The sequence below is a fragment of the Equus quagga genome, chromosome 13, assembly GCF_021613505.1.
Source record: "Equus quagga isolate Etosha38 chromosome 13, UCLA_HA_Equagga_1.0, whole genome shotgun sequence".
Taxonomy (NCBI): Eukaryota; Metazoa; Chordata; class Mammalia; order Perissodactyla; family Equidae; genus Equus; species Equus quagga.
This window is the reverse complement of record NC_060279.1, coordinates 33,507,195-33,578,845: the sequence shown is the minus strand read 5'-3', so window position 1 is coordinate 33,578,845 and position 71,651 is coordinate 33,507,195. Positions and strand designations below refer to the sequence as shown.

The window sequence follows — 71,651 nt, the reverse complement described above, 5'->3', positions numbered from 1 at the left end:
CTTCCCACCTTCATGGAAGGCAGAAGCCAGTGGCCACAGGACTGGGCAGACAGGGTGCCCAACATTGTTGATAAGGCTGGAAGAGCTTTACGCCAAGTTTATCAATTCAGTGAAGTTACCTCATTCAATGATTCCAATCAATTCTCAGTTAATTCCCATTGATGATGTGGACTATTCCCTTTATGGGTCATTAATAGTCAGGGGGTTTTTTCATTCTTGGCAGACTTTTCCTATCATCTAGGCAGAATATTTGTGAAACAACACCTGTGTTCAAGGAACCCAAAGTAATTTAGTTAATAGCTAAAGAAAAATATGATCCAAGAGGTTAAAAAAATCTGCTAGGGAGAAAAGATCTGTTAAAAATTAAAAATGGAAATAGAGTGCAATAGTAGGAAACGATGATAAAATCAGTTTGTTTTTATGATAGCTTTTGATAGCGGAACTCTACTTTCCAAGCGGGCTCCTTTCACAGATTGTGTCTTCACTGACTATGTGACAGAGATGAGGTGAGGCACACGCTGTATTACATCTTTTCTGTCTTTGAACATGGAGTTATTCCCTTTCCGTGAAGAAACACTGCTGTTGCAGAGAGCCCCAGCTTCCCAGTGACTCTCCAGTCTTTCTAGGGAACTCCGTTTAATAGGGAGAGTTGCATGGCTCCCCAAGGACACTCCTGGGAGGTTTCTCTGGCTCTGGGACTTTCTGGGACTGGGGTGAGTTGAGCAAGGTATCACCTTGGGTACAAGTTTAAGGGAGTCTCAAAAAACTCCATAATCAAGATAAATAATATCTTAATGCAATATTTCAAAAAAATCTAAATGCCAAAAAAAATCCATTGTGAACAAAATATCCAAATTTTAAATAAAGATGGGATCAGTGTTACTGATTTTCCCTTTGGCCTCCAGGCTCCAATATGGCTCCACATGACACTGCTCTGGTAGTCAGGAGCTGGACTCCAAAAAGAGACTTCCTTCTCTGCCCCCACCCCATTTTAGGAAATATTTCCTGAGGCCTGATCCCCCATAATGTTTGGGGTGTTCTATTCTACACAACATGAGACAGCAGATGATTCTGGGCCTGATGGCGGTTCTGTTATGTGCTATGACCACGCTTTCTGATCTCAATCAGGCTCATGTGATTTCTTTAGGCCCCTCCTCTGAATTACAGTCATAAAGAGGCACAGGGGAAAGGACATTTGAACTTAGGGCTGTCCTGGAAAATCTGTCCTGGAAAATTGGGCATCAGAGATTGGGCTTGAAGCTTGACTCTGTGCTCACCCTCCCTGACCCCTCTTCTTTGGGAGACAGGAAGATAGAGATGAAGTGAAGATTCCTTTATCCAGAGGAGGAGAGAGATGGGATCTCTCTGGGAGAGTTATGGCCTGGTCCTCTCCTCTAGGTTCTGTAATGCCTAGTACCAAATGCCAAGGACTTAGCGGGGAGGTCATGCATGCCACCATCCCAATCCTTTAGAGTCTATGGCTCTTAGAGTCCCATAGAGCCTCATATTCATCACTTTACCCCCAGCCAATCCCTCATACCTCCAGATCTGTGCTTGCTTGAGTCTCCTGGACCCTTTGGCAAAACAGACACCTGAATGTTGCTCCTTGAGAAAATGTGGGATGGCCATTGATGATGTCAGAGATGTCCATGCTGATTGGACAAACAGGGAAAATCATACAGAAGGGAGGGTCTCTTCCCTTCCCTTGCTTTCTTTTTCTTCCTATGCTCACAGTCTCAGGGGTGTCATAGGGAGTCAGCAACGGACCTTAAATGGTTTTCTGTGGTCTAATTGGCCAGTGGGGTGGCCCATGCCCTCTAGCAAAGCCAAACTCTGGGAAGATCAGTAGACACCAGGCCTACCACCCCCTCTACCCCACCCCGATTTTCCTTTACCATGTTCTCCTTATAGTCAGTAGAATTTGGGTAGCTTCTTCAAACAGGAAGGAAATTTTGGGGCCAGTGTCTCGGGATCTCAGTGTCTCAGAATAGCATCCTAGTGGGAGATGGAGCCGGGTTCCCATGGCAGGTGCAGGGCCCAGCCGGCACTGCATGCTCCCTCGGTGCCTGACGAATGGATGCCTGGCCCTTGCAGCTCTGACTGCACTAAGTGAGGCTTGAGAAGAGCCAGGTGTGCCCAGGAGAGCAGGTGTTGAGACCCTAAGGAAGACTACTGATGGCCTCAGTGATGTGTCCACAACTCAGAGGAGGAAACGGGCCTTCAGACCCCCTGCCCATTCATGGGAAATAACCACATACTCGGGTCAAGCCCTTATCAGTTTGTGAATTGGTTTCACAAATATTAACACATTTGATGCTATGTGATCTATGAGATCACCAGTGGCAGAAAACCAAGGGGCAAGAGAAACACAAACTAATATTTACTGAGCACCTGCTACATGTTGGCACTGGGAACACATGATGGGAGACCCAGTCTTGACCCAAGACAGAGTTAGCCCCCTTCTCTTTTTACCTACTCTGTCACCAGATCCTGGTGTATTTGCTTCCCAAATACTGCTCAGATGAGATGCACCTGCTTCTCATCACTGCTACCCCCACCTCAGCTGGCATGGACTCTTGTGAGATGATGGAAACAGCCCTTACCCAGTCCCCCATGACCACTCTTGCCTGATCACACTCAATTTTCCACATGCAGCCAGAGGAAATTTTTCAACATGAAATATGATCATGTTATCCACTTGCTTAACATTTTAACAGCTCCCCAATGCTCCTGCAAAGTGAACCAAAACTCTTACTGTAGCCTGCTAGGCCCTGCAAGGTCACCCCATTCCCACCTATCCAGACTCATCTCACACCAAGCTCCCTTTTTCTTTGCCGTTTGGCCACATTGGCCTTCTTTCAGATCCCCCAAAACACGATGTTCCTTTCTGACACAGGACCTTTGCACAGGCTGTTTTCTCTACCTGACATGCTCTTCCTTCTTCTCTCCCCACCACCACACCTAATCTATGTGCCCTTGGCCCACTCTTCAGATTATTGATTTTCACTTAAAGGAAGCTTTCCTGATCTCCCAGATTAGGAAAAATGTACTGTAATGGTAATTTCGTATGTCAACTTGGAGGGTGTTTTTGGATGAAATTGACATTTCAATGGGTGAATTTTGGGTAAAGCAGATTGTCCTCCATGATATGGATGGGCCTCACAAAATCAGCTGAAGGCCTAAATAGAACAAAAAGATCAGTCTCCCCAAGCAAGAGAGAATTCTCCAGGAGACTGCCTTCAGACTTCATCTGTACCACTGGCTCTCCACCTGCCAACCTTTGGACTGCAACTCCACAACCTGATCTCCTGAGTCTATAGTCTTCCAGCCCAGACCGCAGTTTTGGAATTGCCAGCCTCCATAGTCGTGTGAGCCAATTCCTTACAATAAATCTCTTTCTAGAGCTGTATTTATATGTATATGTATATCTATATTACAATTCTGACACCAATTCCAATATCTGTTCTTTTTCTACACCACCAAGCAATTAACTCAGTTCTGACACGATCTACCTGGAGATAGCAACAGATCCTATGGGTTAAGGGATCAGTCCTACAAGACTATCACCCCTCACACACACACACACACGCTTCAGCCACCAACCGCAAGTCCAGGTTGTCACCTGTGCTTCTGATCAACCAGCTATAGATCAGAGGTTCCCCTGACCCCCTCCTTAGGTTCAATTAATTTGCTAGAGTGACTCGCAGAACTCAGAGAAACAGTTTACTTACTAGGTCACTGGTTTGTTAGAACAGGATATAACCCAGGAACAGCCCGATGAAGAGATGCATAGGACCAGGTATATGGCAAGGATTATGGAGCTTGCATGTCCTCTCCAAGCACCTCCACTTGTTCACAAACTCAGAAGCCCTCTGAACCCCGTTTTTACGGAGGCTTCATTACATAGGCGTGATTGATTAAATCATTGGCCATTGGTGATTGAATTCAACCTCCAGCCCCTTTATCCTCCCCAGAGGTCAGGGAGTGGGACTGAAAGTTCCAACCCTCCAATCACACGGTTGGTTCCCCTGACAATCAGCCCCTGTCCTTCGGCTACCTAGGGGTTCCCAGTCACCTGGTTAACATAACAAAACACTCCTTTATCGCTTTTATCACAGATAATTCCAAGGATTCTAAGAGCTCTGTGCCAGGAATAAGGAAGAAGACCAAATATATATTTCTTATTGTAAATCACATCTATCTCTATCTCTATCTCTCTCTCTCTCTATCTCTATCTCTATCTCTATCTATCTCTATCTCTATCTCTATCTCTATCTCGATCCCATCCATCCATCCTGTTGGTTTTGCTTCTCTGGGGAATCCTAACTAATTCAGCTACTGACTAGGAGCTCACAGCACTGTGTTCCTCCCCATCATGGCAGTATTCTCTGATTAACACAGACTCTAAGTTCCATGAGTGCACAGTTGGTGCCCATTTTCCCCCCTCATCCCTGTGTCTCAAGAGCCTAGCTCTCTTTCTGGCTTACCAAGTAGGCTCTTGGTAAACATGTATTTAATAGAGAATGAATAAGGACAGACCTTGCACTCACAGAGTTCACAGTCTAGTGGGGAAAGGTGGTAATTAGATGATTTTAATGCGCTGCGACAGAGGCACCAAATTACTTACTTCAAGCACCAAATGCCACAGCAACTTGGAGGTGCAGCTCCTAACCCAAGCTATGGGAAAGGAATAGTCACAAAAGTCTCTCTGAAGGAGGTGACACTTGAGCTGTGCCTTAAAGGACAAATAGGAGTTGATTAGGAGAAGTAGAGAAGGGAATGTGCTGGGCAGGAGGAACAGCGTGTGCAAAGACTTAAGGCGTGAGGGTGCCTAGGGCGAGCGGGAAACGGAGACGTCTCACAAGGGAGCCTTGGGACGCGGAGCTAAGGTGTTGTGTGTTATCCCAAGGGTGAAGGGAGCCATTGCAGTCCCAGTGACATGCTCACTTTGCACTTCAGAAAGATGATGTGGAAGATGGATTGCAGCTGTGGGGAGAATGGAGTCAGGGAGCACAGTAGAAGGCTTTGCCCTAATCCAGAGGAGAAACAATGAGGACCAGGTTGAGGTAGTGGTGGTGCTGACGCTGAGGAAGGACCGAGAACTAGAGGCACAGTGGATGGGACCTGGGCACCGAGGGGATATAGGAAAGGAGGAGAGAATGACTCCAAGTTCTGGGCTGGGCTGCTATGAGGTACCATCCACCGAGAAAGGAAACGCAGGAGGAGTGAGTTTGACCTGTAGAGGGAACTGAGGGGAGTCGGAATAAGTTGTGTCTGAAATTTGAGTCGCATGGGAGAAAGCTAACACTTGTTGAGCATCCGCCGCATCCCAGATCCTGCGCTGCTGCTTTGTGTTTATTGTGTCAGTTACTCTTCGTAACCAGCCATGCAGGAGTAGGGTGTGTTGTTTTGGAGCAAGGTCTCACTTTGATCTCAAACCACACATAGGTCACATCTCCATTTCACAAAAGGAAAACCAGGAAGGTCAAGTCCCTTCTGTAAGGTCACACAGCTGGGAAGAGGCAGAGCCAGGACTAGAACAGAGGCCTCCATCTCCCAGGAGAGTGCTTATCCCTGATCCCAGGCTGCCTGCCCCAACCAGCTGGAGCCCATATGACCCGTTCTGTAGGAGAGAAGTCCTGAGGTGTGCTCTTGGAGAAAACACAGGTACCTGTGAGGTAACCCAGTCTACCCTTTCTACTCAGCCCAAGGGCACACATCTCACAGACAGAGCCTCCCTTGCCTCCTCTGCTGCCCACTGACCTCTCCTCCACCAGCTTCCTGCCCTGCACTGACTCCCCACCCCAGCCCCTGAGGTCCAGGTCGAGGCCAGCAGCAATATTCCTCTGAAGATCCGTGGCAGCACCCAGCCCTGGGCTTACAGGACCACATAAGACTGGAGTCTTACTCTGTGTTCTGTGACTTGAGATGAAATCAGGAAGAAGTTGGGGAAAGTCACTGGTTTGAGCTCAGGTCGTAGGAAAGGGCTGGTGAGAGGGAAACACGCACAGAAGCCGCAGCCCTGGAAAGGGCAACATTTGTCCTAGGGGGACTGGGAATGGACCCCTGGGCTTTAGAGCTATGGCCAGGATACACGATTCCTTAATCTTCTCTTCTTAACAGCCTCTGGGGGTCAAGCGAAAACCTCCCAGTGACACTGGTCCCCAGAGCCCCGAGCAGTGCGCGCGGAGCAGCCCCTTCACCAGCACGGCCCAGCTCAGCAAGTAGGACACGGCTTTCAGAGGGGCCTCTGAGCCCGCCACAGAGGGGGAAGGAGAACATGTTCCTTGGGAAACGCCTCTCACATAAGAAAACCTAAAGGAGCAGTCAGGACAGCAGACAGGGAGGCAGAGGCAGGCGCCTCAGAAATGACTGACGAGCACATCCTGGAGAAGACGCCGCTATCTCACAGAATGTAGGTGTTGGAAGGGGACTTCGGGTTATATTTCTTGTCCAACTCCCTCTTTGGATAGAGGAGAAAAGCAATTCCTGGAGAGGTGAATAGATTTATCTGAGGCCACCCAGACAAGAACAGAGGCAGGATCAGGCCCAGGCCCAGGCCCAGAGCGTCCAGGGCTCTGTTCGCTAAGGAAGATGGATGCCTTCCTCCCACCTAAGGGCTGCTCTGGCCCCCTGAGCTCTCGTACTTGCTTGCTTGGGATGTCCTGAATAAGTCCTGAATAGGGAAAACAAGGACCCAGGGCAGACAGTCATTTCCATCCGCTAGAGCCATCCTGAGGCCAGTGGACAGCCAGTGAAGTGCAGACACGAGAGGTCCAGTCCTTGCTGGAAAAGGGCGAAACTAGGCACCGAGTGGCGATTAAGGTAATTAAAGCTCTAACCAAATTACATGCCCAACCGAATAAGGGACGCTGGCATTTGGGTTCCTGGCTGTATGACCCTCCTCTTCCTGTCATCTAGCCTCTGAGTCTCCTCAGTCTCCATGAGTAGGGTATCCCCGCCCTTCCCAGGGGAGTTTGCATACCTGAGTCCTGTCTCTTTGAGGTCTGTCACTCTTCTGTTCACCTCCGTAGAATGGGCTGACGCCATGGGCCCCAGCTCTTCCTCTGCTCCTGGCACTAGGACAGCACCAGGCCAGGCGGGTTGGGGGATCAGGTACAGAGTGGCTGCCTGACCATCAGTCCCACAATTCTATCTCACCTTTGCAACCCCACCTCGGAGGTCAGCTATTTGCATCTTATTGGGGGAGGAATGGAAGCAATTTGAGGACGAGATAGGGTCCAAGAGCTTGTGGACCAGACCAACAGTTATGGGCACTCAGAAAAGGGAGAGAAGGATGCATGCGTGCAGAGGGCAGCAGAGACTTCCTCCTAGAGGAGGCTGGCCGGCAGAGGAGGTGTCACGTGGGAAGGAGGAGGGGGCACAAGGGATGACTGAAAGACAATAGCTGTCCTGAATTATGAGTAGCACTTAGTGACAATATCCTATAACCCTCAAGGCCCATTGTTTCCTTTTACCTACAAATTCTCTAGTTTGTTTGCAAGAATAAGAAGCTGGGCCTCTTTTTACAAATCAAGAAAAAGGGGGCACAGGGAATCGAAGTGGGATTTGAATGTTTCTTGCCCCTAAATGCCTTTAATAGCGAGACAGAATAAGTTCTACAAAATGTGCTAAACGAATGAGGCTGTGGTGCAGCTCACACCTTCTCATCTGTACCTCAGGACTGAGCTTTTCCTTCCCCACCACAGCCAACTTACTGTGGCCCCCTCCCTCTCCTGTGAACTCTCAGGAGATGTGTGCTTAATTTTATGTGTTGTTTTCCCTGAGCTAAGGGATGCCCAGCTGGTAAAATATTGTTTCTGGGTGTGTCTGTGACAGTGTTTCTGGAAGAGATTGGTGTTTGTATTGGTAGACTGAGTAAAGAAGGTGGGTGGGCATCAGCCAACCTGTTGAGGGCCTGAATAGAACAAAAAAGGCAGAGGACGGGTGAATTTGCTCTCTTCGCTTGGGCTGGGACATCCATCTCCTCCTGCCCTTGGACACTGGTGCTCCTGGTTCTCAGGCCTCAGACTGGGACCTACACCATCAGCCCCCCAATTCCCAGGCCTCTGGACTTGCACTGAGACTTACACCATCAGCTCCCCTGGTTCTCAGGCCTGCAGACTTGGATTGAATCACGCTTTCCTGAGTCTCCAGCTTGCAGATGGCAGATGGTGGGACTTCTCAGCCACCATGATTGTGTAAGCCAATTCCTATAATAAATATCTATATATCTCCTATTGGATCTGTTTCTCTGGAGAACCCTGACTAATACAGAAGGGTTTAACTGCTTTGGACAGGAGGTACGATATAAGACTAAGGAAAGGGCCTTAGTTCAAGGCAGCCAGGAAGTGATTTAATTTAATGTAATTTAATATAAATGACTGTCTGCATCCCGGATGGTGAGCCCAACCTTGTCTATATTAAGCCAAGAATCTTCCCAATTCTGGCAGAGGAATAGAGAGAGATGCTGGAGGTCCGCCCAGGAGGCTGCAAGGGGAAGGCTAGCTCCTCCCAGACACCATGCTCATGGGACTGGCAGCTAAACCACCCACCTTCCCAGAAGGCGAGGGCTTCTCAGCCTCTTAGAGCAGCTCTTGGTCCAGGGCAGTCTGAGGACCAACTGAGTCAGAGTCCCCTGGGGTCCTTATTGAAAATGCAAATCCCTAACCCTGCTGAGTCAGAAACCTTAGGGGTGGCAGCTGGAAATCATTATTTAACAAGCACCCCCAGATGATCTAATACATGCTACAGTTTGAGAGACACTTGGTCCATCTCTGAGCAGCTGCTGGGCATTGACTGACACCACTGCCATCTACAATGACAACCTCCTCATGTCCTCTTGCCCCTGACAGACTCATGAGATTTCTAGGATTTCTTCCTAACACCAATCCCGGGAGTCAGGGGAAGCCCAGGGAAAGGTCTTGCAAGATAGTGGGAGAGAGACCGTCAGAGGGAGACAGCCCTGTGCCGACTCTCTCTGCAAGGTGTTCCAGAGCCAGAGGGACATGAGAAGGATCTGGAGCAACCAGGTCTCTGGCTCCCTATTCACCATGGGCTTGGAGGATGTGGCTCTGGGTGGTGCTGGAGCCTGTGTGCCAATCAGGTCTGTGTAGTGCCCCGAATCCCCGGTATTTATGGTTCTGAGGTGGCGGGTGGCTCTGGTTGGGGAACCCAGTTGCCTTCCATAGCCTCAGTCTGGCTGTTTCCTGGTTGCCCAGCAGCAACAGCTGGGGCTTGAGTGGGGGTGGGGCTAATCCAGATAACAGTCAGAGCTTGCTGACTAGAACAGCATTTCCAGGAGGAAAGAGACTGGTTTTCTCTCTCCCGGACAAAGCTCCATTTCCTTAGAGCTGGGTCCTTCCGTAGACAAGATGTTCAACAATCTCCTCGTCTTTCCCACTGGTTGGTGTTGAGACCATGGGAAGAGTTTTACGTCACTTCCAAGACTACATCAGCTTTGTCCTTCAATTCTATTCCCCTCTCTCTCCTGAAGGCCCCTCAGTTAGCGAAGCACTGGGGTCAACCCCCTTTCTTTCCTACCTTCTGCTGTATGTTTCCTTAATGCCATAGCTTTTCCCTCCAGTTTATCAGCCTGTCTTAGGCCTCCTGGGCCTCTGCTCCACCTCCACCCACTGGCCTGAACCAGAGCCCAACAGCGGTGCCACCCTAGAGCAAGATCTGGTCCATCCCACTCGCCTCCTAAGGGCCAGAGGAGCAGGAGGAGGGGCAGGAGTTGGGAAGCCCTGCCCACTCTCCACTCTCCCCCTGCAGCTGGGAGCTCCAAGCCTGGAAACTCACAGACTGAAGACCGGCAGTGACTGACTAGCAGAGAGAAGCTTCTAGTCTACTATCTTAGCTTCTTATCACCTGCGACTTGAAATTGCCTTCTAACAGGCTTCCTTGCCTCCAGCTCCCATCTCCTCACTCCTCCTAGACTCTATCTTTGTATCATTCAAATCTGCTTGCGTCTCTCCCTTGAGGAAATCTTGCAATAACCACCCCCCGCCCATCCTCTAGTTGGAGGAGCCTGCCTGGCTCTTGAGCAGAACCTGAAGCCCTGCCTCTCTCCTTGCTCATTTCTCTCCATGACCCACCTTGTCCCCTAAGTTCCCACCTCATGAAACACTGGAAGTCCCCAGCATCTGTGTTTTATGGCACCAGAGCCTCACATGTCCTTCCCCGCCTTCTCACTTGGCTCATTCCCTGTGTCCTTCAAGACTCACCTTCCCAGTAAGGGCTACCCTGCTCTGCCCTGAACACACAGTCACAGCTTCCGCCACCCTCCTGGGCAGACTGCTAGCTCAGCATTTGTCACTGTATGTCAATGGTCTATTTGCTTTTTGTGTCCCCACCTTTGAGTTCCTTGAAGGCAGGGACCATATATTACTCACCTGTGTCCCCAGGCCTGGCTCCATAAAGGCTGAAAGGTGAAACCATAAATGAAGGCAGAAATGAATGTTATAGTAACACCTCCCCCTGCCTCCTGCCAGTCAGCCTAATGAAGGGACCAAGGAGAGGCCAGAGGGTAAGAGGGGCCTTGCTGCCCTCAGGGCCGAGGCACCCCAGCAGTCATATGACCAAAACCATCACCTAATCCTAGACTCTGACATGAGGGACAAAGCCTTTTCTCCGAGAGGTGCGTGGGAGAGGTGTCGCCCTCAGAGAGGGCAGGCCTTCCTCCACACATGCATCCTCATTATTCCCTCAGCTGGCAGACAGTCCTACCTACCCACCTCCATTGCCCCTCCACAGCCAAGGTCGCCCTATCCCAGGTTTGCTGTGGCCCCGGCTGACTAGAGTGACCGTTAGACTTCTGCCCCCTCCTTCTGCTGCTCCTCCACTGCCCCTCTCTCTGGGGCAAGCTGAGAGCCAGGCCGGTAAAGCCCCTGCGCGCAGAACCTCTCCAACCTCGCCCCACAATGTCGCTCGCGGAGGCGACGTCGGCAACTGCTCAGCGCCCCCTGGTGGTCAGTCTCCACTGCATTCCCCGCCCAGGCAGCTTCCCCGAGTTCTACTCTGCCCTACTCACTTTCGAGCCCTGGAGGAAAGCCCTCCGAGGCCCCAGGCCAGGATATGCTGCCCCAAAGGTACAAGAGCCACCCCCAGGAGGCCACGCAATAAGGTCTGGGGGCGTCAGACCTCAGCGTCACTGTCCGGAGAGAGAAGCCACAGTCTGGTAGCTGAACCGTCCCCTTCGGCCTGCTGGAAGAGTTCCTCTGCGTTAACCAGCAGGCCTGCCGTTCACCCAGGGGTGGTCTCCCGGACCCCCTGAGGTCCAGGCAGAGATTCTTGCTTGGAAGTCTCACAGCTCCTCCAATGGCGGCAACTTCCCGAGGAGGGAAAAATTGGCTCAAGCTACTAGGTCCCCCTAGGCCTGGATGAAAGCTCCAGCAGCCACCCAGTGTTTACCAGCCCAGACCTATGATGTTTTCTAGACTGCAAGGGTTTTAGAGACCACAGCCGGGGGAGTAAAAGGGTCCATTTAAGAAGATTTGGACGGCAAGTCAGGGGCTAGCAGCTCAGGGCTGTGAGGTCTGGAAGGTTTTTTACCACCAGTTTTGTAATTTAAAATAATTCATGCACTCCCACGCCACCTTCTTTACAGCAGTCGGAGCCCGGATGAGTCAAGACTTCCTCGCCCAGCTCGTCTGGGGTCCCAGGCCAGCGTTTGCCTTCAGGGCAGGGGTCCTCTTCCTCCCGCTTTCTCCCTCACCCTACTCTCCCCTGACGGTGAATTAAGGCCTCGGAATTTGGAAGCATAACTCAGGGTTACAGTATGACTTTTACGGTCCCTAGGCAATTTGACCTCTGTCTACCCCTTCCTTCATAAAAAAAAATTTTTAATCATATTTCCTGATTGTAAGTGTGAAGACAAATGTCATCTGGGCTGGATTCATTAGTATACACTTATTATATTCATTTTTTCTTTCAATTTCAAAAGAAATTAAAGTTAAAATATTTTCATGAGCCTTAAAGTATCGTGGCTCCTGGACACTGATGCCCGTGCCCAGTGGGCGGGGCCACAGGACTGAGGCCCAAGCCGCACAGGTGTGCAAACCGGATTTTACCTGCGCACTAACCCCTGCGCCCTCTGTCGGCAGCGGCAGCTACAGAGGCCCTCCCACCCCCACCTCGACCCCCACCCCCCGGAAAGGCTCAAGCCGCTCTTTAAGGGACCAGTGACTGTGATCCTAATGGCCTCTCTGCTTCGCCCTGACTACCGTGGACAACCCTCAAAATAGCCAGAACGTCATGGGTCTAATCAAATCAGTCCTTGAACTGTTGGTTCCATGATCCAGAGGTTTCTCTGACTCTGGCTATTGGAGCACACGGAGTTGCAGTGGGATTCTACCATAATAACATTGCATTTCCCTAACTATTTGGAAATCTTAGGAATTCAGGAAAACAGAAGTTGTGTTAGTATACAGGTGGATTTCCATAGAAAGGTAAAACTAAATTTACATTACAAATGAGGATAGACCCATAACACTTCGAATTATTCTTTCAGTTAATAATTATCAAAGCAACCAATATCATAAGGCCACAGACCCATGAATTTCCATTTCACTAACGCCTCCACTTGGCAGCCTACGTAGGCGCTCAGCAAATGTGAACGTTCCCAACCAAAATATTTGCCTAATCAATGAATCAATTAAGTCAAAGCGTTTAATCTGTGGCTGAAAAGTTATGAAAACATCTTTGTTTATTTATTAAATTATGTTTTAACTGCATCAACAGAATGGTTACTTAAGCACATTGTTCACTGAAATTTTGCAAACTTGTTCTGGATTACTTTTGTAAACAGAACAAGTGAAGATAAAATTTAGAAATAAACTGAATTATTTGGCATGTTCAATCATTAAGTGAAGGGACTGTTTTGTATTTCATCAGTTTTATAAATTCAGATGGTGACCTATCGAGTTTCCGCAAGCGGGGAGGGGTACACCTGTAAAAGATTAGAACGAGCTTGTCTTGTTTTACATAAATAACTGTATTGTGTTGTGAAATTGTGAAACTTAATCAGAGAAGCAAACCTCTTAGCCTCTTAAGTCTCAGGTCCCACATTTTTGAAGTGAAAGCGTGGACTAGTCAGTAGTTTTACAACAATTTTAGCTATAAAAACACTTTTCTCAAGTGAAATAATCACAGCTATTAATAAGAGTTAATCTCTGTGTTTTCACATATTGTCTCGTTTCATCCTCACAACACCATATGAGCAGCGTCATTATGTGGCAGTCGAGGAAACCGAGGCAAGAAGTTAAGTAACATACTCAAGATCCCGCAGCTAACAACTGAGCCAGAGTTCAAACCCACTTCTGTCAAGACTTCAACCTCACGCTCTTCAGTCACTTCAAGCTCTCTCTGGGAAGCAGAGAGGGGGGCTTTACTGATTGAAAAGAAGGTAGGGGCTGCCCAGAGCCCTACTAACTGTACTTCTCATCACAGGAACTCAGTTGAAGAAATACCTCTTTTTTTTTTTCCATAAAAATGAATTTGAGTTTTGCCTTTATAGTTAGTCAAATTGCTTTTAAAAAATTTTTCATCAAGATTAAAACACAATTTTTAAAATTCTCTTATCGCTCTTGAATTCCCTTCCTCTCTCCCAAATAGATTCGGGAATTCCCAGGAGTCTGCATACCAGGAATTAAGAAATTTGAGTATAATTCAGGCAGAAGACCATGTGCACAATAAGATGGCATATAGTGACATCTCCTGGTAAATTGTGGTATTGCATTCAGCTTCCTTTTACAGGAAATAAAAGGAGCTGGTTGAGGTTAAATTCTGCTAGTCCGGGGTGTAAAGTAAAATAGGAGAAATTCTTGTCATACAGAGAAGGCAGAGGCGAGATCCTAGAATCTCCCAGGATGGTTAAAGGCCCGAATCCTAGGCCTGCCTTTGGGTAAGTCACTTGGCATCCTAGCCTCAGGGGGGTTCATCAGGAATCACGCGGGATCTGGATCAGGCCACCTCAGAGGCTTTCTCATTGTGCCCTCAAGGCACAAAGGGCACCTGCAGGGGCCCTGTCCGAGAGGCAGGGCCAGGAGGGTGTGGCTCCTCTCCTCACTCCCTAATCTAGCCACTTCTCTTTTTATCTTTGCAAACACTAGGTTTTTGAATAATAATTTTCTATTTTCAAAAAGAATTCCACAGCTCTTTTTTAAAGTTTCCAAAAATTCAGTCTCTACTGTAAAGGCCTGAGCAATCCATGTCAACAGTGACTGTGCCTGCCACCTTTGACACTCCTGTACTAACTCTCTATGAGCTGCAAAATAGAAGTCCCAGCTCCCTTCTCTTAAAGGGCTTACAATTTGGTTGTGAAGTAAACCAAGTATATCATCTACTCCTGCCTTAACTAAGCATTTTTGTCAAAGCAACTGGGATATCTTTTTCATGGGATCCTACATCTGACTTTATAATACAAGTCAATGGGAGAGAAAATTTTTTTTTATAGTCAATCTTGCTGGAAGGTATCAGGAGTCTCTTGGGAGGAACCGTGATGGAGTTGAGATCCACTGTCATCACTATGTGACAGTGTTCCTTCTCATGGGAAGCGAATAGGATTAAGAGACTTTGTGAGTATTACCTATTGTTCTTAAGCAAAATATATAAGGCTCCGGGTGTCCCAATCCAGAAAACAGGCCATACATCTGCAACAAGGGAAGACATGTAAGATATGTGCAGATTTCCCATTGAAAGTTCCCATTAAAACTTCATCTTTATTTAGAAATCAAGTTGTTTGATTTTTAAATATTTCTATTAAAGTATAGGGAGAAATTTACTCTTCAATGATCCAAATAAGATAATAATAAGCCATGAATAACTAATATTGATTAAGTACTTACTCTGGACCAGAAACTAAAAGCATTGACTCATTTAATCCTCACAATATCCCTAGAAAATACATTCTATTTTTGTCACCATTTTCAGAGAAGGAAACTGAGGCAGAGAGTCATTAAATAACTAAGGAAGTTATGATTGGCTGACACCACGATGCAGACCTTCCGCCCTTGGGAAAGTTATAAAACAGAGTCAGACTAGCTCCACCCTCCCCTGCAGCCCACTGGTTACTCTCAGGGGCTTTGCTATGGGCACCCCCTGCACCCTGCTCTAGGCTCCAGGATTATTTGGGCCATTGAAGAATCCCACCTTCTGCATAGGTCCAGAAGTGGCGTGGGCAGTGCCTGAATATTGCTTAGCAATATGTTCAACAAGAAAAAGGAAATTTGAAAAGACAAAGTCACGTTCTTTTGGCCTGTCTCTATCTCTTAGCATCCTGTGGAATGACTTATTGCAATCAAAATGTTGAAAGTACACTGAATTTAGATTTGATAGGATAAAATTGGTCTAATCTGATCCTCCTTTAGATTAGGTAAAGGATGATTATCTAATCCTCAGGTTGGGCCCACTCGGTGGTGTTAAAGGCAAAGAGCTGAGAACTTCAAGACTCCACAGGCATAAAAGAATCAAAGAGTTACTTTACTGTCCCCTTTTTCCTCCATCCAAGAAAAGCCATGAAACACTTGATTGTAATATGTGCAGTTTCCAGATCTCAGCTAGAGTTGAAGTTTTGTTTTCAAATATCTGAGAGCTCTAAGATCACCCTCCCTACCCTTTCCTACCCCGGACCCCGTCCCCTCAAGGCAGAAGACACCCAAACCATAGCTGAGCCACGCGGCACCACAGGATAACTCTCAAAGGGAAGGGTTTTCACCTTTTAATCATCTTCCCAGTAGCAAGAATGATAAACTGGAGACTCCCAGTCGTAACTCACTGACATCTTAGACTAGCTGAATGGGCAGGTCTGCTCTGAGAGATGCATCATGCAGCAAGCAAAGAACAAAGAAACCCTTCTCACAGGAATGTCATAATCATTATGTGTTTTTCATCCCTTCTTGTAACATGTATAATTTATCTTCTCTTGGAAAGGTGCATATAAATTTTAATGCAACTTACTTAAGAACAGTAAACAAAGGCACAGTTTCCTACTCCCATTCGTTTCTCCGGAGAAAGGGGGAGATCTTAACTGTATGATGAGTATTAGGGGGACTTCAGGCTCACAAAGGGGAATTTAACTAGAGAGTTCCCCAGAGGGAAGGCATCTCTGATTTGTTAGGCCCATAAGACAATAAAAAAAAATCTATGTGATCACAAGACTGCCTCATCCTTCAAACACTGACTAAAAAGCTTTAGGTGACATTGAACAAGTAGGCGCATATCTCAGGATTTCCATTAGAGAGATGGACTCCCCTGAACAGCAAAAGAAAACACCAGGCACAGAATTTCTGGAAAGGAAGAATATTAAGGACAGTGTCCAACCTCCCAGCCAATGTATTTCTCCCTTGCACAATACTCTTGGCAAATGGTCAGCCTCCCTTTGTGTTGTCCAGAAGCTAAGAGGAATGGACTATCTAATTCAATGCTAGAAACAAATGCTTATCTCCTGGGTGACTATAAATCCCAGGCCGCCCTCAGGCAGTTTCCCTTGTAACCTGCTGAATAGGCTACGATTTTCTCAAGGTATGGATTGGATAGCGGAAGCTGCCTATCCATCTCTGCCCTCCGTGCCAGGCTCTGAGAGACCTCACAAATGCACAAGAGACCCACTTTTCAATCTGAGAGTCAACACAAGTGAAATAGGGAATGTTTCCAGTCCAAAGTAAGAATCTGAGTCAATGTCTTTAACACTTTCCCTTCATAATTTCCAGATGAAATGACCTCTGGGACAGAAGAGGACAAACACTCTATGCCTCAGCCTGACACGGACCAGAGATGAGTGAGCCTCATAAGGTGGAGGGCGGTGCCAAATTCGAACCCGGCCACCACTTTGGGAAGGAGACAGGTGCTGGAGTTCCAACGAGGGGCAGGTGGCCAAAGGTGTGCTCAAGGCTTGTTCACAGCACAGAAAGCATGAGAATGGAGCAGAGGTGCTGATGAGGTTTGCTTTGGTGAGGGTCCCCACGTCTGTCGGCTGCCCCGGTCAGCTTCAGCTGCCACAACAATCACAGAGGGAGCCCTTCAGCCAGAGGTGAGACTGCCTGCACTTGCCACCTCTCTTCTTACCTCTCACACAGTGTGAAATTTCTAAGGTGACTAAAGTCAAGAAAATATAAACTTGTTTCCTTTGCCAAGACTGAAAGACTTCAATAGGGACTCATGCTCTCTAACAGAACATCTATCATTTACTATGCTGGACAAGCATCGATCTCCCTCTGTAAGGATGAGAACACGGAGAAAAATTACCAGATATAGAAATAAAGCAGCCAATATGAGGAGGGCCAGGCAAATTCAATAAAATAAGGTTTGTCTGGATATATTCTAGCAAAAATTGGATGTCAAAGATAAAAATGGCCTATAGCCATCCAGTAGAAAACAAACAGGCTGTTTATACTGAGAAGTGGCACATTTCTCCTTTGCAACCTTAAATGCAAAAGTGTCATTCAATAGCAGAGCAGATAATAAATCTGTGTAATGGAAAGTGATACGGCAGTGGGGCTGAGTGTGCTCCAGCTATGTACTTCAGCATGGATGAATCCCAGACACATAATATTGGACAAAAGGAGTGTCATAAAAATACAGCATGATTCTATGTATTTAAAGATCATGGGGCCGGCCTGGTGGCACAGCGGTTGAGTTTGCATGTTCTGCTTTGGTGGCCCAGGGTTTGCCTGTTTGGACCCAGGCCCGGACCTATGCATCACTCATCAAGCCATGCTGTGGCAGGCATCCGACATATAAAATAGAGGAAGATGGGCACAGGTGTTTGCTCAAGGCTAATCTTCCTCAAAAAAAACAAAAGATCAAAAACAGCCAAATCAAACAACATATTGTTTAAGGATACATATCTAAGAGGTCAAACCATAAGCAAAAAGTGGGCGGACATTAACTAAAAATTCAGGATAGTGGTTTCATTTGGGGAGGAAGTCGAGGAACGCCATTGGACAGCAACTTCTAGGTGTTGGTGAGGTTCTATTCCTTAGGATGGTGGCTACAGGGGTGTTTGTTTTATTATTGTCCTTTATATTGTACAAATACATGTTATACACTATTCTGTATATATATGTTTCACATAAAAATTGTTTAAAAAGACATCTCAATTAGAAAATAAAGAATAGATATAAATAAAAATTAACTTTTTAAGGATTTAAAGAATTGTACCAGTTAACACAATAACAAAATTAAGCACGAGAAGGAGTAGGAATATTGCATGAAGTATATTTCAAGAAAAAAAATCGATAAAGCATCAAAAAAGAGAGAGGAAGATTACAATGGATGAATCTTATTTATGAAAATAGATGCAAAATTCCTAATTGTTTTTTAATAGGAAATTAGACTAAGAGGCTTATTATTAGGGTTTATCAGGTACTATTAGGTATTGCTAGAGTTTATAATAAAAATATGCACATGGGTAAACATTGGAAGATCTCTTATTATAATGTATTAAATTCAGAGAAAAGTCTCAGGATAATACAAGTAGATGCTTAAAAGTCATTTGATCAAATTAAACACCTTTCACTGATATTAATAAAAAATCAAACCATCAGTGGACAAAAAAACATACCTCTTTGACAGAATGAAAAATGTCTACTTCATACTTAAAAGTCAAACACTAAGGGCATTCTCATTAAAATTGGGTATGACATAAAGATGTATGCTATCACGACCATTATTCAGAGTTATTAGGAAGTTTTAGGCAAGTGCAATAAAGTAAGAAAAATATGTATTGGAAAACAGAAGACAAAAGTATAATTTTTTGCATGATGACATCATTACTTGAAAAATCAAACAAATTAACTGAAAAACTGATTAGTACTAATTAGAGAGTTCTTGTAATGTGCCCAGTTGCAAGATAAATATACAAAACTCAATAGCAGTGAGCACAACCCAAATGCCCTCAGGCAGACAAAGAAAAGTGAAGCCAACGGGTGGGAACCTTCCTTGGCTATACGAGGTCACTGCTTCCCGGCTCCTGCACATCTTTGTCAAGAAGGTAAGTGAGCCCAGAGTTGCTAGATATTCTGATTTTTCAAGAGAATTTGTAAAATCAGATTTTTGTATAAAATTTCCTGACTTTTATATGCAGATAATTAATTCAAAAATTATCTGAATATATCCATAGGCTAGATATGATTATGGTCCTCCAGTGTGCAACTTTTGATCAGCAGTTTCTTATATAACTAATCTGCAAATATAATGGGGGACGTGAAACGGGACAAAAATTAATTAATTTTTAAGTAGCTAACCATTTAAAATAAATAAAATTAAACTTCTCCTTCTTACATTATACCAAATGAAGTCCACAGGGTAAAGATTTAAATGTAAAAAATGAAACTAAACAAGCACTAGAAAAAATATATGGCTAAATATTTATATAATCTTGGGCTGGGGATGGCTTTCTAAAAATAACAACAAATAGAGAAATTATAAAAGGAAAAGACTGACCTTGATTACATGTACTTTTTAACCATTTCAGGTCAAAAAATAAACAGCCAGTGGCAGACTAGGAAAAATATTTAAAACAAATGGGATCAATGTCTCTTCTATAGAGACACTGGTCTTAAAAATCAATAACAAGCACCTCCAGAAAATATCAAGCAGACGATGAGGAAGAGTAATTCACAAAATAAGAAATGCCGATGGCTAATGAGCATATGATAAATGTTCAACCTCACCAGTAATTAAAGAAATACAAATTAAACCAATGGTGCAATGCCATCTTTCCCTATTGACTTGACAAAGATTATTAAAAATTGTTTTTGAGGTCCAATGTTGACAAAGGCATTTATTGTTGGTACATTTATTTATTGTACACGAACACAACTTGTAGAACAATTTGGCAATATGTGTCTGAACCATATGACCCAGCATTCTATTCCTAGAAGTTTAGTCTAAGGAAATAAGAATATATACACGGATTTAGTTGCAAGGATGTCATTATTGATAGGACAGCAGAATGCAAAAACAATAACAAAATCAGAAGAATGCAAACTGATTAAGAAACAGCTAAATTATTACATTCATACATGAAATTCTTAGTAGTCATTTAAACTCTGAGGAAATCTTGAAAAATATTTATTATTGAAAGATATTCACAATACATTGCTAAGGGTTTTTTCTAAGTCTATTTTTAATTAAATCTATTTTAAATTAAAACAAATAAAATTAAGTTTATTTTAATTTTAAATTAGTGTGACTCCAAACTACACAGTATATATAGAGATCAGAAAGGATACCTCCCAAGTGGTTATCTCTGGATTGTGGAATCATAATTACTGTGTTCCAAATTTCCTTTTTTAACATTTTGTTTTTGTTTTTCTATAGTGAACATATTGTTTGGATAACAAGGAGGAAAACTTTATTTTTTTCAGTTATTTTTTGTGTATGTGTGAGGAAGATTGGCCCTGAGCTAACATCTGTTGCCAGTCTTCCTCTATTTTATGTAGGATGCTACAACAGCATGGCCTGACAAGTGGTGCGAAGTCGACGCCTGGGATTCGAACCCACGATCCCCAGGTCGCCAAAGTGGAGCACAGGAACTTAACCACTATGCCACTGGGCCAGCTCTGGAAAAGTTTATTTTTAACTAAAAAATAAAGCTGAGGTCCTCAGTGGACTCATTGATTAATAGATACTTAGCTGTATTAGAAGTAGCTAGACATAGTTCATATGCTTTAGTTTGCTGTGTGTGTGTGTGTGTGTGTGTATATAATATATACACTAATATAATCAGTAGGCTTACCTTTCTACTTATGATTTGCTTGGACTGCTTTTAAAATAAAGTCATATGCTAAACGCTGGTAAAGAGAGCCACCCCAGCAATATGTAAAATGCCAGAAGAGAGCTTAGGCAGATTGAATTGAACACTCTGAAAAATTAAATTTTATTGCAAATAATCCACAAAGTGGATTTTCTTATTAGAGCCGCCTATAAGTACCTGGTTTATCCACGGAAACTTAATATAGTTAATGGACCTTATACAAATATTTACAGGCCCAGGGAGAGATTTATTGGCAGACTTGGCCTTCCTTCCAGACCCATTTAACAGGGTATTCCTGCCAGCCCCTCAAACACACAGAAAGAGAAGCTAGAAAGATTTTGCCAACGATTTAGGCACTGAGAAGCGTGGAGCTGTGAAGGGTGTGACACCTACTAGAGGAATCTGAGAGTGTACTCATAAACAAGAGCAAAAGTGTCCAAAATAAACTGAGGTGCATGTAGAACCTGCAAATTAAAAGCCCACACTTTAGAAATAAAATGGCCTTTCTCTGACCTAACTGACCACTCCCCGTCTCCTTTGCCCACTGCTGCTCAGCTAGACTTCCTAATGTGGGGGTGCCCAGGGCTCGGTCTTAGGTACCTTCCCAAGCCACCTCACCCCGCCCCTTGTTTTAGGTAACCTCTGTAATCTGGTGGCTCCCGGATATATATCCAGCTGCCCCGTGACTTCCCCACTAAGACATCTGACATCTCAAACTTGACAGGTCGATTCCAACTCTGTCTTGCTCCCTAAATCTACTCTTTCCCTCAGTCTTCACAGCTCAGTAAAGGGCATGACTATTCTAGTAACCCAAGCCAAAAGCCCAGGATTCATTTCGGATTTTCCTTTTCTTCTCCCTGACGTCAAATCCATCAGCAAGTCCTGTCAATTCTCTCTCCAAAACATAAAAATACCTACTGAATCCACCCCCTTCTCACCGTGTCTAGTACTACCACCCTGATTCAAGCCATCATCGTCTCTCATCTGGATTATTGCAATAACCTCCTACTTGGGCTTTCTAGAACCCATTCTCCACTGAGTTGCCAGAATGATTTTTTTTAAAGTGCACTTTATACCTGCTTAAATCCTTCCAGGGGCTTTCTTTGCACTTAGGGAAAAAACCTCTTACTTCTCACCATGATCCACAAGGTCTATGAATGCTCTTCCTCTAATCCCCACTCCTGGCAAATTATTCTCTAGCCACAAAGGCCTTCTTTCTGTTTCTGGGATTCCAAGTTCATCCTACCTGAGGACCACCGCAATTTTTGTTTCCTTTTCCCGAAGTTCCCCCACCCTACTCCCACCCTTTCCCTATAATTAGTTTTTAAAACAGTAAGGAATTAAGAATATACATGGAGAGCACACAGTATGCAATCAGAAGACTTCGGTACTCGTCCCCCACTATTTGCAAGATATAAGACCCACTCCAAACCAATGATATCATGACTGTAGTCAACATCTGACGTTGTTCCTTGGCTCATAGTTTCTTCTTCTCTGGGACTGACTCCAACAATTTTCTCTCTGGGAAATTTAAAACCTAGACACCGAGATCCAGAGACTGGAGGTCACTGGAGCTAGTCACCTGCTGTGGAAGTCCCCAAATTGCCCAATTTCTTGCTTCCCCAGACTTCCTTGTTCAGCTCTTTCCTTGGAGTTTATGAACTACCCAGTATTCTTTAAATAGGTCCTTTAGATAAAGTTGGTTTCTGTAACTTACAAATAAAATTAAAGGACTCCAACTTAATTGCCAATTCTGCTTCCTAGAACTCAGCCTTACAGAATCCTTCTCTTACCAGTGGCTATTGGTTCACCCAGGGCATCTGTGGAATCTAAAATCAGATTGATTTTGGCATACATAGAACAATTTAATATTCATCATTTTCCCTCTCATGCGCATGCTCACACACACACACTCCTGCATGCTCTCCAAGTCCTCTCATCATCCTTTGTAACTTTTCTCCAGCATCCTTGGGGCTGAATTCTGCTCTGCCTTATTGTTTGCTCACAGCTCAGCTCTCCACTGCATGCTCGCACGTACACGAAGGGGCCTCATGCCTGCACATCAGTAAATCTGAACTCTGAAAGGAAAACCTCTCCCTCCTAGGAGGAATTCACTTTCCTTGCCTTACCCAGATTATCTTCTTTCTACTTCATTGTCCCCAGTGACTGTGTTTCAATCACCAGGGCAGGGGGCTTCACTTTTTGGAGGTCAGGGACCCCTTTGATGTAAGCTACAGACATTTTTCACAAAAAGTACACACACACACACACACACACAGTTTTGCTTGCAACAAAAGCTCTTGGATTCCTGATTAAGAATCACTTCACTAGGAATAGTACTTCTGTGACCTCCCTCTGCCCCTATGTACACACACCACCATTAATTCCCACCCTTCTCTATTGATGACTCATCCTCGCCTCTGTTCAGCTGCCAGAGATACTGATAAAATAAACCTGGTTCCTCCCTCCTAGAGTTTATTGTGCTAAGGAAAAAAAAAAACCACAGAAAGCGTCCTTAACAATTATAGGCAGTTACACTTATGAGTCATTAAAAGCTTCGCCCATAGGCACACTTGTCCAGGACAAACATTTTAAAATTTCCTAGATTACAGTTTATCTCCCACAAGTTACATATTAAATCATCTCTCACAAGTTACATATTAAATCCTTTCCTTCCTGGGGAGGCATTCTTGGCCCCCGGCTGAGATTAGGACACAGCGAGTCTTATCAGCAGCATACTTGTCAAGAATTTTTGGGGTGGGTTATTTCCTGGGAAGATTATCACAATTATCATAATCTCATCCATTTTTTGTCATCAGTTTCAGAAGATGCCATTTTTGGCCTTGTTCCCATATTCTAGAGATGTTGTCAATTTGAAACCTGCAGCTTCCTATACATTGACTCTACCTGCTAATTAGGAAAGAGGTCTGAAAATGCTGGAGCTTTCTGGGTTGACTTCTCCAAGCTAAATTAAAGTCTACTGAGGAAAAGAAAAAGTGGAGAAGAGAAGAAAGACAGAAAGAAGAAAGACTGATCGATGCAGTAGAGAAAGAACCATAAAATTAGAGGCAGGTCAGGGACTAGATATTTTTTCCTCCCAACACCAGTGGCTCACAACTGGCCCCAGCCCCTAAGGCTTCTCTGCAGCCCAGCTGGGCTTCCAGCAGATGCATTTATTTTGTTTGATTACTTGCTTTTCAATAGAGTCAACATGGTCTAGAGCAGGGTTTCTCAACCTCGGCACTATCGATATTTGGGGCCAGATAAATCCTTGTGGTGGGTGCCTTCTGGTGCAATGTAGGATGTTTAGCAGCATCCTTGGCCTATACTCACTAGATGCCAGTAACCTCTCCCAGTTATGACAACCAAAAATGCCCCCAGCATGGAGGGCAAAATTGCCCCTGACTGAGAATCACTCAATAGAGGAAAGTTTCAGAGTTAGACAGACTTAGGTTCCAACTCTAGCTCCATCCCTTACAAGCCTATGACCTTGAAAAAAAAACTACTTGTGCCTGTTTTCTTGTCAGTGAATAATACTTCCCTCAAAAAATTGTTTTGAGAATGAAATATGTGAATATTTATTATAGATATTATTATAGATATAAATATGAAATCATATTTCATATAGATTCACAATAGGTGCTCAGTAAACATTCGTTCCCTCCCAGCTCCAGCTTCATTTATTTAACAAATATTTATTGAGTACCTAATGCTGTATGCAAAGGATATAAACACAAAAGACAATTCTTGTCCTCCAGGAGCCAACCAACTCTGAGAGAGACAAATGCACCAACAACTATAACAGAGCAAGCGCATTAATAGCAATTATTCACAAATCTTACAACTCTGGCCCTATTTTTCTTTTTTGTCTTAATAGTTAACCTCTTCTCATAAGGTCACCTTGCAAGCCTCCTGATAGAGGACAGGGCCTATGAGTTGAGTCTTGAAAAATGAGTGGCAGGAGTACAGTAGGCTTAGAAGCAGCATGGGCAAAGGCTGAATATTGTGGTAGTTTCAGGAAACTATGCGTTATGCTGTGGGCTGCAGTGAGGTTGAGTAGGAGAAATTGGTGAAGATGGAGGAAGCTAAGGAATTTAGACTTTTTCTTGCAGGTCACGGAGTCCCCTAGATGCTTTCATCAAGATGGTGACAGGATCAGCTCTGCTTTGGAAAGCACACTCTGGCAGCAGTGGGGAGGATAAATGAGAGGTGGAATGGAGAGCAGGAGAGATGGGAAGCAAGACCAGTCAGGAGCTATCGATTCCAGATGAGAGATAATGAGGGCCTGAGCTGTAGAATCGGCAGTGACAATGGCAAGATGCCAGTAGGCTCCAGGGACATTACAAGGTAGAACTGACAGGATGTAGTGACTGATTAGATGGGGAGGAGGTAGCAAGTGAAGAAGAAGGAATAGGAAGTGATTATAAGATTCTAGCTTAGAAAACTAGGTGGATACTGATGGCATTTAGAAATGACAGGCACCCAGAAACTGTTCCTTTTCTTTTTCACAGCTGCCACCATTGACACTGTGCAAAGGGGCCCACCATCTCCAGCTCCCACTTGACAGATTCATGTACAACTCAATTCAACAAACCTGGGAGAGTGTGTGCCACACTTAGCAGTTCAAGGACTTTCGTTGCTCCTGTCCATCTTTAGTTGGTTCTGGGAAAACCGCAGGAAAATAATATCAATGAATAAGAAATAATCATTGTCCCTAGGGAGCTCACAGTCTAGATGGCACAGACACACAAATGGGAAATTACAGTACAATGTGATCTGCACTATATAACAGAGGTACTGAATCAGAGAATGTTTCACGGTCAACCTTAAACTGAACAAGAGCTTGTGAGAGAGATAAGGGGAGGAGAAGAATGTTTTAACTAAAGAAACAGCAAATGCAAAGGCATGAAGAGATGTATGATTTGGCATGACTGTAGGGCGGGGTGAGGTGGAAGATGAAGCTGGAGATGTAGGCAAGAGCCAGGTCATCAACAGTCTTGCGAGCAAAGCTAAGGATTATCAAAGGCATAATCAATCACCAAGTGATTTTAAGCAAGAAAGTTTCAAAGAAAGCCCCTAGCACTTACTCAATACAAAACAGGTAAGATAACCAGTATCTCAGTACCTAGTGTTAAAAGATAAACTGAGGCATATTAAAAATTTTAAGAGTTTATTTGAGCAAAAAACTATTCCAATCAGGCAGCACCAAACTGGAAGTGGTCAGGAGCACTCCACCAATAGGAGCCAAGAGACTTACAGAGAAGAGGCTGAAGCAAAGTGAGGAAACGATTTGATTGGCTATGGCTTAAGTTTGCCTTATTTGGAAAAGCTCAGTTGGCTGTTTGTGAATGATTGTCCTTAGGTTTTGATTTCTTAACCTTGAGTCATTCACAGGCGTAGGTTTTGCTTTGCTTACATAGGCTGCCAAGGTATTAGAACTACCTCAGTTTAATGGCCTCCTTCTTTAATTAACACCAGTACATATGAAGTTCCATGCTAGCTTTGTCCAATTGATGGATCAGTGAAGTGCTCCCAACTCCTTTATATGTATTTTGCTCTAGCCATTGTCACACTGAGTCACTATCACCTGTCCATCTGCATCCTCTAGTAGACACTGTGAGTTCCTTGAAGCCAGGGCTGTTGTCACCATCCTTATATCTGACAAAATAGAAATGGCAGGCAATAGGATATATTGGAGTCTATGAGGAAGACATTTGGTATAAACCTAATTCGGCCTGACTTTGTTTTTTCCAAAAGAGCCTGACTGTGGCCATTGAGCACGCATTGTATATCTGCTTTAAAACATTTCCTATGGCAAGAACAAAGGCCCTTGAGATAAAGGTGCAACTTCCCCCCACATTGGCATTTCCTTAGGGATAAGCATCTTTCCTCAGGCTAGGAACTGATTGCTGCGCTCACCTTTGACCACCCAGCTCACCTGTGACCACTCAGCTCGAGAGAGCAGACGTGCCACCCTGCTGTGTTCACCGAGACAGCAGACCTACCTGCTGTGTCCATCAATCGCTGTGCCCACAGAGCAGTCTCACGACTATTGTAAAAGGGACATTTCAATCCTATGTGAAACATCCTCTCTGGGGGTATATAACCACTCTGTGCACCCCACTTCTTCGGTGCCCTTTCTTCCTTTGGGAAGAAAGGCCCCGGGCCACGGTCCTCAGATTTCAGCTCAGAATAAACTCACCCAAATTTTCATTTATAGATTGGTTATAGATTATTTTCGTTGACATAACCCAGTTGAGTTGAGTGCCTGGCACAAAGCAGGCTCTCAGCATTGACTAAATGAATGAATCATCTGTTGGACAACTTTTTCCTGAATTTGCTACTTTCTAGGGTCATCTTCTCACCATATCTAAAGGCAGTAGAGAGAAAGCAGCAGTAAGTTTGGCTCCAGAAGATCTGGCTTCTGGCCTTGTCTCATGTACTAATTCTGACTTTGGGCAAAGTGCGTATCTTCTGAGCCTTAGGGTTCTCATCTGTGAAAATGAGATTTAAAAAAATCCTCACATCTCAAAATAATGTGTAGAAGTGCTTTGTAGCATTGCTCAAATATAAGTTGTTTATACGTGTACATTTCCCCTTTCTTATAAATTAACCTGTGCTCAAAACGCAGGAAAAAAATAGGTTGAACCCAAAGTTATTGCTTTATAGGCCAGTACAAATAAATGTTAATTGTATGTTTCAACTAACATTCATGTTGTTCTACTAGATGCTGTGATTTATACTCTGGCTGCTCCTTGCTCGCTCCATCAGTTATACTCTCTTCTTGCCGTACTTTAAACATGCCAAGCTCATTCCTACCTCAGGGCCTTTGCACTGTTATTCACTCAGCAAGGCATACTCTTCCCCAGATAGTTGCATGAATATCTTCACTTCCTTCAGGTCTCTGCTCAAGTGCCACCTCATCAGGATGCCTTCCCTAAGCACTTTATCTAAAACAGCACCCACTCCTCTCCTCACTGCCATCACTCTCTACTTCCTTAGTGTGCCATATTTTTCTTTATGACAATCATCACAATCAGGTATTGGGTTATTCCTTGCCGCCCATGAAAATGTAAGCTCCATAAAGAGTCTTTTTCTCACTCACAGCTGCATCCACAATGCCTAGAACAATGCCTGGCACATAGAAGATACTCCAAGCATTTTGCTAAGCAGTTTGCTAAATAAACAACATTTGGTAAATAAATGAAGTTTTTCACTGTAATCACCTATCATCATACAGTATTAAGAGACTTGCAAAATACAGACAAATTAGAATCAGAAGACCTAGTCTTGCCATTAACAAGCTATTTGGCCTTGGAAAGTCGCTTGTTTCCGAGCCTCAATTTTCTTATCTGTAAAATAGGAATAGCAATATCCTCTGCTTACCCATTTTACGAATCACATGATTGTTGTGGAACTCAATGGGGTCTCATATAGCATTTTATTAATAGGGTATGTTTCTGTCTTTCTGTTACCTCTTCAAGAGCATGGACCTTGTCTTACTCATCATTTGGAGGACTTGGCACAGGGCCTGGATCTATAAATAATTCCCAGAAGACTGGAGAGCAAAGGTAGTTAAAAATTTCCTTTGTGAAATGAATTAAGTTTCAAATATTCATGCTTCAAATTATTTTTAAATAGTCACTATAAGTGTCATTTCATTTTACATAGCAGACATAATTAGCAAAGTGTCTGAGCAGCTAGGAATATTCCCATTTAGTCTGGTTTTTGTTCAGGATAATGAATATGAATGCTTGTTTTGACTAAATGAATGGTTCTCCTGGATCAGCACTAAATAAATGCTTGTGCTATTCTGATGCTTCTGACCCAGGCAGAAGACATGTGCTTCCATCAACAGAGCAGCAACCCTCGAATGACCCCTCAACACAATGGAGAAAAGAAGTGCTGTGTAACTTAGGGGCATGAGTCAAACCCCCAACTACTTAGTCGGCTAACGTATGACAGGAACACACAAATACAAAATTGTCAAGCCAGAACCAGATGTCTGAAAAATCTATACGTACATTTTCACATATAACTACTATCCTTTCAAAAAATCAGATTAAGGTTAGAAGACATAAAGTTACAGTACAGGTAGTTAAAACAATTATTTAGTATGAATCCAGGTTCTTTTCCTATATCCGTTAGACTGGAGAAAAAAAGCTAAGTCTAGACTCCAAAAGGAGCTCCTTCTTTAAAGGTTTATAAACAGATGTTAAAGCTGGGGAGGCAACAGGGAACAGCTTCTCTAGTGCCAGCATAAGCACTTTGGGTATATTAACTTTTAATCCTTACAAACATTTCTATGAGGATTGAATTAGCATCCACATATCACAGATAGAAAATTAATTTTTTCTAGATATAGGGATCATGCCCTGGGTCATGCACTGGAATTTGAATCCAAGCTCTCTGAATCTGTGCTCTCTTATGCCATACTGTCAGTCTAGGTCATGAATTTTAACTGTATGAATGCACACTGCAGAATGTACACTGTGAAGCAAGAGAAATTTAATAATGATCATCTACTTTTTGGAAATTACGTGACCATAATTTCCACAGCTTGATTTACAAACAGCTGGGCTAACATGTGGTTCAGCAAATCAACTTTTTAGCCAGGCTATGGAGCAAAAGGGCATTATGAAGTCAGCAGTAACAAAAATTATACAATTTGGTGAGAGGGTTTAGATGTGAGGGGGGTTATTAAAGGTCCGGAATCATTAAAGAGAAAAGTTTAGGAATGACAGAGACTTGCACAACTGCAAGAAAACTGCCCCTCAAGGAAATACCTACAAGATCAGGAATGACACGTTGATGGGCAAGACATTTGTTAGTTAGTGCCGAGTTCCCTTTATTTTGCAGCAATCTTCATCTGCTGGGTCTGGGAACTTTGGAAAAATTCAAAACATAGTATAGTGGAAAGAGTATGACATTTAGTCAGGCAAAACTCACTTCAAATTCTAGCCCTGTCACTTACTAGTCATTTAATCTTTGAGTCTCTTTGTTCATCTACAAAATGGGAGTATGATTATCAACTCTAACGTGTTGCTGTGAAAATTAAATGAAATTATATATGGCAGAAGAGGTCCCCAAATCAATTAATCATGAAAAGCCAGAACTGACCATCATCAAGATGTAAAACCAGTTAATCAGTTGTTGGGAGAAGGGAGTAGATATTAAGAATCCAAACACACATAATCATTTACCTGGAAAACTTCTTAGCGATGATTATTACACTATGTTTTCTCAGGAGGGAGACAGAAAGACTCGCACAAAAGAATTATTTGTTCAACTTTGATGGAAGGTAAATCCCTTTACTTCTCACTTTGTTTTAAAGACCAGGGAAAGATTTAAACTTCTTAATTATGGATTATCTATCATGCTGTTTCTGTCAGGGAATCTTTGTGATCCAAGAATGTCTGTTCTTTAAGATTAAACACAAAATAATTAGGGAAATTTGAAAATGGACAGGATGTTAAATTATATTAGATAACAATATTATAGTTTCATAAGAAAAGACTTTCTAGGAGATGGTGTGAAGTTCAATGATGTTTGCAACTTCACATGGTTCAAAGAGTTACGTATATATAAATAAATAAACATAATATATATAAATAAGAATATGGCAAAATGTTAACTGCTGAACTTAGCTGGTAAGCATATGGGTAATGTTTAAAACTGTTCATAATAAAACATTGGGGGAAAAAACCCAAGAAGTTGCGTTTAGGGACTGTCCCATGTGAAATCTCTCATCTTTTCCCTTTCCATTCATCATACAGATGGTTGAGGTGGGGGTGGTAGTGCAAAAAACAGCTGATAGAGAAATGTATTCAGCCATCAGTCAACTAACTAAAAGACAAGTTCTATGAAACTTTTGAAATAACGTTGTCACTTACAGAGTCAGTTAGCCAGATGGTGAGAAGTCAGTAACTAAAATCTATGGTTTCAAGAAAGATTCTTTTGTGTAGGGGTAGGAGTGAGTATTAGCCTTTCCAATGGACCTCATCCAGGGAATTTATCTAGAGATATTTAGGGACCACATTTTGAAGACATTAAGGCAACTACAGAAGAAAATAAGTTATGTAGTCCCCTCTAGGACACAGATAATCTTAAGAAGCATCCCTCATATGCTAATAAATAACGCTTATCTGTACGTGAGTAAACTGACCTTAAGGGATGGTCTGAGAACAAAAAGGATTATGTAGGAAATAAGCCAAAAATTTGTGTACAGCCAAAAAACTGCCGTACAATTTTACGGTGTTATTGAAGGACTAATAAAGAAACCAAAAGGATTGCAAGTGAAAAAATAAAGAGATTTTACGAAACCAGAAAACAAAAACAAATGAAATAAAAACCCCCAAGAGACAAAAAAAAAAACATTTCTTGAGTTAATTTACTAAATCTTTTGTAGCATATAACCTGCAAAAAACTCTGTGTGTCTTTTAAGAAATGTCTGCAGTCCTTTAGTAGAGAATTTCTTGCAGGGCTAGATCTGGATTTGAAGGTCCCTCCAAAGAGCCCAACAGAACTCCACTGACTTTTTAAGAATGTTAAGGGAACAATCTAAAACATGAAAAATGTTTAAAGTCTTATTTAGAACATTAAAAATTAGAAGCAGGGGCTGGCCCAGTGGCGCAGCAGTTAAGTGCACACATTCTGCTTTGGCAGCCAGGGGTTTGCCGGTTCGGATCCTGGGTGCGGACACGGCACTGCTTGGCAAGCCATGCTGTGGTAGACATCCCACATATAGAGGAAGATGGGCATGGATGTTAGCTCAGGGCCAGTCTTCCTCAGCAAAAAAAAGAAAAAAAAAAAAAGAGGAGGATTGGCAGCAGTTAGCTCAGGGCTAATCTTCCTAAAAAAAAAAAAATTAGAAGCAATCTGAAAGGTCTAACAGTGGAAGAACGATGCATTTACACTGTGAACACACATGTGATGGAATATTATTCAGCAATTTCAATGAAGTATAAAGAGTGAGCCACAAGAAAGAAAGAATGTTAAGGTAAAAAAATTAAGGAAATTAATAAGTAAATATACTTATGACTGTTAAAAAAATAGTCGGGAATACCAAAAAAACAATTATATTGGGATGCTGGAATCATATTTGTTTCCCTCCCCGCCAGCTCTATCAAATTTTTTTAAAAAGTTATTACTATAAAAGAATGAAAAAGGAAGGTAAGAATGCCATGGCTGGAAGGCCACTAGTTAAGTCACATACAAAGAGCCTCAAGATAAGACCTAACGTGAGATATGAGACTAGATATTATAAGAAAGGTCACTGTCCTCAACAATTAATTGTCTCTGCTATTTTCATTCAAACAGCAAGCCATGCAAAACCACCGATTCTTCCTTTTTTCCTAATGGTAGGTCCCAAAAGGCATCCATCAAAGAGCTGCCTAGAGCATTGCTGATTATGACCAGCCTTCAGACAGCTTATTCTCAAAGGCTTTTTCAGGTCTGATTTGACATGAAATATACTACTTTTCTGGAGTACTTTTTTTTTTCCTTTGGTGAAAGAACAATTATGTTTAGTTACCCATCTTTTAAAACCACAATTGTAAAATCCAACTCATATATTGCTACTGCATTTTAGAGGGTTAAGGAGTCCCCAACCTAGATAGGCTATGGTTAAAAAAAGAAAAAGAAATTTTTTTAGGTTGCTTGTTTGAAACTCAAAAAGCATTTTTTCCCAGAAATATTATAGTAATAAAGGAAATGGATCTGCCCACTAAGGCTTAATTTCCATAATCTCTCCCTCAATTTCCTGGCCTAGAAGACTAATGGTTACTTAGGATGCTTCCTATGCTTTCCTGGAGCCTCTCAGGCAGGTCTCCATTTCTACCACGGAATTTTCATAAGTGAGGTATTTTTCAGCTGGGAAATGCCTCGCTAACAATTTAATTTTCTATCACCTAAAATCTTCTAATATTAATTTTCACAAAACAGATAACACTTGACTAACTTAAATTTTAGATGAAAAATAGTTTTTAGGGGCCAGCCTGGTGGTGTAGTGGTTAGGTTCATGCGCTTGCTTCAGTAGCCAGGGGTTCACAGGTTCAGATCCCAGGTACAGACCTACACACTGCTCATCAAGCCATGCTGTGGAGGTGTTCTACATAGAAAATAGTGGAAGATTGACACGGATGTTAGCTCAGGGACAATTGTCCTCAAGTAAAAAGGGGAAGATTGGCAATAGATGTTAGCTTAAGGCTGATCCTCCCCACCAAAAAAATATATATCCATATTTTTTTAGCAACCAGAAAATTAACAACAAAGGGGTATAAAAGAGCACTAAAATGTCCTAAGAGTTTGTGGACCTCAAACATCAAAAGCAAGATGCTGTTTTAAAATAGGTAACAACTCAAGCGTAAAGATGGATGAATTTAAATTTAATCCTTTTTGTATAAAACTAAATAGTACTCTAATACCACTGGCACTAAGTGCTGAAAAAATAAGCTATAAAGCAAATACATGAAACAGTATTACAATTTAAATTCTTTGGATTCTTTATCTTCTAAGCCCCCACTTTTAATACAGAATTAGCTTTCCCAATCTAAGCACAGTAGTATTCTTTAACACTTTACACGTAAAAGCAGTACTTAAAGGGCACTTTGTGAGTTTTCAGTTATCAGGAAAGCTTTAAAAGAAAAAGTGGGGGTTAAAAGACAAGACAGCTTCAGACAGTAGCAGAGTATAACTGGAACAAATACTGGCTTAGACCTTATGTCTCTGACTACGTTCCTCTATTTTTCTACAAAAACCTTTTAACGTCTGATAGTTTCATCAGCCTTTCCATTTTTAAACAAGAAACCTTTACTTCCCATTATATCCAAGATAAATGAGCCCTAAGATTTCCTAAAGGGTAGACCTCAATTGTTGAGTTCCCTTTACATATGGCAAACATTTGTTTTAATTTCTGTTGAGACAGGGTTTTACGCTCCAAAGTGAACTTTCACTAGAGTGCTTAGGATGTTCACGAAAATTTTCCAAAGCTCTCTTTTCTGGTCCATTCAGAACAATCGGAATCGATAGAAGCAACAGGAGAACTGGAGCATATATTAGTCATACTTGATTCTCTCTGTCAGCGGTTCGCCTTTGTAATGGGAAATAATTTGAATTAGGATGGAAGAGTTGATAAGAAGGAAGAACAAACCAGCTAACCAGATAAACAGAAAGGTGTTCTGTCCTTGAAACTCAAGAACATATGCAGGAGCCAGCCATAAGGCCTGCCCTATAAACCACAACAGCAGGAGAACTACAGCTCTTTTCCAGGGCATTCTCACTAGCGGCATCACAAGGGGCAACAGGCAGAGGTACCAAAGAAAGTACTGGGAGGTGCAGACTTTGTTAAAAGTCACAAAAATGGACGTATGGAGAAAACAACAAAAGACAAGGTCTCTGTAATAGGCGAAAGACACCGCCGAAAGCAAGATAAACTGTGGTAGGAACGCGGCAATTCCCAGAGAAAAACTCCACTTGCTCTCTGCAGTCAAATACAGCATGTAGAAGTACGGAGAAAAGTTGTGCCGGATATCCCGCCTAGTCAGGTGATACAGGTAGGTGTGCTGCAAAAATTCCCAACCATATTTATAGTAGAAACCAAAGCTCAGGGCGAAAAACGTGAGTCCAGCAACTCCTACGAAGAGCAGCAAAGCCCGATTACACAGCCTCTTCAGGAACTCGCACAAACGAGCTTTGAAAGAATACCGAGATTGACGGAGGCCCTCGTCGTTGTCGCGTTCTGGAAGCAAGTGGAGAGCTATGGGGAGGATATAGGTCACCGGATATATCTTCATATGCACGGCGAAACCATAAAACACGGCGGCACAGGCGACGAGTCTTTTTTCTATGAGGTACAGGGCCATAAGTACCAGGGAGGCGACGATCGCGTCCGCACTGCCCCGGCTGGATACCGCCATGGGGAGGGGGTTAAGAAGCCAGAACACACAGTAGCCGCAAGCCTGGCGGCGACCCAGCCCCTTAAGAAGCAGCAGGCGGTATTGGAGGAAAGCGGTGAGGAGGTCGCAGCTGATGAAGAGAAACTTTCCAAAGAGTTCATTGAGGTAGATGTTGGGGGTGAGGAGCCAACCTAGTAGCGGAGTGTAACGGTACGTCACCCTCAGATAAGGGGAGCGCCCTTCCGTGATGAAGCGCGCGGCGTCCGTGAACACCTGGTAGTCGATGTCTGTATACCGCACGAGCAGGGTCCGGTCCTGGAAAACCCCATAGAAAACCAGGGCGACTCGGGCAAGGAAGGCCACCCCAAACACCCCGAGGGGGGACACCCGCAGGTTCAGGAACCATTCTCCCCAATGCTTGGTCGGCACCATGATCTGCCTGCTCAAAAGCCGCTCAGCCCCAGTTCCAAACAGCCTTGGAATCTCTGACCTTCCCTTCGGTTCCTCGCCTCAGGCGGCCAGCGCATCTCCTACCAGTGGAGCTACCAACTGAAACAACTGCAGACGATCACTTCCGGCATGAAGCCCCGCCCCCGTCCTGCTTCCGGTCGCCGGTCCCGCGCCCGGCCCTCAGTGGCTCCAACTGGAGAATGTCCTTCCTCTGGATTGGCTGTCTCGGCTGCTTCCTCTGGCGGGGGCGGGATTTCCGGTCTGTGGAGCAGGTGACTTCCACTTGCCGGGAAGACCCGGGCTGGCTAGCGTTTTTAAGGCGCGGAGTGGGTTTTGTTTGTGAATGACTGCTTCGGTCGGCGGAGACGGACCTGTGAAACGAAGTGAGCTTCAAGCTACATTCCTCAGGCTTGAGCCGGAGACCTGAGAGTGAAAAATGTAGGAGTGAAGGAAAAAGAAACCTGAGATAGTTTCTCAGGCTTTCCTCTGCCGGCTCGCCGGTAATCCCGGGGGTCTGTTGAGGGCCGGGCTAAAACGAGTTGAAGGGGGCCCAGGGTGTGTATGTCCCGTGCAGTATTTGGGGTTTACTTATATTTTGAAATTGGTAGTTTCTCTAAATTCGAATTTAAATCGGCGGCCAGTGTTTTATCCGGCAACCCTAGGTGGAGGGGCGGAAAGGGCGGACAGGGAAGCTTCATAGATTTCCTCAGCTGTGTGGTGCCTCCATGCCTCAGCCCAGTTGTATTCGCCCTTCTTTCTGTCAAGGTTGCCTTCCCCTCCGCAGTCAGTAACTAACCCGTTAGACCTCGGCTGGAGCGTTAATTCCTAAAAGCATATCCTGGCGCTCAGCTTACTTTTTCATCACCCGGTGGGACTGAAACGCAGATTCTCTCCGCTGACTGAGGGTAAACAGACTGGGGCAAAGGGGCTCTAAGCTCCAGAAAATCATTCACCCAGAAGACCCTGCCCTTCATAAAAGTCTTGTCTAGTGCCTGCCATCTTAGTGGTGCAAAACTCCCTTTTGGAATGACCATTCCTTTATTATAGTGTTTGCCATAACTGATTTGTGATAACTGATGTTTTGTTTGTTCTCTTCGCAGTGTTCCATCAGGACGCTTTGAGGTCTTTGAGAACAGATTATCTTGTTCTTTTCTGTACCTCAGCATCTAAGACATTACCAGACTTATAGTAGACATTCCATAAAGGTTGAATTGACTTTGGATGTTCCTCTTACCAGAATACCTCTAGAGTGGCATCCTTGGAGTGCTCCTAACTCCCAGTCCTTTTCTCTTTCGAATGTGCTTTACCTATCTCAAGTTCTGTCCCCGTTCACGCACCCCACTCCAACCCGGCTTCCATGAACTTCTCACCAAGGACTCCAGCCCATTCGCTCTTTCCCTTCTGTGGGCATTTATTACACTTATAGTCTGCATTGCAGAATTTCATAATTTATTTCAGATTGTATTCATAACCCTTTCAATGAGAATTTAGGGTTTTTGAGGTCAGGAATTATATCTTATCCTTAATTTTTTTCAATTACTCATAATTTATTGCAGTCTTAGGCACATGGTAAATGTTCAGTAAATACTGACTGATTTGATTTTACAGATTGATCCTGCTTCCTGGGCAAAGTCTTCTAGTCTAGCATTAAGGAGACGAGATGACTCCATCCAGTCTGAACATCCAGCTCCCAAGACTACCCTCCACTCATCCATCACACGATTTACATTTGTCCTTTGGATAACCATGTTAACCTTCTACGTTCCATTCATATTCTGATATCTCTTTGTCCTCTTATGTGCCGTGGTGTAATTATATGCCTTATATTAATAATTGCTTTTAACTTTTTTCTTTTTGCAGTACAGTAGCTATACATACAGTGGCAGCACATCACTATGCAAATGATCATGATGATGATTTCTAATAGCCAGCTTTGTTGAGGACTTATTTGCAGTGTGTCAGGCATTGTGCTAAATACTAATGTGTAAGGTAGATATCCCACCTTCACAAATGAAGATATCAAGGCTTATGGACATAAAGTAATTTTCCTAAGTCACATAGTCAACTAGTGGCAGAGCTGGAACTTAAAAGTAAGTCTGTCTGGCCCAGAGTATTCTTAACTACTGTGTGGCTAACCTGCAGATACAGTGTTGATGATGAGTTCTAATTTCCCCCTCTGCTTTCTCTCATTGATCTCTTGTCTGAATCTCTCTGAGATTCTCTCTCACTGTGACTCTGTCCTAGTGTTGCGAGGCTCTGAGTGTTGGTTTATTGACCCTGCCCACACCTTTGTAAAGAATCCCTTCGTTATATCTTGTCCATGTAGCCCATTGAGTGTGTCATCCGTTTTCTGCTGGAACTCTGACTACTATCAATCACTTTCTTTTTTTTGTAGATCTTGCTTATATTTCTTGCTTTGTAATTTCTTTTAAATGTATTCCTAATTCCTTTCATGCTCGGCATCCTGCACCTTAGTTTAGACCTTCAACAACTCAATTTAATAATATATATTGAACACCTATACTGTACTAGAATCTGTAACATTTACCTTCCCCCAAGCTTTTGCAAGTCTCTTAACTGGTTTAGTGTTTCCTGTCTCTATTCTACTGCCAGATTTATATTCATAAACAGAACTTTAGTTAGATTCTTTCCTTCCTCAAACATCTTCAGTAGCTCCCAACTGCCTATAGAAAAAAATAAAAAACTATTTAGCCTGGGGCTGGCCCCGTGGCCGAGCGGTTAGGTTCGCGCGCTCCGCTGCAGGCAGACCAGTGTTTCGTTGGTTCGAATCCTGGGCGCGGACATGGCACTGCTCATCAGACCACGCTGAGGCAGCGTCCCACATGCCACAACTAGAAGGACCCACAATGAAGAATATACAACTATGTACGGGGGGCTTTGGGGAGAAAAAGGAAAAAATAAAATCTTTAAAAAAAAAAAAAACTATTTAGCCTGATATTCAGTCCCTCCATTACCCTACCTTTTCAACCTATTGACCTAGAAAGCCGTCTACTCCAGGTTTATTAACCATCCCTTAAATATGCTTTGTGCCTTCTTCCTATGATGCTTTTGCTCATGCTGTACCACCTCTTCATGTATATACCATTTGTCCTCCAATGCTGGGCTCAAACCTCAACTCCTCTGTAAACTCTTCCTAGACCTTAACTAGTGGAAGTGATCTCTCTTTCCCCAAAACAGTGGTGTTTATTGTCTGTTCTTTTTCTTTTTAACAATTATGGCTTATGAAATATGTTATCTAAATCTTTTATGTTCATTTGACAGATATACCAGCTCCACTGCATACTAGCTCTGCGAACTTTAGGCACGGTCCTTCCCTCCCTCTTTTCTTCCTTCCTTCTGCTGCATTTGTTGAGCATCCTACATGCTGGGTGCTGTACTAAGTGCTCAGCTGTACTGGTGACCAAACACTGACATGAATTCCATCCACATGGCACTTAAAGTCTAGTGAGCGAGACAGACATTAGTCAAATAAATTCACAAATGATGTAAAATTGCCACTGTGGTTAAGTGCTATGAAGAGAGGTCCATGGTGCAATCATAGCTTTTAACAGGGGGGGCTTCGGTCTAAGATGGATATAGTAAGAGTTGTCAAGGTTGGGGATTGGCAGGCAGTAGGGAGAGTTCTACCAAAGGAATAGCAGGTACAAAGCCCAGTAAGACTGTATGTCCCTCGATAGCATGTATCATGTCTTCTATTTCTTTGTTACTTGAAAGGCACCTTCTGTATAATAGGAACTCATTAAACATTTGCTGATTTTTCTTGAATGGTACGTCAAATGTGTTCTAACCAGACCTCTTAGATTGATACCATCCCTTGCCTAGTGCCTGTCCCTGTGAAATGTTTTCCACAGAGGTCTCACTCTTCAGAACATGTTGTTAACGGGATATCTGACCCTTAGTGTATGCTGCTTGTTATTTTATCTTGTTTTCCTCACAAGTTTGTAAGTTTCCTCAAACGTTAAGGGACTGTATATTTCATATATCTTATTTATCTATCTGTGTCTTATGACTCATCCCTAAACTGGTGTTTCCTAAATGTTGTAGGTAATCATTTATTGATGATGATAAGAATCCCAGTTTTCTCCCTCCTTCTCCCTCTGTACTTCCATTTCTGGGGAATGAGAGTCAGTGACTGTGGCATCTTTTGCTTCTCATCGGAGAGAATTCAGGGCTAGATATTGAAAACCAGGCCTTTTGCAAGCTAATGATAGATAAGAGCAGAAGAGAAATCCATTCTTTTGAGAGCTGGGGGAAGAAATGCTCAACAATTAAATGAATGGGCTTATAGAGCCTTGAGGATATATAAGGAACGTCTACACGGTAGCATGGAAGGGAAATTGGGCTCATGATCACTGGCCAAAAGGGACAATGCCCAGGATCCAAAGCAACTTGACTTACCTGAATTAAGCTGAACCAATTTTCAGATTCTGGGTCTTAACATTTTTTTTAATATGTCCTTTAAAAACTGCATTGAAAGGTATTTGTTAAAGGATCCTAAAGTTAATGAGGGGAGGTGTGGGAAAGGAGGGAATGGATGATGGCAATGAAGGGGAAAGGCCTGGCCACATGGTCAGAAAGGCTTCCAGCACAGCCTCATTCGACTCTCCTTTCCCATTGGTAGGCCTATGAGTTCAGGCCTTAATAATAGGATTGATTCAGATTTCTAAAAGAAGATAGAGTAAAGAACAGAGATTCATCCATTTTATTTAGTAGGTTGCTCTGAACAGACAAAAATAAACCAAAAAAATCTCACATCTTTTTCCTAAGTAAATTTGACCTGGTTTAGTCCTTAATGCAATGAATGGAAAAACCATCTCTAGATACTTCTGCTTCAGTAGAGTTGGCCATTACTGAGCCTGGAGGCCCATGCTAACTTTACAGCAAAGGTAGTGTGTTATTTTACAAATAAACTAGGTTCACTAGCAGGGGTAAAGGACCAAGGGAGCAGCGCTGGGGAGAGGGCAGTATCCCCAGCTTGTAGCAATAGTATAACTGGCTTCCTTTCTCTGCATAGACCTCATGGGGAAATCCCTGGATGGTCTTATTAGCTGACAGAGATCAGAGGGATAACGAAGTGAAGTACACAGAAGGGATTTCAGAAGCCTCTCATGTCCCTGCACCATCCCCCAGGCAGGTGGTAGCCCCACTCCTTATTTTCATACAGAAGCAACAAAGCCAAAGCACTACCTCTCCCCCATGCCCAAATGCCAGGATTGGGACTTCTAGCATAGAGAGCATTCTCTTTGGGCAGCTTGCAGCCATACAGAGGGCTGGCCCTCTGCCTTGGGAGTATCTTCGGCCCAGCAGCTCTTTCATCCTGGCATTTGGATTCTAGGGTTGAGGTTTCCCTTCAGTGCCTCCCACACACCAGTGTTCAGCATCTCAGTTTAATAGCCATCACTTCCAAGGGCTGGAGCTCCAGTTGCCCCCACCTTGTGGAAGAAGGGGAAATACAGCCCACTTCAAGAGAGGAAAACAGAAGGGTGTTTTTATTTTAAAGCAAAAAAAAAAAAAAAAAAAAGTGCTACAGTGACAGGACACTTCTGGAGATAGAAGCACACAGCATGAGCAGTGGATTCTCCTAGACTTCCATGGATGGAGTATCTCCCTTCCTCATTTTCCTCCTATCTCCCCTCTTCCTGGTCCTACCAGCAGAACAGGGTTTATCAGAAGCCTCAGTGGATGCCTCTTTATTTCTGGAGAGCAGATTCCAGCCCTCCCTTTCCCATCATCACACCAGAAAGACCTCATCAGGTGTCTCACATATACTGAAACCAGGTGCACTGGTTTTAAGTCTGGAAATCTGGGGAGTCCTACCCCAAAACCAGAGCAAGACGTCTGTCTCACGCTAAGATCTCTGAATATTTCCTTTCTGTACATTCAGTTATATTTGGTCCTATATACATCTATATACATCTCTCTACATATATATATATTATCTCTGTTTCTTTCTCCTTAGATAAACCTTTCATATATATGATATCCTAATTCCCGAGCCTCCACCTACCTCTTGTTTGCTAGCCCAAGGAAGACTCCAGGGTTTCATCAATTTCGCTAGGTGCCCCAGCACCACCCTTTCTAATCTTCACGCCCTGAGTATCCTCCCCCATCAGTTGTCGTGCCTATCCTCTGAAATCCCCCTTAACATCTGTGCCTAGTGCTCTCCTGACATTCCAAGTCTATGGTTGGTGTGATCGGGGGCCCATTTCTCACCAGACCTGGCTCCTTCTAAAGCTTGTCCGATAGCTTGAAAGGGGGTTTCAGCTCAGAGGAGATGGGGGCTGCAGTCTAAAGCCATTAAGGGTTGAGGGTGGGGCATGTTATTCTCTGAGGGGCTTATGGGAGAATAAGCTAAGTTGTATTAAAAAGTATGATTTAAAGTGCAATTTAGAGCAAAGTCTGGGATCATGGAGGACAATCAGAAAGGGTAGGTCGGAAAATGTTCTCTTCTCGTTTTGTTATCCAAGAATCTGTGCAGGGTCTAAGGGCTTAGACAGCAGGGGAATGGGAAGAGAGAAATTCCCTCAGGAAGGATGCAGCTGTGTGCAGAAAAAACTAGACGGAGGATAACTTGCTAATGGATAAGAAGATATAGATACACACACTCACTCACACACACTGCCGTACTTTTTGCCCTTAGACATTGAAAGAAATCAGGTGAGTAACGGTGAATAATGTTGAGAGCTCAGAAGCTGGCTCTGTCTTCTGTTCTCTGTTTTAGATTTTCAAGTTTTTCTGGTTCTTGTTTTCTTGAGAGCTAGGGAGCAGTGGTGGGGTTTATAGTAAGTAGAGAATCAAGGGTCTTCATTAAGATATAGTTAATCGAGTTCAAGGAGAGATCAATATAAGAGGATCTTGTGCAGTTGTAATGAGTGGTGACCGTGGGTCCAGCCTCAAAATTTAGAGTTTCTCTGCAAACCTCTGCACACAGATGCATGTACACATTTTGGATATGTATGTAGCTGAATCCACCTTAAATAAACTGCCACTTGATTGATATAGAGATTCTGTGCCAAACCACTTTGAGGTGGAGGATGTTCCTTGGTACTAAATGAGACCAGGAAGCACTCTTGAGATTTGGGTCTTTAGAGAAAGTTCTGGTGCCAATACATAAACTTCCTGACTCCAACCACAGTCCCCACAAGGGAACAAGGAATGGCCTGAGTCAGATCTCTTACAGTACACCTTTTAACTTGCCTAAAACTGGCCTCATGGCAGAGGAAAGTAGAGATGAGGCTGATACTCATTTTATACCAAGTCTCAGAAATGGCTGAGGGAGACTGTGGTTACTTGGTCAGGAGGTATAATTTCCTTCCCTCCCAGTATTACCTAATGAAGTAGCTGGCACTTTTCAGAAGGGCCTTGGGAGGGATAATAGGGAGAATAGTGTCTGCCAGCCAGAGTTCTGCCTTTGCCCAAACCTTAACAAAACATCCCCATTTCCCAGAGGCTCCATACAGCAGTCTGGAAATCTACTCATCCCACTTGGTGGGGTTGGTTTAACTTTCCTGGGGAATCTGTCCCCTGTGAATCTAGTTTTAGTAGAACATCAGTGTTGAGAGGGAGGTCCTTGTATTTCCCCTCCCTGCAAAGGGTTGGGGTTAAGGGAAGAGAGGGCTGGGCTGGGCAGGAAAGAATTCAAGAAGCCAGGGACAGTGTAATCTGGAACACCATTTCTAGGCCTTTCCATGGGGCTGAGCACTAGACTTTTTCCAGGGGAACATACTGGTGAGGATCATCCCATTCACAAGGCACAGGGAAACAAATCCCAGGGCTGCCTGGAGGATAGGTCCAAGGTTTTGGACAACAGTTCAGCATTATTCATTCCACACTGAAGAGTTCAGAATCCAGAATGGGTGCAGGTGTGGTAGGTGTGACTATATGTTTTGTATTTCTTGGGTTAACTCCAATCCTGCAGGAACAGAGGCATCTATGAGATAACTGGGTATGCTAAGAAAGGGTCCACTTGAGAAACTAGAAAGAGGAAAATAGTAGTGGCCAAGTTCCTAGGTTATAGTCGAGAGTTACCAACAGAAATTAACTACACCATGAAAAACCCTAACTTCTTTCAACAGGTTGGTAGAGAACCCACGATAAATTAATTTCAGATTCCTATATTTCCAAGGGCACAGACCTCACAGGGATCATCAGAGAGTCTTGCCTTAGGGAACTTGGTAGGTGGGAAGATAGAGAGGAAGGGGGCTCCAGCCTCAAGTCACCCAACTTTCTGGTGATGGCGGGAGGTGGGGGGGAGTCTATCCATCCAACTGCACGGTCCTCCTAATGTGAGTCTCCAAGCATGGCTGAGGCCTTCTAAGCCACTTCAGCCTAATCTTCCCTCTCCTTCCCCCATCCTGGCTTAAAGGAGGTGTGTATCTTGGGGTGGAAGTGGGACGAGGTAAAAGGGGACAATGGGAGGAAAACTTGGATTCCAATTGGCCTAGACTACCCACAGGCCACTGAGTTAAAGAGGGAGTGGAAAATGGGTGTTTCTGGGGCTCTCCAGTAAGCCTGAGTAATATGCCTTACCCAGGCTGCCAAAAGAGGGAAAGAGACCAGAGGGATGGGGCGGTGGGAAACCAAGCCATCAGACATTGCTGATGCGCACACTAAGGGCACTGCCCTCCTTCTCAGCTTGCTCCCTTAATGACTCCTCCAACCTGAGCTTCTCAGGGTCTCCATAGCGTACAGTGCTGTCACGGAGGCCACTAGGAGGGGCCACTTTCACAACTTGGTCAAAAAGGCTGAAGTCAGCTATGTATTTACCACTGGCTGACAGTGAGATGGCAGGTGTGAACTCATAGCCCCAAAGGATCTCCTCTGGCAGGTAGGAAGTGCGCACCTGGCAGGTGGCACTGGTGGATTCCACTGTCCCACTTAGGATCAGCACCAGCTCAAAGTCACCCTCACCACTGCGAAGAGGGAGATCTTTCAAGGGACTGGTCTCATCTACCACATGGTAGAAGGTAAGGGGTAGAATGAGGAAGGGGCTGTCAGAGGCCGTGTCTACTTGGAAAGTCACATTGACTTGGTTGAGCCGGATGTTCTCACCCTCCTTGGTCTGGTGGGTCTGAAGCAGTTTGCCTGTCACCTGGCAGCCAATGAGGAGGCTCTTACGCATATTGGCGACTCGGATCATAAGGCAGGGCTTCCCATTGTGGGCAGCTACGACTGCATGCTGGCTGAAACGGATGGTCTCAGCCCGCTTCTTGGGCCGGGCAATCTTTGCCAGGAAGGTACCTGTGATGAAGATTTCCAGGATGGTGGTGAGCACCAGCTGGGCAATAAGAAGCACGATGGCCAGTGGGCATTCCTCACTAATGTAGCGGAAGCCATAGCCAATGGTGGTCTGAGATTCAAGGGAGAAGAGGAAGGCCCCAGTGAGTGTGTGCACCTGTACCACACAGGGGGTGTGGTTGGCCGGAGGGCCCAGCTCTAGCAGGTCCCCATGAGCCACAGCTACCAGATACCACACCACACCAAAGAGGAACCAGGTGCCTGCAAAGGTTGCAGAGAAGAGCAGAAGCTTGTAGCGCCACTGCATGTCGATGAAGGTTGTCCACAGGTCCTTGAGGTAGAGGAAGCGCTTGTCGGCAATGTGCTCCATTCTCACGTTGCTGCGACCATCTTTTGTCAGGACTCTCCGCCTCCGTATACCTGGGCCCATTAGAGGCCGGGTTTCTGTCTGAGTGGTCTGGCTGTAATACACCTTGGCAACTGATGTCATCTGGAGGAAGCAAGACAGCATAATGGAGGTTATAGCAGAAATCCAGCCAGCTCCTAGCCACCAACCAATGGGAAGAAGTAACATTCATTTTGGTGCCACCAATTTATTCTTTTATTAGCAACTATTTACTGAGCACTTGCTATATGCCAGGCACTGTGCAAGATGCCAGTAAGTCAAAGATGAAAATGACATCATCTTTGCTCTCCAAGAACTCAAAGCCTGGTGAGAAAGGCATGTTCAAATAATTCCAATACAGTCTGATATTTGTAATTCTTAACAGCGGCAGAGAAGAAAGAGTAATAAGTTCACAGTTCTTTGAAGGTGGAGGTGTGAGTAAAGAGGGCTCTACTGGGCTCCAATTGCCACAAAACCAGTTCTGCGAAAATCTCGAATTCTGAAATAGGATCCCTCCTCACCTTCATGGATGGCATCAGTAAGAAAGACTATCCCATGGAAATCCTTCCAGGCCAATCCCCCTTAACACACACATACCATTAATTTCTCCATTCTCTCCCCTAGCCCCAAGTCAATACTCGCTGGTGATACTAAGATATTCATGTGGCTCAGAAAACAGCAGAAACTGCCCATTCTTCTTCAATTCACCCTTCAAGATATTCTCCGAGCACCCAGCCCGTTTCACTACTATTATCGTCATCATCACCATCACCATTATCTATTTGCATCATCTGTGTTAGGGTCTGGGGTAGTGTTAGGAAGAGCACAGACAAGACCTGAACAAAAAGAAATAAGCAATGGTGGAGGAGAAACAACGTGCTGATGCTTCCTGGCAGCACTGGAACATTTTCCCAAGGACTGGGAGAAATGCCAGATTGTAGGTGGCAAAATTGTCTTGACTGAGTGAAGTAGGAGAGTTAGGAGTGTATATTAGTTAGTGGCTATGTCTGCACAGGCTCAAATTCAGGATTGCTATTTGTCCTGATAGTAGAAAGTGGGACAAGGCTCTGAAATAGGAGACAGCTCACTTAATACAAGGTGCCTGGCACCCTTGCCCAAGGACTAACTTGTACTTTTCCAGCAGATAAAGAATTTTAATCACTTGAGGACTTGAACTCTGGATCTGATGGCCAGATCTTCTGGGAAGGAGCAGGGTAGTCTCTGGGGAGTTTGGTCCCTCTTGGAGAACAGAGAGGCTCATCACATTCTCCATCCCGAGAAGTCTGAACCATTGCATTTTATCATTCTTCACACTGCTCCCCTACCCCATCTTCCCTGTGGCCTTACCCCTGGAAAGCTCTAAATTGTTTGGGTCCATTCATATACTCACCCAAGTTGGCACTAAATTGGAGATCACCAGTAGATGAGAATCCCAGAAGGTTTAGAGGCCACCAGGAGCCCATTTTACCAGCCCCCACCCACCTGGAACTTTTGTACAAGTGAGACTTCTCAGCCAGACTTGGATGCCATCCACTTCCCAATATCCTTGGCTACTTCAGAGCAAAAGGGAAGCTCGGTAATACTGAAGTTTGAAGAACTCTTACATACAGCCCAAGTAAAGCCCTTTAGTACTCATTGGTAGTAATAATAATTTTAAAAACCACCAAAATGCCTGCATCTGTATACCATTTAAAGTTTACACGTTAGCATGCCTTCTCATTTGATCCTCCAATTCCTAAAAAGATGTGAAACCTCTATAAGGGATTTTGAGGAACTATCAGAGAACAGAGGAAGTGCTGGAAAGTTGTGGATGAGTGAATATAATTTTAATTTGCAAAAAGAAAAATGAGGTACATTTCACAAACTACAAACAGGTAAGATGTTGATCTGAGGCAGGATTCTAGAATGAGCATTAAGACTGTGAGTACTTGGCAGGGTGGGGGAAAAGTTATCAACAGGACCCAGCATGAGGTTCCCAAGAACAAGTCACATCAAACTCACTTGATCTCCTCCTGTGACAAAGTTCCTACATGCAAATCAGAGAAATGCAATAGGTAAAGTGTATCTAAACAAGATTTTTGACAAGATCTCATTATGTCCTTGGAGATAAAACAGAGAAAAATGAACAGAATGCTAATCTAATTCAGTGACTTAAAAAAATCAGTGGTACTGGTGAGTGAATCATAATAGCCTAGAGTCAGTTTTCTAGTGATATACCAGAGAGCTTTATCCTTGGCCTTGCCCTATTCCATGTTCTTAACGCTAATTTTATTCAGAACTATAGAACACATGGCCATCAATTATGTGGATGACACAAAGCTGGGACGGATCACAAATGTAAGACCTGGGGCAGAATTAGGTTCCAAAAGGAGCCACATGAGTGCACCAAATCTAACAAAAAGGATAAATGTTGGGTTACATACTTGGGTCCAAAAATTACCTGAGCAAATTCTGGATTGGGAACATGTGATTTAGTAAGCAGTACCATGAAAATAAATTTAAGCACTTTAGCAGAAAATAATCCACTATGAGTTATCTTTGTATTTTGGTTGCCAAAAAAGTAATGCAACCAATCTTAAGATACTTTAGTTGAATTAAAGTATCTAGAATAAGAAAGTAGTTGATTCTGCTCTGCTCTGTTCATCCCACACCTGTAGTATCGTGTATCAGAGAATACTCAGGATATGAGAGGATTCAGAACCAGATCACATAAGAAATGGTTGGAGGACATGGGGACATTTAGTCAGGAGAAGAGACAATCAGAGGGATATGATGGCTGTGTGCAAATGTTTGGTTTGAAGGGCTATCATGTGAATAAGGGTTTGGACTTGTTCTTTGAGCTGCAAAAGAAACAAGCAGGACCAGTGAGTTCAAACTACAGGGGGAAAGATTCCAGATTGATATGACAAAGAATACTGTAACAATCAGGACAGTCCAAATGTGGAAAGAGCTTCTCAAAAGGTAGAGAGTGCCCTGTCCCCAGAGGTGTTCAAGGACAGGATGACAAGCACTTTGCAGACATTCTATAAAGGAGATTAAAGCTTTGGATGCGAGGTCGAAAGATTGTCTTTGAGCTTCCACCTATAGTCATGGAGGGTCAAGATGCCTGCTTCCTTGTCCCCATCTCTACCCACCCCACCCCGACCCCGCACTTTCGATGGTGACACTCAAGGATCCTTCACCAAAGTCCTAACTTGCTTTGTGTTGAGAAGAGATTTGGAATATCTGGGGAAATGGAAGCTCTGGGGCCCAAGGAAAACTTGCTTATTGTTCCCAAAATAATAGTCCATGATTATATATCACTTTACAGTTAATAAAACGTGTAATTTGACCCCCAAACTATGAGGTAAGTAGGAAAGGCATCACTAGAAACTAAAGCTCAGAGAGATTCACCCCAGGTAGATTAGTGGGAGAGTTAGAACCAGAACCCAGGTCTTCTGGCTCCTGGTCCAGAACTTTTCAATTGTAGCAACTGCTTCTGTGTACCCCAGGTTCATTCTCATGGGTCTCATGTTCTCAGGAGGCGCCTCTGTGTTATCCTGTATAGAGGATCATAGCTGAGGCAGAGAAGACAGAGCTTGGAGCTTCTAGAGCCCAGTGTTAAGGCTATAGACTCATGGGCACTGGAGATTTTGGCTACTGGCTAAAAGTCTTTGTTGTGATTGCTGCCTCCAGCTGTATGCCTGCTGTTGCCAACCTTTATATCTGCCTCCTCCAGCTGTAATCTGCTGCTCCCAGCTGTTGTACCACCTCCCACAGCCAGGCAGCTTTGTTCTCCATGGTGGTCAGTCAGAAGCAAGATAAACAATCAGCTACACTCCACCCCCAAGCTGGCCAGGCCTCCAGGGAGAATAGGCCAAAGCTCTGGAAATGGTTTGCTGCTGCCCCACCTGAAATACACATATTCTTTCCTCTAGAGGGTGCTGCTGCCCCAAAACAGTCCCAGGCAGACACCAGGGACAGCGTGAAGGATCCTGAAGACCAGCCCCCAAGTGGTGAGAAGAGACAGAAAGACAATTAACCTTTCTTCTCTAGAAGAACTAATGATTCTTTCCCTAAAACAAAGGCCAGTCATACCTACAGTGCTGTCTAGCATGTTCCCTCAGCAAATACCACTCGCACCTGCTGCTTCATGCCTGCAGAAGGACCTAAAGCTCGCTTTCTCTACCTGAGAGCTCACGAGTCATTTACTCTCCAGCACGAATGGTTTATCAGAGCCTTTCCTGAGGAAGGGACTGCTCTGGAGGAAGGACACTGCACTTGTGTGTGACTCTCGTGACTAGAACTGATCCATAGCTCCCCACTGCCTTTAGGATAGACTGCAAGCCTCTGAGCCCAGCATTCAAGACCCTTCAAGATTTGGCCTCTGCCTACTTCTTGGCTCCAATCTTGCCACTCTTCTACACAGCCCTTGGACTCTAGCCCTGTAAGGAGCCTCACTGTTTCATCCTTTCTACCTTGGGACCTACTTTCACACTGCCTTGTTCCATGCCTACCTGATAACCTCCTACTTATCTTTCAAAACTCGATTCAAGTGTTAGCTACACCCTTTGAAGCCTTCTCTGACCCTCAGAGAAATAGTGCATCTTCCCTATCTCCCTGCCCCCACCGCAGCGTGGGTTTACTAAGCATGGTTTTGTACACATATCTATTTTAAAACATCATCATGCTTTGCAGTAGTTAGTTTACCATTGTTTGCCATTTGTGAGTTCTTAATTTAAGGCCATGGACTCTGACTTTCACCTGTTCCCCAGTACCGAGTACAGTTTGTTAAGAAAGACTGCGTAAAGGCATGATTGGAAGCCTGACCTGGACAGGCAGAGGCCAAGTGAGAGCCGGAACCTTGGCCTACCTTACAGGACAGGCCAGGTTCATGGAGACCCTCAGGCAGAGCCACGGCAGAGTGGGAGAGACCCAAGTTTACACAGGCTCCATTAATGCTGCAGATGTTTATAAATCCTTTTTTCAAAAGGTGTGAGAAGGGCCGGCCCAGTGGCACAGCAGTTAAGTTCGCATGTTCCGCTTCTTGGCAGCCCAGGGTTCACCCATTCGGATCCCGGGTACTGCTTGGCAAAAGCCATGCTGTGGTAGGCGTCCCACATATAAAGTAGAGGAAGATGGGCATGGATGTTAGCTCAGGGCCAGTCTTCCTCAGCAAAAAGAGGAGGATTGGCAGTAGTTAGCTCAGAGCTGATCTTCTTCAGAAAAGAAAGGTGTGAGAAAGCAAGGCCCAAGCCATCAGTCCCAGCTCTCCTCTAGGCCAGCTATTCCCTTTGCAGGAAGATGGAGAGGGAAGATGAGCCCTGTAAATAGCTATGGGCATTGGAGTGGACTAGAGTGCCACATTACGTGACTAGAAAGGATGCTTTGACCCCTCCAGGAGCAGGGGTGGAGGGAACAGGGAAGAGCTGCACACCTCCTAAATAAAAAGTGATGCTTTTTTACAGGACTGGCGTCCAGCGCAGAGAAGCAACCCTGAGCAAAGAACTTTATCTGTTTTCTCTGTGGCAAGAGCAAACTGACTGAAAAGAGCTTTGGGGTACTAATACCAAATGCATTCATTTCCAGATGTGAACAATTCCTCTTTCTTCTACCTGCTGCCCCTCTTTGGTTTCCCAAATAGCTTACAGTGCCATCATCCTCTGAGTTACCACACTGAAAATCTTGGGATCTTCTCAAACTCTCCTCCTTCCTCATCTCAACTCTCATCTGATGCCATGTGCTGTGGACTTCTTACTTGGGTCTATTCCTCTAGTTCAGGTCCTTAATGCCTTTTGGCTGAATCACTGCATCAGCCTCCTACTCATGTCCTGTCTCCATTCTTTCCTCAAATCCTTCCTACGCTGCTACTGGATTACTCTTCCTCAGTTACACCTCTGATCACTAATCAAGGAGCATTTATCCAGTACTTCACGAAGCACATTCACATTTTCTTCCCGGGGCATTCCTGTGAGGAATTAAGGTTGTAATCCTCATTTTATGAAGAAAGAAACTGAGGCTCAGAGAGATGATGTGACTTGGTAAATTGTGGAACTGGACTCACGCTCAGGTCCTTTGTCTCCCAAACCCATCCATTTTTCACTATACTATAACTGTCTCAGGTCTTTCCCCAGCTCAAAAAGTTTAATGTGTCCACGTTATCTATCAAAGAGAAGCCAAACTCCATCTGGCACATATGGCCTTCCCTGGTTTCCTTCTAAAATGCCTTCCCTACCTTCCTCTTCTCATCTACGGCAAGCTTCAGGCAAACAACCTGTTCCCTGCTCCCTGTCATACACACTCATGCTTTCCTGCCGTTTCACGATTGTTCGTGCTCTTCTCTCTTCCCGGCCTCTTCTTCCTCCTTATCTCTACATATCCAAGATATCTTTCAGAGCCCAGTTCAAGTGACCCCTCTTCCATGAAGCCTTCTCTCATCCCCAAGTAATATCTCCCTTTTCCGAGTTTCCATCTATCTATCTATCATCAATCTATACATCTATGCACATCTATTTGGCATACCATGTGTCTTCTACTGCAAATAAGCTTACTGAAATGAGGAGTCAGGCATAACATGTTCTGATTAACCTGATGTATAACTAGCACAATATCTGACACATAGTAGGTGCTGGGAAGTATTTTACGAGTGACTGAATGAGCAGAAGGGGGTTCCCAAACCACTCTAGCTATAGGGGCCAATCTAAGAGAGTTGGAAAGGGAGCCTGTCCTCACAGTAGGGCTAGGTGGTGTGGGAGATCTTGTCCTGAGTAGGACCGGTGGAACTTCACTCTGTCCAGGGCCTCTCTCACTCTGAGGCCTTCTCATTCCCCCTTCTTGTTTGTGTCTTCTCTTGATTCTCTTATGATGTTTTCTCTTTTTCATTGTACACACGGAAACCCCAATAACTAATTATCAACACTAATAGATATGCAGACAAACCAGATGTTCTCATCTGTAATGATGTTGCCCACCACATAGGAAGACCCATGCAGTTTCAGTTGTATTTTCATGCATTCGTAAGATAAACATTTTTTTAGCAGCTACTGGGTGTCAGATTCTAACAGGAATTATGGAGATGAATTAGACGTACATTCCAGCCTTAAGAACGTTGCAGTCTAATAAAGGAGACAACCATAAACAGGCAGGAAGTGACAAATGCCATAGAAGAGGTATCCACGAAGTGCTAGGGGAGTTTGTGAAGGGAATGGTGACATCTAGCTCAAGGGAGCAGGGCTGGGAAGGAGACTAACTTGTATTGATTGGGCACCATTATGTGCTAGGCACTGGGCTAAGCTGTTGGGGATTTTTAAATGTTAACTCATATAATCCCCCAAACAACCCTGTAAGAATGTTATTATCCCCATTTAGACCAGGAAACATAAACAGTAAGAACGAACCAGGAGTTAAGTTTTTTCCTCCCTACCTGATTATCTCACTCAGGAAGACTTTATAGAGAAATGTGGCATTGGGCTGGGGCTGAAGGATAGGCAAGAGTTGGACCCTTGGAGATTGGGGTGGGGGTTCAAAGAGAAGGCCCTTTCAGGGAAGGGAGCAGTGAGAGCAAAAGGTATAACACTGAGGAAATCCAGGGCCAGCCAGCGGGTAGGAGCCATTCATTTTGGTCGAATTGTTGGGAGCACATGAAAGACCTTAATAGGACAAATTGGGAAGACAATGTTGTGCTCTGATCCCTCAACACCCTTCTGCTTTGTGGCCAGCTTCATGTATTTAAAGGCTGGGTGGCTAGAATGAGGGGCAACAGCCCCAGCATGGGTGTGGAGCCCTGTGGCTCCCACGGGGATCAGATGCCGGGCCATGGGTTCTTCCCCATGGCGCTCTAACCTGCTGGACATCCTTTCACGGAGCCACCAGGTGAGTTTGCTTTTTTGACTGCGGAGTACTTCTTCTTCCCAACATTTGGTTCAGAGAAGTGGAAGGAGAGACAGGGAAGGAAACTATCATTTATTGAATGCCTACTTTAGACCAGCACTTCAGATTTCATCTTTGTAACAACTCCGTAAGGCAGAGTTTTTACCTTCAAATGACTGATGAAACCAAGGTTCAGAAAGTCCAGGCAACACAACTTGTAAGCAGAATAGCTGAGAGTTGTACCTAGTTCTGACTGCGTTCCAAAATCCTGTCCACTATAGCTTCAGGTTAATACTACTGTGAATTTGCCTTCACTGAGCAAATTCAACACCCAACAACTGGAGAAGATGACACTGAAAGCATGCCAGAGGGCTAGCAGGAGCCAGCCTGGTGTGAAAATCCACCCACAAAGTTACCCAGGGTGCATCCGATGGCTGGTGGTGATGCTCTGTTTTGTGATTGCTTTACCCCATTGTTCCTTCTCCCAGGTTTGTATGGCATGTCTTTATTCTCCCCCTTTCCTTCTCTAGGGCTCTTCTCCCATCTCTCTTCCCATCTCTTCTATCATCTATGCTGCCCTGCTTGCCATCTTGTATTTCATGCTGGCTGGTATTGAAATGTGTTTCCACCTTCTGTCCTCCTTTTCACATCCTCTTTGTCTTTTCATTTCCTACACCCATGTCTGCATCATGCCTTCTTCTCCTCTTAGTTTCTTCAGCCTCCTGTATCACATCCGGGAGATTTGATTTTTGAAGACGGTGATATGGAGGAATAGTATGCTACCCATCTAATCACAACTCTGACCTTCAAATTCTGTATCAGCCTTTATCCTCCTGTTCTCCATCTATATCCCAAGGCCTACGTGTCCACATTAATAGAGGCATTCTAAGCCCTACAACCTCCTATTCTCCCTACTTCTTCCCTCCAGAAAAGAGCCTCTTGATTTAGGGATTTGGAAATGGGATCAGAAAGGGAGGCAGTTTCCAGGAAGACAGGAGGAGTTCCCACTCTGTGTATTAACTAACCCAATTACTTCAGGTTTGAAGGTATTCCTGAACCAATCCCTGGGGTATAGGTAAGTGAATAGTGGAGAGGAATAGGGAATTGTAGTACCAGCGCACTCTCTGTCCCGGTATCTGCCCATGATGCTCAAGTGCTGTGTGTTAGGAGAGCCCTGTACACAAACAGGGGTTTTGAGCTCTATCAGCCTCAGACTCCGAGGCTAGACTGCTCTCCAAGCCCACACGCATCTTAGCCAGCTGAGCTGGGTACATGTCTAGCATAGCATCAGGCACAAGGATGTTTTAAGACCCTGCCGGGAACTAAGAGGCAGCATCGCCTGGTGGAAAGTTGGCTGCATGGGGACACAAGAGACTTAGGTGCCAGTCTCAACTCTGCCACTGACTAGCAGTGACCTTGGGCAAGTCTCTAAACCTCTCAGGCCTTTATTTCCTTAATTGTGGGATAAGGCCATTGTATTAGTTCCACACTTCTCAAATGAGTGTGCCAGGAGGTACTCAAAGCCACAAGATTAAATTTAATGTATTTGCCTGAGATATCAATTTTGCTCAAAGATTTTGAAGGGAAAGACAATCTTATTTTAATATTAAATAAACAATGTATGATGGAGTAGAATGGAAAATTTATATCATTTAAAAGACAAAACAGATTTCAAGGATGTCCAATGTGTGGCAGCTTCTGGCTCATCCTTGTATCTTCCAGGGTATAATTTCCTCTTCTCCGCCTTTCACAACACGTTGCTGGGTCAGTTTGGGAGGCGCTGTGCTCCAAGATTATCAGGTCACTTCCCGCTTTAAAACTCCTGTCCAGCCTGAGTCCGTCCTACTGACGTTTGGTCCCATCCCTCCTCCTGGCCTTGGTGGACAGAGGAAATTGCTTCCTCTCACCAACCATATTATCTCTCTTTTGGATACCAATTCCAGCTTGAATAGTGACCTTGGAGGTCTCTAGAAGGCACTCAGCTTGCCTTGGGGACTGAAAAGAAGCATTTCTGGGCTTCCAAGTGTTCTCAATGAGAGAGGGGAAGAGAAGAGAGAGGAGAGGGTGTAAGAGGAAGGCCAATAAGAAAAGCACTACAGGATTATGTAAGCCTCAAGGGTTTGGGGTTCTTTTCAAACTTGATGTCTTTATTCATTAATCTCCCTCCTGTCCTGCCCCAGAGAAAACAAATAGAAATGGAGCCAGATACACACAAATCTTGAGGTGGGGAAAAAGAGGGCAGTGTGTGTGACCAGGGGCCTGCCTTGCCAGCTGAGTCACTGTTGCCTCTGTCTCCCACCCTCGGGTCCCCTTCCCCTTCGCCCCATCCTCTACCCTCGGCCTGACACCAAGGCCCTGGCCCAGGGAAGAATAGGCTTTTCTTCCCTTGTGTCAACGTTTGGAAAGTTCTCATAGTCTGATCAAAAGAAGGGATAAAAGCCTTCAAAGCATTTCCTGGGAGCCTATGACCTCTGTCTGGCCCCTCTGACTGCCCTCTGTTTTCCGGTCAAGAGAGGGAGGGACACAGAGATGGGGCCATGTCAGATGTTCTCCTCTGTTCAGACACCATCCCTGCGTGTCAGTGTGGGCTGATCAGGACCACTGCCCCCTCCTCTGCCCCAACCCCCAGGCAGTGCCTTCCATCCCCTGCCAGAAGAGAACAGTGTGCCTGCAGAGAACTGCCCAGAGGGTAGCATCTCAGGGACCCCCTCTTTCCCCAGCTGGAGAAGGAGGATGATTTCCTGGCACATGGAGCAAATGGGCACTGCCTCTTTGATGCACCTGCCTCCCCACCCCCAGCACACTCCGTTCTCCAGTCATCGCCCGGCCACAGTGTCTGCTGCTACCCCTCGTCTGGGGCAGCAGGGCTGCACATCCTGGGCTGAGGAGGGCTTGGTCCTGTGTGAGGAGCTTGGCACTGTGCAGAGTTCAACTGAGGACAAAGGATGCACGACTGGCTCCTCAGCCCCAGCTTCAGCAATCCTGAGAGCCTCCTGGACTGGCCTCGACTGGGTCTTCACCTCAGAAGAACATCTACTTGGAGATGTTAACTCATCCCTCCCCAACACAACTGAAGAGCCAGAAAAATCAGTATTAGTGCTAAGATTCAGCTGGAAGCAGTGACATTATCATGCATAACTTCTGTTGTCATTGTTATTCTATTGTAATCCTATTGTCATCAGTAAGACATGAAATACTGAAACAGTTCCCAAAGACACAGGGGGAGATCTCGGAGGGTCTGGGCTGGGTTAGGTAGAAACAGGGTGATGACCAAGATGTCTGTTCAGTACCTCTTCTGCATGAGGCTGCCCTGGCCCTCTAATCACTCACCACCTGGCCTGGGCTCCTGAGATTCTCCATAGCGGGAATCTATACCCAACTGATCCCCAAAGATATTGGTTGAGGAGATCATCCTAATTTAGAGATTAGAAGTATTCTTCCAGACAGAGCCCCCTTGGGAGAGTTTACCCCGATCCCCAGCCTCGGTTGTACTTACAGCAGAGGGTGCTGGAAAGACTACAGATCAGGGGCAGAGGGGAGCCAGGAGATGACAGGGAGCTTCCGCAAACTTAAAGATTCACCAGGTATCTGTGCCTCAGCCCCGTGCTGAAGATTACCTCCCCACCACCAGGGGGCAGGGCTCCCCAGCCCGATGGAGCTGCCCTTCCTGTGAAGCTGGCCCTCTCTCCTAGACCTTTCTTTCCCTGCCTCTACCTCCAACCCAGCCCACTCCTTTTACTATTAGGTTGAACCATATGAAATTGCCAATTAAAAAAAAAAATTGGGTCCCACGTCAGCAACATCAAATGATTCAATCTACTAATATTTAACAACAATAAAAATAACAGTAACAGCCACCTTCAGACTATGAGGCTCCGCAGCCTACAAAGCACATTAGGAACAATTCCACTTGATCGACACAGCCACGCTGAGCAGCAGGAGGCTCTCTCCAAGGTCACAGCCGACCTTCCGATCATCAAATCCAAGGACATTTTCTCAGTCCTCAACCCCAGCAGTCTCTCCGCAGCATTTGAGACTGATGATCAGCCTGTCCATTCTTGATATTCTCTCCTTGGCCTCTTACTGCGATGTAGTGGGGATCCACTGATTTTGGAGACTTCTATTAGCCATTAAGTGGCCCTGCCACTTCTAGGCTTTGTGATTTAGGGCAAACCACTTAAACTCTCTGAGTTTTCATTTCCTTTATCTGCAGAAAGAGCCTAATAATACCTCCCTCCCAGTGGTGTTGGGAGGCTTGGATGAGAGCACATGTGTAAGAGCACTTCGTGGGCTGGGAAGCAGTAAATATGTGGAGAGTTCCACTGCTCCTGTGTGACACTGTTCTCCAGGATCTCTCTCTATTTACTTTTGATCTGCCTCTCTTCCTGTGGTCTCTCCTCTGCCCCTTAACTATTAGTGTTTCTCAGGGATCCACCCCTGGCCCTCATCTCTATTCACTCTACTCTCCTTTCTCAGCTGTTCCAACCACTCCCATGGATTCCACCTCACCTCTGCCCTGTGTGTCCAAGGACTTCCAGGCTCCCTCTATCTGGAGCATTCCAGTTTTAACATGTTCAGACTTATGTCCTCTCTCCTCAAAAGAGAGTCTTTTCTGTGTTTCCCCTCTTGTTCGCAGAATTACCATCCATTCAGTGCCCAAGCTAGAAACCTCAGAGTCACCCGTGGTTACTCTCTTGCCCCTCAGCCAGTTGGTCACTGGGTCTTATCAATTCAGCCTGTGTGGGCTTCTCTCCACCTCCTTTGAGGTTGCCCTAGTTCAGCCTTGTATTATCTTTCACCTAAAATGTTGCAATGGCCACCCGTCCCCAACCTCACCTTCCTCACCTCCACCTCCCTCAGCTGCTACCATGCCTCTCTACAACACAATCTGATACCATCGTTCCAGCTTTAAATCCTCGAATGAGCCCACGGCTTTTGTGACGAAACCCAAACTTCTTGACATAGCTTTCAAAACCCTTCACCATCTGAGTCCATCCTAGTTTTCACAGTCTCTTTTTTCGATAATTCTCCCTGGGTATCCCTTCTTCTAGCCATATGGAACTACCATTTGCTCTTCAAACATGGCCTGCATACCACTTGCACATCCCACTGCCTTTGCTCCTGCAGTTCCCTCTGCCTAGAATGCCCTCTAGAGGTATTTCCTCTCCCTCTGTGTTCCTGGGACACTTTGCCACATCATCGGTCTAGCATTCCTCTGTCCTTCTCAAGAGGTTGTGAGCTCTTTGAAGGCAGAGACTATATCTTAGTTATCTTTTTAGGCTGGTGCCTTTGAATCTAGCCTAGTTGATTAGCATAGAGGAGGGACTTAGACTTGAAATAGCTGGTCTGATTCTGGGCTGGGAAAGTCAACGCTACAGCATGGGGTTATCACTCACCTCACACCCCGCTCTTAACAGATATCACTAATTCATCACAGTACTTTTTTTCTCACTGAGCCTCAGAATCTTTCTCAACATGGTGATACAGAGAGCCACTTTTAATCAAATGGAGTTAGCCTAACAAATGAAACCTATTTGTTTTCCTGGCGTGTCTAGGTCACAGCCAAAAGTCCCTATCTATTCTTCTTTCCTACTATTTGCCATCGTGATCTGTGTCATTTACTAGCTATGGGAACTTTAGTCAATCTCCTAATCTCTCTAAGGCTCAATTTTCTCACCTAAGGAGGCAATAAAACCTTTCATTGCATGGTCTGGATTACATGACAAATCTGTAAAGCCCTTAGGCAAATATAAGATATTATTATTATGCTGCTTTGCAGATAAAGGAAAGTATCTACTGAATTAGAGAAACTTAGGGCTCAGAGACGTAAAGTAACTTGCTGACATTTATTTAATGACTAAGCCAGGACCTCTCTCTCCAAGTCCTATGGCCCTTCACTCACATGGCCTCTCCACACCCCAGTGGGCTTGAGGATGCTCAAGCTAAACCACTGTCTTATTTCTCCTTCCTCTAGGGTAATGTGATTTGTGGGGTAAGTAAGATTTACTATAGCCCTGGCATTGGAGGAGGCTTCTAACCCACTATTCTTCATCCCACCTTCCTATAATTCCCAAGATGAGGTTCCCCCCACCCCAAACCCTTCAATCTGCCAAGAGGTGGGGAAGCTGTGCAGTGAAGGATGCAGGATAGAGCCATGTTCCTCAATTACTGCCCTTTGGCCCCATGCCCTCCCGCTTGCCCCCAGGCTTGGTGGCTCCAGGCAGCTGGCAGGCTTTTCAAAGCCAGGATGGCCAGGCCCCAGGAGATAAGGGTTTTGGGGTGGAGGCCACTGAGCCACTGAGCTGTCACCAGATCTGCCACTAGAGTCTGAAAAACTAGGGAGGGACCAAGGTGACGGGACCTGCTCCTCAGTGTCCCAGGGACCAGCGGGGTTCCCTACCTGAGAGAAGAGAGGAGGCCAACTAGATCCAAACCGAAGGCCCCTTCACTATACATTTTCTTGTCTGTGATGTTAGAATTTGCGCTGGCTGGTGACGAGGGAGGGCCTGGACCTAGCTGGTAGAGGGTCCGAGAGGCAGTGTAAAGGGCGGTGGGGAAGCACCCTCAGGAGCAGCTCCCATAGGGATCGTTTTATCTGCCCTACTCCTTCCAGGAAGGGCTATGCCCACCTTCCCAAACAGGAGCATCTTTTATGAACTGATTAATAACCTGTATTTTGTTCATCTTTGTGTTCTCCTCAGTGCCTAGAACAGAACTTTGGCTAAGTATTTCTTGGCTTAAAAGAGGTCACAGGATTGATATTCTATGCTAATTTTTCCTCCCTCAGGTCCCTTTTTCAGTGTGTGACATGCTTCATCCTTGGGAAGTCCTTCCTCTGAGCTTCCCATTGAAGTTTCCACTTTCCAACAGCTGGGGACACTGACTCGGTCTCCTCGTCAGCCTTTACTCCACGCTGCCCTCTGCCCACCCCCACCAACACTCTCCAGACTCTCTATAGCGAGGGGGCCAGATGGGGAAACGGAGGCTCACCCTGGGTGCACAGTGCTTAGCAGGAGGGCCTCAATGCCAGAAATCCAGAGACTTCTGTGGGCGGTAGATCCCTCTTTCATGGTGGGAAAGGAGAGAGGCAGAAGACTTCAGACCTGGGCCAAAAACTGGTCCAGTCAGACATCTCTGGACTTGAGCTTCTCCCTGGATGGACTGGGTCCTCCTGAGGAGCCCAGTGCTTCCTTGGCACCTATGTGCCCAAGTCCTCCTGTCCTTGGTCAGGAGGACTGAGATTGGGAGGAAAGGAGAAAGAAAAGTGGGAAAAGGAAGATGGAGGGGAAGCAGAGGGACCCCAACTCTCAAGCCCCCAGAACTGCAGGTGGGACAGAGTCTGCAATAACCTAACCTCTGCTGACATCTCCGGATCAGTGTTCTCTATCCTCTACCCACTCCCCTCACACACATAGTCTGTCCTCCAGCCACACTAAGCTGCTCTCAGTTCTCAAACGGGCCGTGTTTTCTCTTACCAACAACAGTTCTCAGCAAATAATGGAGCCTCTTCCATGGAGCACTCTTCCCCTCCCTACTCTGCTTGGTTAATTTCTATCCCTCCTTCAGGCCTCAGCTTAGATGTCACTTTCTCTGGGAAGCCTTCCCACACGCCCACATCCACCGTGGAATTTGCAGCCCCTCCTCTGTGTTTCCACAGTGCCATGGACTTCCCCACCTCAGCCCTTACAATGAGCCAGGCAGCCTCTCCTCCCTGGGAGGTGGATGATGTCATTGCCCTCATATCAATGGAGTGGGAACCAGACTCAGAAAGGTTAGCTGACTTGCCCAGGAAGACCACTGGGAAGGGCTAACTGCAAGCTGAACCCAGGCCTGCTTAAACCCAAGTCTGTGCTCTTCATCTGGCCACTGTACTGTCATAGAATGTCCGTGCTGCGGGGCCGCCCCGTGGCCGAATGGTTAAGTTTGCGCACTCCGCTTTGGCAGCCCGGGGTTTCAGCGATTTGGATCTTGGGCACAGACCTAATGCTGCTCATCAGGCCATGCTGAGGCAGCATCCCACATAGCAGAGCCAGAAGGACCTACAACTAGAATATACAACGATGTACTGGGGGGGTTAGGGGAGAAGGAAAAAAAATAAAAGAAAGAACAAATAAAACTATTTCAAAAAAAAAAAGAATGTCTATGCTGGGAGGCCCTCGTGGTCATGCCATTCAAGCCCCTCATTTCACTGAAGAGGAAGCCAAGGCCTAGAAAAGTTGAGTAACTTTCCCAGGGTCACACAGCTGGCTCATGGCATGTGTGATTTTGTATCGTATCAAAGCAATAACCCTGGCCTTCTTCCTCATCCCAACTTTTTCTCCCTACAAGATCCTTTCTTGATCCCGGGGTCCTGAAAGGCCAGGTGGTGTGGAGCCAACCTGGGAACATATCCACCGAGGCCTCCCCTTGCCCAGCCACAGCCACAGCCCAGGAGGTGGCCAGAGTGCCCCTCCCATCCTCAAGTCTCAGGAATCTCCCTCACCCCCGCAGAAATACGCCAATAAGAAGAGCTAGAAGAAACAGCAAACAGCGGGACCATTGGGAGGGGACAGAGTCAATGATGCTCTCTGCTGGGGGCTGTGAAAATGGTCAAGACAGTTCTTTGAGACAGCTGGACATCCCACGGCCCACAGGGGATTTGAGCCTCATTGGAACTAACTCTCAGGCCACCCAGCCTTTGTTTAGTAGGAGACTAAAGGCCATCCTCTCCTTCTCATCAGGGAAGGTGAGTGCTCCTCCTCTTTCCATCCTTCCCTTCTGCCGAAAAAGCCCTTATACCCAGGAAATGCTTCCTGTTACGTCAAAATTTACCTGCTGCCGCCTAAGCAATTTATTCCTGTTTTCACCCTTGGTGGAGACGGAGACCCACAGGCACCCTGTGCTTATGATGCATATTCAGGGAACCGAGCCACCTTCTTCGACAGGTGTCCTCTCAACTCCCCTCGCTTCTCAGGGCTCCTGGTTCCGTGTATGCAGAGCAACCTCTGACCCTCACACAGAGAAGTCTAAGGGGTCCACCGTGACCCTGGGAGGGAATGTCTCTACCCCTTCCCCAACTTTCCCTTATTCCTTATCCACATTCCTTGTTTGAGGAGAAGGATGGGGGTAGGTGTGGCACAAAGACACAGACTAGATGCAGAACCAGATTCAGAGGTGGCTGTCTCCCTGTCATGCCTCTTCAGCAACTAACTGCCTGAGTGCAGCTGGAGGCCTCTTTCTCCAACAGGGGACATTTGAAGGGGATTTGGAGGCAGAAGAACCACGCCAGAGTATAAGGGTTGGGGGAGGTGTGTTCCTGCATGAAGACAGATGGATGAGGTGTCTTAGGCAGAATCCGGTAGCCAGAGGGGGAACATGCTAGGTGAGGAGTGGGGTTAAGAAGTAGAAGGGTTCTGCAAGAGTGTGCAATTCTGATGTAAGGAAAACATCATGGATCGATGTTCAATGATATTTGCAGATGAGCAAATCAATATCAGCTTAGCTATCCATCTAATGGAGTTTCTGCAGTGATGACTCCATTTACAATCCCAGGTCCCAGCACACCACTGTGCAGGCAGCCCTCACATCCTTGGGGTCCTGGTGGGCCCTCCATCTCTCCCGTTTTAGGGTACCTGCTCCAGGCTTCCAGAAGGTGCCCCAGACCATAATAGTTGGAGAGGCACAGACACCCCCTACAGATCCTTATACAGACACTAGATATTTCCAGGAAGGTCAGAGCCGGGTATCATGAAGGACTTGTAATCAACTGAGATCTCAAACTCCAAACTCTAACCAAGAAGGCTGTGAGGTTTCTCTCCAGGGATCCAGAGTGAGGAGTGTGGCCAATGGGAGGGTAGGAAGTGAAAGGAGGTAGGCTCGCCCTGCATAGAGGCAGTGGAAGGGTCAAGGTGACCTTTTGAGGTTCATTCTAGACCCAGACTCCTATTTAAGGTCTCTGTACCTATTGTTCTCCCTATCTCCCACCCCTCCATGCCCCAACTCCTTCCCAAGGAAGGTGGGAAAAGATAGCTCTGTTAAAATTCTGCATGGGGTGGGTCATCTGAGTGAAGCCAAGAGACAGATAGTGACCCCTTCTCCCCCAAAACAAACGAAAAACACCTAGAGGCAAGAAACCTCCCTTCTAGTCCCAGCCTTGCAAATGCGGGCGGGGATCACCCTGGGCCTGTGCCGTGGCAGGCTGGGGTTTGGTCATCTGCACACAGCTCCTCCATCTGCTTGGCTCAGCTCTGGAGTCGGGGTCCTGGCCCACCAAACTCCTCGGGGTCCAGGTCGGGTGGGGGAGCTGTGCTCAGAGTTCAGCAGAGGCTGTGTCTGTGGTTAACGTATAAGCAGGTGTGGTCTGGGGCAGCAGGACATTCCCCGCCCCAGGGCCACATTCTGGAGGTCACAACAAGTGCAAACTTGTTATAACCTGTGTCGGAGCAGCAGAGGGCAGCGAGGGCATAGGGGGGATGGTGCTGAGCCGCCCCAGGCTGGCGGAGGGGGTGCAAAGGGGAAAGGAGTGTAGGGTGGGGCTGAGGGTGGGTGTGCAGGTGCATATGCGAGTGGAGGGTGGTGTGGACGTGCAGGGCTGTGTGCCTGGGGCAGCCCACTGTGTCTGGGCACATCCGCCCCAGCGTGCGTGTGGCAGCCGTGTGTGGAGCCGCATAGATGAGCGTGTGCCTGTGTGTCTCTGCATATATGAGCCCTGTGGTGGGAGGAGGAGGAGGACGACGACAGCCATGGGCCTGAGCTGGGCACGTGGAACAGAGGAGTGGGCAGGCTGCGTGCCCCTTCCCCTTCACTGGCCTCACAGAACCTGCATTCCAACTCCATCCACAGACTGCCCCCTCCCGCAGTGGGCTGAGGCCTCTCCCCTCCATGTGCCCCTCCACAGGCTGCCCTGTCCAACGCCCATCTCCCCAGCCTGCCCGGGGTGTGTGTGGAGGGGGTCGCCTCCTGCCCATCCCCCCTGGCCCTGGGCCCACTCCCCCGTGCTCTCTGGGCCCTCTGGACACTGGGGCGGGTAGCGGGTGGGGGGGTAGGTTCTGAAAGCAGGTGACTGTTTGGGGGAACTCAGGGACAGAGCCCCCATTGTGCCCGCCCCGGAGCCGCCTCAATGGAGCTCTCTGGCACAAAGGGGCTTTGACAATGGGCAGGACATTAGTATGCAGAGCCAGCCCCTCAGCCTGCTCCCTGTCCCACAGCCCAGGGGCGGGAGCTGGGGGGCTGCTGGCCTTGCTGGTCAAGGCAGGGGGGTGGGGCAGGGCTGAGACTGAAGAGATCTTAGCCCACAGGGGCTCCCTTAGGGACACTGCCCAGGAGACAAGGAAGGGAGACTAGACCAGGGCCCCCAAACCCGCCATTTGCCAGAAAGGACTCTCCAAGTGGAAAAAGCCACAGGGACTGGTAGGGATGGGGGAGGAGGGGCTGTGGGAGGCCAGGTCCCTCGGTCCCAGGCTGGGCTGCAAAGAAGCAGGTGGGCAGTCTGAGCCCACTCACTTTTTGCCTCAGTTTTACCATCTTTTCAAGGGAATCGTGTGGGCTGGAGAGGAAAACAGGAGCAACAGAAAACAGACGCCTGCGGCGTCGTCTCAGGGCTGTCAGGCTCAGGGGCTACGGGTGGCATCTGAACCTCGGGAATGCAGAAAGGGTATGTGCTCAGGGTTTGGGGCATTTGGGCTGCTGACCAAGGCGGCGCCTGCAGCCCAGCTCGGGGGAAGTTGGCTGTTGGGCCAAAGAGCCAGAACTAGCTCCTCCCAGTGTGTGTGTGTCTGTTTCCCCCATCTGCCTCATCCCCTTCCCCTTGCTGTAGGGACAGACTTCTCCTCTCCTGCCCAGGGGACCCCCAGCACCCTCATTCACCCCCACTAATACCCTCAGCACCACCCGCCGCCTTTCCCAAGGAGCCAAGTACTGCTCTATGGCCCCACAGCACAAAGGTCAGGGTCGGGAGCCAGCCGGGGAAAGCGGGGGCCTGGAGAGGTGGTGGCGAGCTGAGCGGAGGCAAGGATCTGGGAAGGGGCCCCACAGGAGAGGAAGTGTTGCCCAATCACAGACGTCCTCTGCCCTGGACCAGTAACCCCAGGAGAGGGGGCTGGGGCCACTCTACAGAACTGCTCCCCACAAAGCAAGACAGAAAAATCTTCTGGGCTTAGGAATGTCTTCTCCCGGCTTTCTTCTCTTCTTTTCAGTTGCTGTGAGGTCGGGAAGTCCTCCCTGCTATCTGCCCTCAAGGCTTCCTGCTATCTTCTGTGAGCCCTGGATGGCTCACCTGGGGTTGCCTGGGCAAAGGTAAAAGTCTGCTTCTTTCCCCCTCTCAGAACCTAGGCTTTTTTTCCCCACTGAAAAAGTCTGGTCAGGAGAGCACAGGGCTAGGAGTTAGAACTCCCGGGTTCAGGACCCAACCCCTGGGTTAACTTTCCTGGGCATCTTGCGCAAGTACTTTCCCTCTCTGGGCCAAGAAGCCTCATCTGTAACGTGGGAAGGGTCACCTCTGCAGCTCCCTGCTCTCTAGGCCAATGGGCAGTGAATTCAGGGGCAAGGCTCTGGAATTTAGTAAGAGCTTGCATTCCCCAGCACTCTGCTAAGCCCTTTTGTCCTATTATGTCATTTAATTCTCAGCAACTCTAAAACGTAGGCACTTTTTTAAAGCTCTATTTTATAGATGAAAAAACTGAAACACAGAGATGTTAATAATTTGCCCAAGGTCACACAGCTAGTGAGTGGTAGAACTGAGATTAAGCTCAAGAAGGTAGTCTGTGTCCACATGATTAAGCACTGCCCCATACTGTGTCCCAGTGAAAACATTCAGAAGACCATGGACAGCTGAGGGAGATCAGCCAGGACATTCAGACTGGCTCCCAGTTTCTTGAAACTGTTTTCTGAGTTTCCTCTAGACGAAAAATCCTCAAAGTATGGTTCAGGGACCCTGGGGTTTCCTGAGACCCTTTCAGAGGCTTGCTGAGGTCAAACCTATCTTCATAATAATGCCAATACGTTATTTGCTTTTTTCACTTTAATTCTCTCACAAATGTTTGGTGGAATTTTCCAGAAGGTACATGACATACTATATTGCAATATATTGAATGCAGAAGCAGATATGAGAAATCAGCTGTCTTCTATTAAGCCAGACATTTAAAAGATTTGTGAAAATGTGAGACAAGGCCAGTCTTCTTATTAAACTTTTAGTTTGTTTTTTAAATACAGTTATTTTTCATTAAAAATGTCATTTATGTTGACATGCAGTGGGTTTACTATTCTTATTTTTCAACGAAGTAATGAATATTTTGTCTCCTCAGTTCTCATTCTAACATATCAATGGACATAGCCCACATAAGCAAGAGCTCTTTAGCATCTTCCAGAATTCTTAGGAATGTAAAGGAGTCCTGAGATCAAAAGGTCTGAGAACCACTGCCCCAGAGCCAGACACTCCCACCCTCTCCTCTTGCCAGGTGCCCACGTCGTTTTATCAGAGGGTCAACCAGGGGTTGTTTAGACACGGGAAGAAGGTATGTGCCTGGCTCCTGTGTTGGGACTAGGATTGCGGTGAAGCTGAGGCGGCAGTCCCAGGGAGACTGTAACACTAAGAGGTCAGACCTACACCCACCTGGGAGGTGGCCCCGCCTGTCTCCCAGCTTGCAAGCCCCTGCTCAGAGGTATGCTCAAGACAATGGGGCGGTCCCGGACTGGACCCTGACCTCTGCCTCTTTTCCACTCCCAACGCCTGCAGACAAGCCCGGCATCAGGTGGGAGCAGACCTCCCTGGTGAGGACAGAAAGGCTTTGTGGGGCCTGGGTACCTGCATGGATTTTTGTGTTTGGGCCAACAGTACTTAAAGAATTGGAAATTGGGGGTTCTAGGGTCTGCTGCTTATACTCTTAGGGTGAAGCCATCTCCGCAGGATGGGGCGGTTGGTGGGAAAGGGATTTCTCTAGAGAGTTGGATAATAGGGTCTTACATATACTCTACTCCAGGACACTGATAAGCCTCTAAAGTCAGGGTCCTCTCCCCAGAATTAGGAATCAGAAAGGCTTCCTACTTAGAGTCAAGCTGGTCAGTGGGTCCTAGGAGCTGGGGGTCCAGGGAGAGAAGAGATGCCTTTGCTTCAGGGAGTCGGTAATCTGACAGGGGCATTGGCCCAACCCTAGAGGAGCCCCTGGATAATGAGGGAGACAGGATGTCTCCTCCAACTTCACCACTGCATTGGGCATCCTGGGCAAAGTCACAGACACAAGGGACTAGAAATAAGCAGGATGTTGAGGAGAAGTGGGTACAAGATGGCAGAACAGATAGGGAAACAGGGGGATGGAGATTTGCTGGAGGGTAGGACTCAGAATGGCTTGCGTGAAGGCCCGGGGTAGGAGAAAGAGCATGGCTCAGAATTGCCATCAGATGTGTTCCCCCAGAGCAAGGTCTGAATAGGGCAGTCCCCAAAGATGGGGGTGCTGGAGGGGATGGGGGGAAAGGTTTATATAAAGTATCTTGAACACTGTAATTGGGAGTTTTCATCTGAAAACCACCAAGGATGTCTGTGTAGGAAAGGGGCAAGAAGAAACTGAAGCTCCGTGATGACAATTCCAGTGTTAATTCCACTTGGAACAGAGAGAAGGAATCAAGGCGAGAGAAAGGCTGGAGTCAGGGAGGTCATTAAGGAGGCTGCCGTGGGCATCCAGGCTGATGCGACGAACAGAAGAAGAGGAGGGCACACACCTGAGAGAAATCGTGGGGGGGAAACTGGGCAGGGAGAGAGGTAGGCAGGGTCACGGCAGGACAGGGGTGAGACGTGGGGGTAGAGAGGAGCTGGTGCCCTTGGCTGAAAGAGAAACTACTCAGAATGAGGAAAGACAGTATTTTAGGGAAGCTCGACAGCTCTGTTCACACTTCTTGAATCTCAGTTGGACACAGGACATCTGTTTGGTGCAAACTCACGGGAAGAAGGGGCCAGGGGTGTGGAGATCCAGGCTCAGGGGACAGCCAGCCTGTTACAAGGAAGACAGGGACCTCATCTTAAACTACTTGAGAATTCTCCCACCTTCCCAAACTCTAGAAGGGTGGCAGGATGGAGACCTAGGGTAGCACCTCAGGAAAGCCACAGTGAAGGGCTAGGGGCGAGGCCCAGGAGCCAGCAAGGATGGCAGAGTAGAAAGAGGCAAGAGAGGTCGGAGAATCGTAAGAGCAAACAACAGCACCTTTTACATGCCAAGCACCATTCCAAGCCCTTTACAAATATTGACTCTTTTAATCCACAACTATTATCAGGCCCATTGTAAGGACGAGGAGACGTGTGGCTGCGAAGTGGTGAAGCCAGGATTTTAAACCCAGGAAGTTTGACTCCAAGGCTGTGCTCTTAAGCACTATGCCCACTGCCTCTCAGACGACGCCGGAACAGACAGGAGCCCTGGGACAGCACTGAGAAGTTGCACAGTCCCTCTGGGAGAGGCCTCTTGACAGCCGTCACAATAATCCCTGCACTTATCTGAGCATTTATCTGAGCATCGCGGCTCCCCTCAGAAGTCTTACTGATGGGCTTTTTTGGTTTTTGGGTTTTCGTTTTTGTTTTGATCCAGAAGGTGTTCTCCTTTTCTTCCCCAATCTCCATGTCAGATTTCTTTCCTTTTATGGGATGTGCTTCCTGAAATCTAACCTAAGCCCTTCCGGTCCTTCCCCAGTCTTCTGCCATTGGAAGAGGAGCAGATTGGCCACATACACTGCTTCTAGGTTACACCTTCAGGGACCCAAAGTGCTAATTCAGTCCCCTCAAGTCCCTGTTTCTCCAACCTTTCTCCAGGCCACACAGTTCAGTTCCTACTTCTCTCCCACATTCCAGAGCCAGCCCCACCCTTCTCCCCACCACCTCAAATCCAAGCTGGCAGACACCCACGGGAGGGCTTTTCCCACAATCCCTTTCTCTTTGCCCTTTCAAGGTTCTTGGGGGAGGGGGTATGTTCAGGGGCCACCCAGACGCACTGTCTCCTTGAAGAATGGTGGCAAAACGTATATTAAACCCAGATGAAGGAAGAAAAGCATTCAACTCAGCCGGTGTGAGAGACGGGGAGATGTGGTGAACTCAAAAAGTTCTGATTCCCGGGAGCTGCCCCTGCCAACCAGCTTTCATTGGGCACTAAGACACTTGGACTCCAAATCTCCCTTCTCTTCAACTTTGCTGCAGTTTCATCTCAACGGTGTGCCTTGGACTATCCCTTCTCTCTGCCCCTTCCAGGGCCTCACCACTATCCTGGACAGCTTGGCCTCAGCCTGGACAGTAGCACTGACCAGTCAGGCAAGAGAAGAATCTAGGCCGGGGAGGGGAGGGAGAGTGGAAGTTTTTTCCTTCCATTGTAAATAACCCTCAGCAGGAGAGTTGAAGGGTTCCATTGCCCAACGTCTCTTTCTTTCCCCACCAAAGCCTGGCTGGCGGCTCAGCCTATCTTCCATTTTGTGTGCAGAAACCAGGCATTTTGCTAGAAGGCCCAGGAGGTCTTTTCCTCTTTGAGGAAGTGGCTCTTTCTGCATGACTCACCCCCTAGAGCCCTAAACCTCGTATCCCACCAATCGTAGGAAGACACCAGAGGACTTTAGCTGAACCCACCCAGATGCAAGTGTCCCAGCCTCTCTGTCCCTAGGGAGGACAAGGGAAGGGGGGCCCTGGGTCTTCTGCCAGGCCCTTCTCTTCTAGCTCAAGCCAACCAAGCTGGAGCCATAAATGAGTTCAGGCACAGAGGTTCAGGTAGGGGTCACAGGGCACAGTTCCATAGGGCACAGGGAAGTAATCCTTCCATGTAAACATATGTGTCCACAGACTGGATGTGGGGCAGAGGTTGGGGAGACGGATGTTTTTCCTCAGGATAGGGGGCAGCAGTGGGATTCTGCATTAGAACCACAGAAGGAATTGGACCATAACCCTGCCCCCCCACACACACACACTCAGTGGAGTCACTGCCATTTGATATCCACTGAGACAAGTTGGCTGCTCAGGCTCCGGGTGGGGGGTGGGGGATGGCTCAGAAAACAGCAGCTCCTTTCAGGACCCAGATTGGCAAGGGCTTTGGGAGGCTGGACTGGCCCAGATCAGCCCCCAACACCCCCTCTCTCCCTCCCTCACCACCACCACCAAAGGACTGGGAGGTGGGGAAAAAGGAGTTGGCACTGCCTGGGCCATGCCTATTGCCTCTGCAGACCAGCCCTGGCCCCTGTCCCTGGCATGACGCCTTCCCTCCCCCTCCTCCCTCATTTCCTCCTCCCTAAAGGACCAGCTATGAGCCAGGACACCTGGTTCCTTCGACACTTGGTGCCCCATACCCAGCCTACGCCCTGAGGAATTAAAAAGCCCCACCCCTCAGCACAGGATGGTGCCCACCATCATGTCAGGAACATATTCAGAAATTCTTAGAGATTAGGAAGAGGGTTTGGGAATGAAACTAAATGGAACTCAGCGGTGGCTGTTGGCCCCTTCTCAGGCTAGTTTCTTGATACCCACCGCAGGCCCTCCTCAGCACCCCTAAACAAGCTGCACTCCTTGAAGAAAGGCACCAAATCTCCCATCACCATCTCCCTCCCACCCAGAACTGCCTAAAGCAGTCCCAGTGGGAAAAAATTTGAATGCGACAGCCAAGGCAGACTGGCCAAAAATCTTTAACCAGAATTTGTATTGATAAGCAACATAATCAGGCTTTAATCCTTTGGGTCCAAATTCGTACTGGCTTCTTCATCACCCCACTCTCCCATCTGCCTTACTCAGTCTAAGGTGCTTCATTAACAGGAATGAAATCTCAAGATATGAGAGGCCCTACTCCCACTTTTTTCCAGTTTTGTCCTTCTATCCATCCTGAGGTTCAGCTCTCCTCCCCCAAATCAGGAAGTTCCAACCCTCGTCTCCTTCCTAACACAGGTGCCCTTTGTTAGTCCTTGGTGGGGAGAAGGGATGGGATGGGGAAGGGCATCTCTGTCTGGAGGGTGAATGTTATGGAACCCGTAACATTCTTCTTACTCTAGCAGGAGTGGCCCTGCTGCTTTCCTCCTGGGGACCTCAGTGTGAAACAGCTGGGTGGGAGTGGGGAGTAGCAACGGGGAGGGGTCGCTTGAAGTGGGAGGCAAGTCGGATTGGAGGGAAGAGAGTGAGTGGTCAGGGGTCCCAGGCACACCAGGCTGATGCGTCTCTAATCTAAGCTGTATGTGTTTCTCCGGCTGTGTGTAAACAGCGATCAGTGGGTGTCACTGTGTTGAGTGTCACTGTACGGGGAGGAGGGAAGGGGCTGGGCATGGGAGTGGGAGTAACCTGATGATCCTGGGAAGAGGGGGCACTGTCTGGAGTGCCTGTGTGGGACATGCATGGTTATATGTGGTGGTCACTGTGTTTGTTGGAGGAGCTGTGATGCAGCTGCAGGTCTGCTCAGTGGGAAGGGGCATCAGGAAAGCCCCTTCCTTAGCCTCAAGGGCGGAAGAGACCAGCCTGGGTCAAGTTCTCTTCTCGGGAAGCCCTTCCCAGGAGGGTCCGTTTGGGGTCGTCCGAGGCGGGAGGCTGGAGAACAGGACTGTGCCGCTGAGGCCAGCCTGGGTAGGAGCGGAGGGGCTGGGAGCCCCGATATCTCTGGAGAGTGAGGTGGACAGGACCCCTGCCGGGGTGGCCACACTCTTTCATCAGGGCCAGAGTCTTACCTTAGGTCCGGGGTGGAGTGGCCCCTCGGATGGGCAGCGGGACAGACCGACGGACGGGGCGGGCAGGAGTGAGGAACGGAGCTGTGCGACGGGCAAGGCCAGGACTCTTAAACCCGGAGCTGGGATCAGATAAGGGCTGGTCCGGGGACTGGGGCCGGGGTCGGGCCGGCCGGGGGCAGAGCTGGGCCGGGCCGGGCCGCCCCCTCCCTCCGCAGCGCTGGAGCCAAACTTTGTGTGAATGGAGGGGCCGGGAGGGGGGCCGGGCGGGCGGGGGCGGGGGTCTCCGGACAGGCCAATGGGAATGTGGAGCGCCAGGCCCGCGCCGCCGGGATTGGAGGGGCTTGGGCAGGGGGCGGGGCGTAGGGGGCAAGGAAGCGGAGACCCAGACAGATGGAGGAGCAGGGCAGAGAGCAACGCCCGA

At 46.3% G+C, this 71,651-nt stretch overlaps 2 protein-coding genes across 2 annotated transcripts; both read right to left on the bottom strand.

The window, feature by feature from the left end:
* Window positions 1-33,123: 33,123 nt before the first annotated feature.
* Window positions 33,124-35,216, bottom strand: PIGM (phosphatidylinositol glycan anchor biosynthesis class M). The gene has a single exon (XM_046682615.1). The coding sequence runs from the start codon at window positions 35,083-35,085 to the stop codon at window positions 33,814-33,816; it is 1,272 nt and encodes a 423-aa protein (XP_046538571.1). The 5' UTR covers window positions 35,086-35,216; the 3' UTR covers window positions 33,124-33,813.
* Window positions 35,217-39,839: 4,623 nt separating this feature from the next.
* KCNJ10 (potassium inwardly rectifying channel subfamily J member 10) lies at window positions 39,840-71,443 on the bottom strand. The gene is made up of 2 exons (XM_046680734.1): window positions 71,231-71,443; window positions 39,840-44,851 (listed from the first exon to the last, which is right to left on the bottom strand). Exon 2 carries the CDS (start codon window positions 44,849-44,851, stop codon window positions 43,712-43,714), a length of 1,140 nt encoding a protein of 379 aa, XP_046536690.1. The 5' UTR covers window positions 71,231-71,443; the 3' UTR covers window positions 39,840-43,711.
* Between the last annotated feature and the right edge of the window lie 208 nt (window positions 71,444-71,651).

What these genes read in the sequence shown, in the direction of transcription:
- PIGM (XM_046682615.1), bottom strand. Translation starts at nt 35,085, where the DNA reads ATGGTGCCGACCAAGCATTGGGGAGAATGGTTCCTGAACCTGCGGGTG.
- KCNJ10 (XM_046680734.1), bottom strand. Translation starts at nt 44,851, where the DNA reads ATGACATCAGTTGCCAAGGTGTATTACAGCCAGACCACTCAGACAGAA.